This window comes from Amia ocellicauda, chromosome 3, assembly GCF_036373705.1.
Source record: "Amia ocellicauda isolate fAmiCal2 chromosome 3, fAmiCal2.hap1, whole genome shotgun sequence".
NCBI lineage: Eukaryota > Metazoa > Chordata > Actinopteri > Amiiformes > Amiidae > Amia > Amia ocellicauda.
This window is the reverse complement of record NC_089852.1, coordinates 36,474,338-36,525,059: the sequence shown is the minus strand read 5'-3', so window position 1 is coordinate 36,525,059 and position 50,722 is coordinate 36,474,338. Positions and strand designations below refer to the sequence as shown.

Sequence of the window (50,722 nt, the reverse complement as noted above, 5' to 3'; positions counted from 1 at the left end):
TCACATATAATTTGCTTCTACAACAAAAAAGCATTCTTAACATTGAGAGTATACTGTTTTTAATATACTATTTAAATCATATATAATACATCCGGTTCTTATGCACTGCTATGACCTGTGTTGACTTTTTACACTTTATTATTTTTAGCAACAATCTACTAGCATGTGATTTACCTTATGTTTCTCTCTTGGGGGTCTCTGTATTAGGAAAGAGAGGGAGGGAAGCCAGTGTCAGTACCTTTGTATACTTTAATTTGTTATACATTAATGCTCTGTTTGCTCTGATAATAACAAAAAACAGCATCAGAAGCTGAGGATATGTGCAAGCTTTACATAAAAGGTAGCATAAAATATCCAAGTATTGTTTTAATACTCTTTTCCACTGATACACAACAAAGGAAGTTTTAAAATTCACTTTGAAGCAGTGATTGAAGTAAACTTAAAGTCCCAATACAGAATTAATTAGTCGACTTACATGTTTCACTGCAGTGGCAATTTATTTGAAAGTTAAAAAGGTAGATGCAGAAAGCAGAAATAATTGTCAACTTAGGTTGCAATTTGTCTATAAACCATAAGAAATAAAGGGGAGTAACACAACCTAAAATGCCAATGCCAGTTTTGCTCTTTTCGTATCTTCAATATCTTTCGTATCTGTGTAAGTCATCTTTGTAAGACATTGTATTGCAGGAAAACATTTCAGTGGTTGTACATTAAAGACGATTTAATCTACAGAAGTTGGTGGTACAGTACAAAAATAGTCACTTTCCCTTTTCAGCAGTCCATCTCACATCGACAGTGTGTAATATGCCTGCTAAGCTTCTTATAGGATTGTTGTAAGAACTGGATTGCCATCTAAAATAAAACAAGTGGTGAAGAAAGGTGAACAGGACAACAGATTCCCCATTATATAAACCAAAATAAATCACACTAAGCACATTCTCCTTCCTCTGAAGCTCGTATGCATTAAGGACAAAAGACCATGATAGTAATGATAATAACCACGCAACTTCTGAAGTAAAACACATTAGACACTGCTGGGATTCAGACAGTGTGATTGCTGTTCCTGAACATAGGGAACTTACATAACCCTGGTCACCTGGAGCTCCATTTTCTATATACTTTTGACATATTAAAGTTAGTGTATGGAGACAATCTCGTATTAGGAAAGTCACAGTACAAGCAACCATATTATTTACAGCTCTGGAAAAAATTGAGACCACTTAACATTGATTTGTGAACTTGGAGTGGGCTCTTAATTTTTTCCCAGAGCTGTATATTTAAATAAATATCTATAATATGGAAATACTATAATATTATAATTTCATATTCAATATGACTTTCATTTCATGTTGTATGTCACACACTTATGCAATGCGTTGGTCACCCTGAGAGTTCTTCTAAATTTAGTTCCATCTGTCATCAGGTTAGTAAAGTGTTCCAGAAAACAGTGGAGGAATCAAACAAGCTGTTGCTAAACGTGCTGAGTCAGCACATTAAATAACACGGGTCTGATTTTCCACTGTGGGCACACTGCCCACCTAGTTCTTTCACTGTGGTGAAGGCCGTTTACCACTAATTTGCCCAAAGGAGAAAATAATGACCCCTGTACTGTAATGTCAAAGCTAATACATATATATATATATATATATATATATATATATATATCCTCAGCTCCAGAAAAGTGAATTTTAAAAAGAAACAATCAAGAAAGGAAATGTGTCATCTTACCTACAGCTTTATCCTGTTGTGATTTTAGTAGGTGAAGTATAATCCACTGTATTGTGTAACAAACTTCTTATAAAACAGTAGTGGGCATGTACAAACACATTAGAGTGCATTAGTAATTCAATATATTATATGATGATGATGATTATTATTATTATTACTATTATTATTATTATTATTATTATTATTATTATTATTATTATTTATTTATTTATTTATTTATTTATTTATTAGCAGATGCTCTTACCCAGGGCGACTTAAAAAATATAAGAGCAATCCATTACAAATCCATAAAGAAAGAGTGTGGAGTGGCAGTCAGGGCTCTGGACTGTGGAGGGTGGTGGATTCAATCCCAGGTGGGGGACACTGGGATAGGATCTTGTACAAGATCCTGAGCAGGATCCTACAGGAGTTTGTAAGATCCTACAAGATCTTGTAAGATGTTATGCAGGATCTACAGGATAATATAAGATCCTACACCAGATCATGTAGGATCCTGCAAGATCACAGATGTCTACCAGGACTTGTGCAAATGACTGTACCTAGATTGCTCCAGTAAAACCCCAGCTGTCTAAATGGGTAATTGTATGTAACAAATAATGTGATACATTGTAATAATTGCAAGTCACCCTGGATAAGGGCATCTGCTAAGAAATGTAATACTAATATGTATCCTGTTACAACTGCTGCTGAAGTTATTGTTTTTTTTGTTACAGAATTCCTGTGAATATCTTCAAATTAAGGAGTTGATTGGAATTGTTGTAGTAGTCAATTAAGCAGTCAGCTAAGGCAGTCTGAGTCTCCCCATAAAACAGGTTTCCATGCAGTGTCAATCTCCTTTGCTATCTTCCATTTAATTATTTTTGCAAAAGACTATTTAGTTACTTAGTTAGTTCATTAGTTATATATAGTCAGTTGACAATGTTGCTGAAAAAGCAAAATGCTTTCAGAGGACAGCAGTGGAAAGCACATATTGTGGTCAATTACAATAGCAACCAAAATGTTATTAATTAAAATCATAATTGCCTACCACGGGAATGCAAGGTCAGTAATTGTGGCTGAAGTTTAAAATAATTGTCAGTGAGACTAAGAGAGATTGTAAGTTATAACCTCCTCCTGGAAGCTTTTATCTTTCCGCACAGTTGGTATATTACATTACGTTTATAATGATGTGAACTTTCTGCAGTGAACAGTTCCCCTAACCTCTGGAACTAAAGCTGTTGTGTGTCAAGAAGGCTGAACAGATTAAGCCTTCTGGCTGACAGATTTGATGTGTCAAAGACTTATGCAAGAAATGCATAGCTTCCAAAGTGAAGAGCTCTAGGTCTAGGGCTTTTGAGGAGTACTTCCTCTTCTCTGTTTATTTATGTGGATCGATGAAGACTTTTGTCATTAGTTAAGATCATGGTTTTTTACAAAATATTTAAGCAAAAGGGCTGGCATTCTATTTTAGTTTTGTGGATTGATTAAGTTTCTCGTCATTAGTTAAGATGTTTCAACAAAATAATTTAACAAAATGCTGCAGGGGGCTGCCATTTGGCTCCATGAATCAAACACCAGTCTCCTATGCCCCAGCTGTGCACACTATGCATTCAGTAATTTTAAACATGATACCCCATTGTCCAAAGGACCAGAAGTCCAAATACCTTGACCTCAAAGTGCGTGCCATTTTTTTAATTGTCTTGGTCAGATTGCATTTGGAGTTCAGGTTAATGATGGAAAAGTCCATGATCAATACTGTATAAATCCAAAATGTTGAACCAGAAAAGATTTTGAATTTAAAATTTGCAATAACATTTTACCAGTCAAGACCTGTTCTGCTTTTTAGTTTTTTTGTGAACTAAATGTTCATTCATACTCGGGTATCCCCTTTAGCTGATAAATAAACGCAATATAGTTTTATGATGCGGAATGACTAAATTAAATCACCCTGATTGCCTCAAACACCTTAATCCCTTCAATTCTTAACTTAACAGTAACCTTTAAATGATTTTACATCATAGAACAATGTGTTAGACTGAAGATGCAATGCTGAATACAACCAGCACATTGTTTTCAACTGGCAGAGATTGTTTTAAAGACATACTGAGGAATTCTCCACAAAACATTGTTTCGACATGGAAAAATTTTAATAAAATGATTTACATATAACAGAAATACAGGTCTCAGCTCCTTAAAAATATACTTTTTTTGAAGATTACATAAGAGTATAACATCTTTTGTTTTGACAGTAACTGACAGTAACTCACTGATGAAAAGGCTAGTATCCACTAAAGTGGTTATGTCACTTCAATTTCATATCAACAAATTGTAATGTCTTTCATTTCCTTTGTTTAAATGCACTTTGATACATAGACTGGTCCAATTTTCCTTTATTATTGCCTTCAACTTGCAAATGACTTTTTTTTCCCTAATAATAGCATTTTATAAGATTTTAATTATTTCTTGAAAGATTAATTTTACCTCATCAGAAATGAAGTGCTTTAGATAGAACATGGCCCAATTTCAGAAGGATTTCAAGTAACTTTGTAATATTCTTGGTACTACATGATATTTAATAATATAATTATGGGTCATAATGTCACATAATACTCTTAAAAAGTCACCTTGTGGAAGAAAGCTTTCTTTTCTTGTCTAGTATCAGCTTCACATAGCAAAGTGTAAAAATCAGCAGCAGTTGAAAAAACATGTTACCTATATCTAGTAATGCTCTCAGCTAATTTGCTTATGTTGTTTTTGTTGTTATCGATGTTGTTGATTGCTCTCCTTAATTATCACAATACTGTGTTTTTGTCTTTTTAGTTGAACCGTTAGAAACAAGGCACATTTTCGCTTCTGTCTATTTTCCATTTCCATTCCATTCCATTCCACTGTAGCGAGCGCCAGCAACCACGGCGCTGATTGGCTGTTGTTAAACCGTATAGGCTACGTATTGTCCTCCCTCAACAAATCACGATGCACTATTATTCTGCCCACAACTTTCTCTGCCGTTTCAACCAATCACGCCAGTCTTAGGGTTAGCAATGTATTTATAAAAATCGTATATATGGCGATCCTCATCACTACGTTGTGCACCAGCAGTGGGAGCTGCAGTGCCTTCAACAGCTCTTCACGCACCTATGCGTATAGCAGACATGTTTCAATACTGTTTAAAATGTCTCAAGAAATCAAGGGCTTGATAAAATCTAAAAGTTGAAAACCATCAGAATTTCACCAACTTTTACCAATATGTCACATTTCCTTACAGTTGAAGCAATAAACCTCCAGTAAACACCCTGTTCAAGTGACACATGGAATTTACTGTTGGCAGGTGGCTTGAAGTTTTGATTTAATCCAGGCTGTATTGGTGTTTCTAAACCCGTAATATTAAAGTGTATTTTTGCACTTTGTATTGTGCTTATATTTTGTAAGTCGCCCTTGATAAGGGCATCTGCCAATAAAAAAATAAAAAAATAAATAAATAAAAAAATAAAATAATAATAATAATAATAATAATAATAATAATAATAATAATAATAAAGGAAAAAATACTGAAGATGTAAGCTGGCTACTGTCAGAATAAATTGTAATGATTTATTGATTTCAAAAGTGCTCTGCAATTGCAGTGGAATTCACTGTAATAATTATCTTGGACCAACAACTTTACCTCTCACTCACACAAAAATAAGAAAATAAAGAAAGAAAACACAAATAACAACATCTGGAATTTCTAGGGTATCCACAAACAGGTATTGTGTCTACAGATGACTCTCTATTCACTTGTATAGATGAGTATCCACAAACCTCATCTTCTACACGTCATTATGATATGGGTGCCTTGATCAGAAAAAAATAGAAAAATTCAATAACAAATATATAATTTATAATTTATTATCTAGTTTATCTTGTGCTTTCAATATTTGACATACATGTCACAGAAGCAGAATAGTTTTGGAATAAAGTAAGTAATAAAATGTATTACCCATAAGTTTTTCAGTGCTAAACAAATGGCTAAAAACTAAATATTTCGCACAGATAGAATCTTAGATCTTTTTCAAAATGTACTTTAAAGTAAGCGTCTTTTGGCATTCTGTGTTAATAATGTAAGATCCAGATATGACTGAGTAATGACAAAAATGGTAATAAAAGCATGTATAACTAAATGTAAAGATTTGTTTTGAAGCATGGATGGCCATTCGATATATAATTATAAAGTTGGCACCACTAACACTAAGAAAAGTTTATAAACCAAATAACTCAATAATACCTTTGTGTTTGCTAGAACAGACACAATATTCAATACATATATAAAAATGTTAAATTAAGCAAACATGTATACCCTGACTTTACAGAAAAGGTTTAATTGTGGTCACTGTTAAGTGAAGAAATGTAGATTATCATTTACTGTATAACATATCCAATCCAATACTGGATCTTATTATTATTGTTTTTGTTGTTGGTTTTGATCATGCTTTGTTGATCTGCTGTGCAGTCTTTGAACACATCTAAATAACTGGTCAAAAATGATCACTTTTTGTAAATTAGTGTTGGGTGTCAATTATGTGAACTCCAGAAAGCGTCATTAGAACTTGATTATACATATTACCTTTTTAATTTTAATCCTTCATTAGCAAAACTGAATTAATTTTTCCTTTACATTTTGTCTCTAGATTATAGACAGAGTGTGTCTCGTGCTCTCCAATATAATCAATCCCCATGCCTAGTGGATAAAAAGCTTAGTTCAGCAGTTTCCTAAATAGGATATTTGTCAAGGTACCGAAAGGAAATGCACTTTATAACTATAAAACGCCTGGCAATTTGATTCAGAAATGTTTACTGGGTGCAATTTCAGATAAATATTGAGAATGATATGCTGGGAAAGAAAACAAGCTGCAATGGCCAATAACCAGGTTCATTGTAGTTATTGAACAACATGTGAAGCACACTTTGGAAAAAGTCACGAGAATGTATTTAAATGCCATTTTCTCTTGGGCTGAGAGGAATTGCTACATCAAAGTGTTTCTAAGCAGTAAGCTATCCATGCTATTTGACATGTTTATCATTTGTTTTATTCAATTCACTTGTGACTCCCAGTACATAATACATTTCTAGAAATACAGCTCCTGGAAATTCGATGATTTGTTCCACGTACATGTTTCCTACATAATAGTTAACATAGAGGGGAATTATTATTTATGTATATATTAGTTTGTTTGTTTGTATATTTATTTATGTTTTTTTTTTTGTATTGCTAGGCTTTGAAAAATTCTATTATCTTTGTTATTTTTAACAAGGGTAAGAAAAAAAAATGATGCTATTTATCATGGCGGGGGAGTATGAAAGTAAAATAAATGCATAAATAATATATTGATTGGGGATACAGTTGAAAAGGCTGAATCAGTCATTGTGATATCTCTTTATGGAAACTTAAACTAAATATTCCCTAGATTTGGAAACTAATACACTTCATATATCATAAAATGTGCAACAACAACAAATATAGCAATATCAATAACAGAGTTATTAAAGTTCCTCTGAGCTGACAGTGTTTGATTTATTCCCGGTTACAGTAAGACCTGTTTTAATTTGTTTTATTGTTATTAAATATAACTACTAATGCTGCTGAATAGAGGCTATATAATGTTTAACATCAAGCATTATCTTACAAAGGCCTCAGGGGGAAGGTTGTTTAAGCTACAGGGGAGCGTTTACAGAGTGCTGTGATTAGGGATTGGGGCGACTGCATCAGTGCAGCTGTATATGTTTAAAGGCTCAAAGTTACATGCTTGAATCACTTACACTTATCTTACACTTTCTTCAGTTATTAAATTAACGCTTCTAGGAACTGCACCACAATTTTCGTTTTGAAGTATGATGATCGTTACTGTACAGAGAGATCATAATACAATAAAATAGTAGTAGACCTTCACTAATGACTTTGGTTACACCTTTGTTATAAACACATATTTTAGTGCAGAATTATATTATGAAGTGTGATCATGTGGGAATCATGTACCATTTGTTAATAACATGCAGTTAATCATTAGTGGAAGTCAGTTAGTACCTAGTTAATAACACTGCATTGATACGTCATTATTATGTTCCACATTATAAAACATTTATAGATATAATTTGTAGCCCCTGATCTAAAGTGTTACAGTGTCTTCATCAGAAAGAAATCTATAGAGTATCTATACAATATTTAATGGCAAGTAGAAGAAATACATTTATTATAAGGAATACAGTACAATATGCTCGGATAGTGAAGTTCTAAAAGAACCAAGAGCAAAGCGAGGCTCACACGACTCTCATAGTGATCTGGGTTAAGGAGCACAGTGCTGGTGATAACAGTTTTCAGGTTGTAAAGCAGAGAGATTGAATGTAGCATCTAGAATTGTAGTCTGAATAATTTAATTTTGCGGAAGTGCCAGAAGGTGTTCACACATGACAAGGTATTAGAGATAGATAGGAAGGGGTAAAATGATGTACTGAATATTTGGAAATACCTGGACAGAACTGGAAAATAAAATGTGACTAGGATTGTTCAAGGTGAGTAGGTTGAGGTAGAGACCTAGGTCAGATGGCATCTTAGATCACTTCCATTTCCTTTCTGTCACTCAGCAGAGAATGAGGGAGATTCATATTAATGGAGAAATGTTGCAAGCAGGGTGAGAGGGGAATACAATTGAGTAGCTGTAAGAGAGAGTTTGGGAGTTAATTACTAATTAACTAAGGGGTCTTAGCTAATTTAAGTCTGCAAACCTTTTGTCTTAACCTTACTTATAAGCCTGCCCTTGCCTGTTTTAGTATTTCCTCTTATACTACTGAAAATAGATGGAGGTGCAGCATTGTTCCCTGGAGGTATAAAAACAGTCTAATTAATGTCAGAAGACAAAAGTAAGTGCTTTACAGTTTTCTATGAATGCCATCAGTCAATATGAATAGATTCTGCACAATAAAAAAAACACATTACAGCCTAATGTAATTATCTTGCAAAAAGCATTTCTTTATTGTAGTTGTTTGATTGTTTTGTGTTTTTTTTTAAGAAAAGCTTAAAAACAGTATTGACGGACAATGAAATGTGAACTCTTCTATTCAAAGAATCCGTAGAGCACAGGCAGTGTCAAAGAAAAAGCTTCCTGAGAGTAGCCAGCCACTCTGCTTCACACCTCATTTTGATTGAACAATAACTTGCAGTTGAAAACCTTGGCCTCTCAGGAGAAACATATTGAATTGTTCTGGGGGTTTTGTCTGATGTAGCCTAATGTGCTCGGGGATCACTTCCAAACACAGGCAAATCACAGCTTACAAAAGTTGAATGGTAAAAAGCAAGATTAAACAATGTTTTTTTTTGTCCCTAAATGCCATAGGCAAAGTATGCCAAACATATGCAAGAGTATCACCCTGATATTCCACTACTAGATTAGTTTAATTAGCAATTAGCACTTTGAAACCTTGACTCCTGATACCTGAAACTTTTTATATTCTAATTTAGTAAAATTTGATTATTTCTTTCCCATGGCAGCTGAAGCTGTAAGGGTGGCGTAACCAACATAGAAGTAGTTATCATTTTGCCCTAATATACAGTAATAGAACAATAAATGGGAATTAAACTTTCTTTTAGAACTGCTGAGGTCTCTTTACAGTGTACAGGCACAAGAACAGGACTTTAAATCCTGTCAGGGGTATAATATTTAATTTTAAACATTTTGAAGAAAAACAAATGTTGATAAGGTTGACAATGTTGATAAGCGTCTTCTTCTTCTTCTTCTTCTTCGGGTTTTAAGTTTAAAGTACTCACGTGACCTGTATTGGGAGGTGAGCAGATGTAGATTGGATTAGATTAGATTGTGTAGCACTGCAATAAATATATACAAGTCTGAGAGGTGTCTGGTAAACAATTGCTGCTCCTCAGCAAAATATTTGCTAGAGCAAAAATACACTGTAAAACCTAACTTTGTCTAAAATTAATGATGTTAATGGAATGTACACAATTTTGAGTAATATGTTATGATCACTAAATCAAATGAGCTTACTGTACTTTTTGCATGCAAATATCCAGTTACTAATGCTGCAAAATGGAATCCCCTTACAATATTACATCCATCAAGAAAACCCGCTGCCTCGCGCGAGATTTCCCATTAAGGCTCAAGGTAGCTAGCTAGCTACCATGTCAGGTTTTAACAATGCAGTTCTAAAGAGATGAAATCAATGGGTTTATGTCGTAGCTATCCATAAATGTGTGTTCACCCAGCTATCACTGATTCCTCGCTTATATAGCTCAATGTTTACCAGACTGAAGCAATAATCATAGGGCTATTTAAAAAAAAAAAAGAATAGGAATGTGAATACAAGAATAATCCCCACACATCTATTTGCGTGTAGGACCCAAGTTGCATGAGTCATTTGTGGGGTAGTTGAACAGTAGTTGCTAGCATTGGTCCTACAAACTATCATTTAGGCCAACAGGGTATTTCTTTTTCTAATTTTACGGACAGGATCGCAGAGTTTAACATTAGCAAGAATTAAATGAAATTCCTTGAAGGACAGAGGAAAGACTACTGCTGGAGAAACATATTTTTCCCCTTTCCTGATTGGTCAGGCTAACCTTCATCCCTAAATACTTTCAGACAACATTGAGTATTTTATTCTGATTGGTGCTTCACACGAGTGGAGGAAGGCAGTTGACGAGAGGGACATCTGTGCTGATCAGAGGAGACAGGTTGTCATAGTTTTGATCAGGTCCTGGCCTTAGTCAACCAAAGCTTAATTAGTTTTTATCACATTTACTTACATTTAAATTCAGTGTAGTCCTCATCTACTTTACAATTATTAAAAAAGTAAAACTACTAGTCGCTCAAAGAGTGCATGGGAGTGAAATGGAATATATACTGAAAACCACTAAATATTATCAATTTGTGAATTTGTAAAAAAAGGAAGAAACAGTTTTAGTCTAACTGTTTATTTCATCTCGTAATTTCGCTGACTAAAATGCAGCACATTTTATATTATCGTCATCGCTGAACATTTCAGTAATTTTCTCTCATCGTTAAATAAAATGAAAAAAATGTTCGTTGAGGAACATTTTCATCATCAATTTCGTAAATGAAATTAACACTGCTGACAATTAAATTTAGTTACAAGTACAACATTCAAACACTCTTAGGCGAGGGACTGTGTTCGGTGTGAGGGAGAGACATTGCTGCATCTTGATTTGCAGTTCTAAATGTAGCTTGATTACCTCTAAAGTTTTAGGTGGTGGGTCTGAGAGATTTGCACGGGGAAAATCTGGCAGTTTGATCTGCTGTAATCCTTTGGCCATTTATGCATGTAGGTTATTGTTTTAGAAATATACTGCATATAGGTTATGTTGTAAAATTACTTTTTCAATGTAGAGTAGTGCAATTGTATAAAACCACAACTATGCATTAAAAACAATTACTGTTAATATTGTGTATACTTTGCATGATTCAACAGGAAGTGTAAGTATTGCACTTTTAACACTGATAAAAGAGCTGAGCTGTTGAAGCACTACTGGCTAAAACATGGAAGCTACACAAGAACTGTACCTTTTCCATGTCTACACCAGGTATGGCCTTTAATTTAACCCCATCAATGCACTTAAGGTACATCTATCCAATCTTCACTCCCAGCCTCTGGTTAGACCTTCACAGTCAGGCAGAACAGATCAAGTGACATTCAGCTGTCAATTAAGTGAATATTGTGAGTCCTGCACAAAGGCATATTTTTTCACCCACTTGCATAACAGATACTTGAAAGTTTATCAAAAAGTACAGCGCCCATTTAAAGGTTGTAGCTTCCAATCTGGTGTGTACTCAACATTCAATGCTTCAAGAAGTAAAGAGAACAGGGAACATAATTGGAGGATGTTCAAGTCAGAGATTGTACCTGCTACTGATTATGTTACTGAAAATTATCTAGCACGAGAAGAGAGAGCCTTAGATCACTCTGAGCAAAACAGCAGTGAAGAACTGAGTAATGCTGATCTTAAAGATCTAGGCAGCCAGTTGGAGCACAACGTGGCAGCTCTTTTATTGAAGATGCAAACAATCCTTCACATAGAAGAGAGTTCTGTACAATAAGTTATTCACCAGCTTGCTCAGATACATCACTTCCACTAATGCATTGCTCAGTACAGGGAATTCTCAATAAATATTTTCCAGATGTAGATGACTCAGTTGTGAGAGAGTTGTGTTGTGAGGTTAGTACTGTCTCAATGAACAATGTTCTTCTGAAATCGTGTGGCACAGGGGGATCTAAAAGGAGAGCATCATATGTGTTCAGAGAATTCCCCATGGTAATGCCAGTGGAATATGTGGTTGACAAAGACAAGAAATCGGCTGTCTATGTTCCAGTACAGCCAATGCTACAGAAAATGTTAAACAAGATGGATATTTATGACAAAGCTCTTTCAGTACTTATTCAGTGCTGTACTCATGCATTCTCCGCATGAGTACAGCACGTATCAAGATGGTTCTTATTTCAAAGAAAATAGCCTTCTTAAAGATGGAGCATTCAGTACTGCTTTAGGCCTTTATATTGATGACTTTGAAGTAGTCAAGCCATTGGGAACATCTAGATAAAAGCACAACTTGTGTGCAGTTTACTGGGTAATTGCTAATGTACCAGTAAAGTACAGGTCCATACTTCACTCCATCCAGCTTGCTCTCCTGTGTAATGTGTCTACTGTGAGAGAGTGTGGCTATGCAAATATTTTGCATCCTCTTATCCAAGATCTTATTTCATTTAAGCAGCAAGGTGTGTATATTGAGCAGTTAGGAGCAAGTATCAAAGGTACAGTCTTGTATGTGGCAGCTGATAATTTGTGTGCGCATTCTCTTGCAGGATTTCATGAGAGCTTTACAGAGGACAGATTCTGTAGATTCTGCATGGTGACAAGGAGTGAGGTTCAAGAGAAAGAGGTACGTTCGGGGGCCTTTGGACCCCGAATCAAAGAGAATCATGATAGGCAGGTGATGAGGTGCAGCAAGACCCAACCTTGAGCAAAAAGTATGGTGTGAAAGGAGAATGTCCTTTGTCTGACAATCTGGAGCACTTTCATGTTGTCAGTGGTTACCCTCCACACATCTTGCATGACCTTTTCGAGGGGATAATTCCCATTGAAATGTGTCTGTGCATTTCAGACTTGATAGCAAAAAAGTATTTCACACTGGAGTCACTGAATTAGGCTATCAGAGGCTTTCTATACACATTCGCTGACAAAACTAACTAACCTCTGCCCATTTGCCAAGGGCTTCATTGCTAAAGGAGCCATTGGTGGAAATGGTCATGAAAATTGGACCCTAGTTAGACTACTTCCACTTATCATAGGTCATAACATCCCTGAAGGGGACAATACATGGGAAGTTCTGATGCTCCTCAAAGACATAGTTTAAATGGTTGTAGCATCAAGATATACAGAGGAGTCTTTCTATTTTTTAGAGTGTAAAGTGTCAGAACACAGAGAACTGTTGCAAGCTACAATTCCTGCTTTTAGATTGCGACCAAAGCACCATTTCATTGAGCATTAACCTCTACTGATTAAAGCATTTGGTCCACTCTCAGATGTCTGGACAATGCATTTCGAGGGTAAACACAAGTTCTTTAAGAAGGTTGATTTGCGACACTCAAAACTTCTAGAATGTTCCTCTCACACTGGCTGTGAAACACCAGAAAATGATAAGGTACCACCCTCAGTTGAAATGGACAAAGTTTCAACAGTATTAGTCACGTCTTATCCCGATAACTTTCAGGACCCTTTTTTGTCAAAGAGTTCCAGAGTTAACAACTGTTCTAGTTGCACCATCTGTATGTATAGATGGGATCAAGTACAGTGCAAAAATTATTCTGTCTGCAGGTTCATACTCAGGCCTCCCAGAATTCAAGAAGATAACACAGATTGTCACCATTAACACAGAGATCATGTTTGTATGCAAAGAGATGACTGCATGGTACATTGAGCATATTAGGTCTTATGAGCTCTGCTGCAGTACTGTCTCCTCACTATGTGTGGTTCAGATGTCTGACCTGAATGATGTTTTCCCACTTTCAGCCTACAGAATTGGTGGTAAACTAATGGTTACTGTAAAGCAATATATTTTATGCTGAAGTTGTTAATCCTATTTTTTTTTTTTTTATCAAATATTGTTATTGGGGGAGATAAAACAATACAGTATAGGGATTAAAATCAAACATGCAAAAAAAACAAAAAAAACAATAAAGAATTACCCCCCTTGTTTACAGCATCCAATTCAAAATGGAGAATTTCAAGACAAAACTACATAAAGCAGGACATGTGGATGTTGCTGTCAATGGTGGTAAGCAAGGAAGAAACTCCTCTGATGGAATACCACCAAGCAAGAACATTAAAAAGCCAAAGAAAGGTGAACTCAACTTCCCTGCGGGACACGATCAATCCAGCCTTGAAGAAGCACAGAAAGCCATTGTAGAAGAAATGCAGAAAAGCCAATTTAATCAACTTTAAAACTGCAACCGAAATTTGCTCCGAGATGGAGAGAAGTGGTTGAGTCAGAGCCTGCCATAACCATAAGATGGCTGAATGTCGGCCTGCTCTCTTCAAGGAAAATTAGGTGTGTTTTACTGAATGCTGTTGCAATATATTATCCAAGATGCATCATGTCAGTTGCATTAATTTTGGCTATTAATAAAAACTTAATTATAGAAAAAGAAAATTGAAACAATTGATTATTGATCAATACATTTTGTAGCAGTGAAATTAGTGAAAAGTGTATTTATTAATCTTTAGAAATTTGTTTCACTTTTGCCAATATTTATTTTTACATGACTTTGCCACATTTATCAAGACTTATTGTAAGCAATCATGCAGAAGCAATCTGCTTGTTGCAAAGAGAGGTTTTCAAGTCAAGTTCTGCAACTTCAGAGAGTTAAATATACCTTTGGAAGTTGGTCAATTGCTATTCAATATTGCAATATTGTGACTTTGTCACATTTGTCATGACTCATTGTAAGCAAACATGCAGAAGCAATCTGCTCATTGCAAACAGAGGTCAAGTTTTGCAACTTCAGTGAGTTAAATACATTTGGAAGTTGGTCAATTCCTATTCAATATTGATTTTCTTGAAACAATAAAAGCATTGTAACTTAAAAGTGGTTTTCATGGTGTGAGCTGTTTTACACAGGTTTATGTCAGCAGTTCAGATCACTTGAAGAATTTGAGGCAATGGGTTTCCTTGATTTCATTGAGTGTTGATTTACAGTTGTATAAAGTTAAAAAATAAAAAGATTGATCTGAAATAAAGTAATTAGTGCATTGCACTTAGAGAGTGAAGTATACTGAATTTATAAGCTTAATCTAAACCTTACTTAATAAAAAAGTTACTGAACTTAATTAAATCAAGGCAACGAGTTTCCACAATTGTTTTAAGTAATCTGAATTTATCAGGGTTTACAGTGTATATGGGAAATTTGATTTCCTTGGCATTTACGTAAGTGGATGACAAAGATGAACACAAATATTTATATTCCGTTAAGGATTTCCCTTTTTGGGTCGAAGATGGTGGTGACAAGCTGTGAAATTAAATACAACAAAATATTGTTTGCAGTCTAAATGCTCACAGAGGTGCCTGCAATTCTGACTAGCCTTGAAGGCTTGGCTGCTGTGGAGGCTCAACTCCTTTCAGGGTGGTGTCCCACTGTGGCAGAAAGGGACTCCAGTGCCAGGTCCTCATCACAAACCTTAAGCACTCATTTACAGCTCCACAACATTTTACATTTTCTACATCAAAGAAAAGGTTTAGCTACCGAGAAGCAAAATAACCTTTAGAGTGTAACAAAGTTGCACACAAAAGAAATATATTTTAAAATACTTTAAAAGACTTAAAAAGACTAAGATTTTGTATTAATTTATGTAAGAGTAACATTGTTGGGGGAATGGGAACAGGAAAAGTATATATTTTCAATATTATATATCTCAGTCAATAGTAGTTCTAGTGTCCTCCTTGTGATATATATTTGAAACCTGTTATACTGTATAGATTAACTTGGCCAGCAGTACAATGTGGTTAGCTTTCTGAATACGTTATTGTTAAATTGTAATGAAATACACACACACATACAGTTAGGTCCATATATATTTGGACAGTGACACAATTGTTATCATTTTGGCTCTGTACGCCACCACAATGGAAACAATTAAGATGTGCTTTAAGTGTAGATTTTCATCTTTAATTTGAGGGTAGTTACATCCAAATTCCTGCTAAAGAACAATGTACAGTTCTGGAACAACATCCTATGGACAGATGAGACAAAGATCAACAAGGCAAAACTGCAGGCAAAACACCCCAAGAACAAGCAGGAACTAAAGACAGCTGCAGTGCAGGCCTGGCAGAGCATCACCAGGGAAGAAACCCAGCATCTGCTGATGTCTATGGGTTCCAGACTTCAGGCAGTCATTGACTGCAAAGGATTTGAAACCACGTATTGAAACTCACAATTTAATTCATGATTATGTTAGTTTGTCCAAATACTTTTGAACCCCTAAAACTGGGGGGAAGGCACATATAAAAATGGGTATAATTCCTCCACTATTCACCCAATTTGGATGTAACTACCCTCAAATGAAAGATAAAAGTCTACACTTTTTTATTGTTTCCTTCCAAATCCATTGTGGGGGCGTACAGAGCCAAAATGATGACAATTGTGTCACTGTCCAAATATTTATGGACCTAACTGTATAAATAAAGGGTGGAAAAATAATGTTTTTATTTTTTTATGTTACCCCAGGCAGCTTACTTGCTGTCTGATGGGTTAAGTTCACATTTCTAGAATGCCAGTAAAGGCAGAAGTGAGCATGACTGAACTCCTGTAAATCTATATAAATATCTCCCAGCTTTTAATGTGTGATTCACTTGCACTATGGTTAAAACCCTGTGCAATGCTTCACATTTTATCAAGCTCAGAACTACACATTTGATGTAAATAAGTAATTCACCAGCCATGATTTCAAATCTACTACATCAAATACCCCTCTTCTTCACAACGATCAAAACCACCATTTCATAAGATTATACCAGTATGGGCCAAACCTTGCCATTGTGAACTGGGACTTGCAGCTTTAATAAACAGTGGGACTTTTGCAATGTTTAGAGTGTATAGCTTTGTTTAATGTAAGTACATCAAGAAGAATTTAATGCTAACATTTTCATGTTACATACGATATTTTCCTGTAAAACTGATCTCACCATACCTACCGCATGTCACAGAAGCATACAAATGCTGCTCATTGTGTATCTTTTTTGTGTTGAGGTATATACATGTTGCATACATTTTATTTTTATAAGGTATTACTTATTTAAATATATATATAGATCTTATTTTACAATCTCCATCTCCAAGTCAGATTAGCTAATACACAATGGGGTGTTTTAGAGATGGAGTAAACACAAAAGGGAAGGGCAATATTTGCTTTACTGCAGACATCGCCTAATGCTCACCTGAGTGTATCCCATGCAATATACACAGAAAGATTGTGACCAGTAAAATACGTGCAAATATGTTTTATATATTTCAAACTCAGAACCTATTATTATTACTATTATTATTGTATTTCTAAAGACAACACAGGATAATTACTCCTAGATCATGCAACTTATAAACTTATACACTTGTTCTAGCTCTGTAATCATCTAAGAGGTGTGTGTGAGAGATCTAAATTAAGGATTGTGCATCATATACAGCTCTGGAAAAAAATAAGAGACCACTCCAAGTTCAGAAATCAAAATTAAGTGGTCTCTTGATTTTTTTCCAGAGCTGTATAGCTTTAAGAGTCTGCTGTCGACTTAGGTTGGTATGAAACAGCTGCAGGGGGCGGGTAAAACCGTCATTCAAACCGTAGTGGGAGAAATAATCCAGAACAGGAATCCCAGCAGTGGAAATACTGTACTGTAAAATGGATTCTACCTCGCATCACTGTATCAGCATTAGATGCAATTCAACCGAATGCACTCACCAATATTGTTATTACCACTGCAATAGTAGCCTTTATTCAATATCATTACTATTGCTGTTGTAATGAGTGCCTTTTTTCAATTTGAATACTATTACTGTTGAAATTGTTGCCTTCATTTATGTATGTACTTATTCAATTTGTAATTTAATATGCAGTTAATCTGAAGCTCGTCTCCATAATACAAGGAACATTTTGAAACACTTGTCCACTAACAACTCTACCATCACATGGAAGTTACTCTCCTCCTGCCATCCTTAATTTGAATTTGTAAAAAAAAAAAGGTAAAAAAATGAATCGTAAATGTCCTGACCTTTGTTGAACACAGTTCTTCAAATAAAGAAGAGATCTGAACGATTTGTCCAACCCAGAATAATTATCAACCATCTACAGAAAAGCATTAAGCCCCACTGGAGATATTTATAAATCATGCAACTGAACACATAAAGCTCAGGGAGAGAAAGTAAAATTATTAATATAAATGTACCTGACAGGAAATTAAACGCATGGCATGCAAGCTATTGACAGTAAATATGCGCTGGGGAATATATTTACACACACATACACGCACGTACTAATTCCAGATTACTTTCTATTAGTCTTACCTTATATGTGCTCAACAAATATAACTGTTTACTAAAGCACCCTGGGTCGGATTAACACACATGTTTTCTGCTGCACTGAAGAACTCGTACACGTATGCATTTCATTCTTAGAAATCAGGCATGCACGGCTCCTTGGCGTGTCCTCTTTCTGAATGAAAGCCAGCCTCTCCGTCGCGTCTCCTCTGTTTGCGCGCTGGATTTACAATGTCCAGTTGCCGCTACTTAAGAGATCCATCAGACAGCACAGCATTGCCAGCCGGCAGCACCAGTGAAGTCTCTGTCCGATCCAGCTGTCCTCCCAAAACAAAATCACGTTTACCTCTGCCTCCTGCCCGCCTGCCTATGCAAATGAGATGAAAGAAACGTGGGCAAGGGAGTACCCACGCCTTCTCCAGTGCCCGGGCGATAGTGGATATTAAAACCAGCTGGCGTAATAAACTCGCATAACTGGCACTATTATATATTCCCAGCTAACACAACGTTCTCACAACGTTGTAGCAATGTAATATTGTTAGCTGGCTCGCCAGCTCATTTGGAATTCCCACTGATTTCATAGCAAGTAGACAGACTACTGGAAAAAGAAGAGAAAAACAACTTTTACATTTTTTTTTTAAAAAAATCTATGTTCTTTCTTTCTTAAAAAAAAAAACCCACACCAAAACATATACTTGTTTTGTCACTATGTGCTCGGCTACCTTCTATCCGTACTTCTGGTCCCAATGACGGCGGTGTTTGAATGATCCGCAAGGGGACAGGAAGAGTTGGCCATTGAGGTTTTAGACATGCCCGAGAATGTGTCCCTCCTCAGGAACCGCACAGACCCGGGACCCAGCCGGCTGGGGGGGAGCGGTCGGCCGGCATGGGCGGTCACGGCGCTGGCCAGCGTGCTGATCTTCACCACGGTGGTGGATGTCTTGGGGAACCTGCTTGTGATCATTTCAGTTCTCAGAAACCGGAAACTTAGAAACGCAGGTAAGAGGAAAGCGACGCGAACAAACAAACAAACAAACAAACAAACAAACAAACACATGAATAATGAAAAACGCATTCTCAGTTGTCGCACATAGGGTTGCATGCACGCAATTGTATTTTCTTGTATTGAAGAGTGAGAGTAGGTTGTCATTTATGTATTGATGGATGTTTATTACTTTAACCATACTTATATATCATACCCTATATTATGACTGTATTGGTATATAATAATAATCATCTTCATAATAACGTCTGTACACTGACGGACAACATGCATGAAACATCTCATGCACGGTTTTGATACATTTTGCATGATATGCTGTGTAAGTGCTGCTTTGTATTAACACCTATAAGACAGTACAGGAATCTCAGTTTAATGAATGAGTGTCCGATTGACAATAATGTCCCACTCACGTGCGCTGCATGGGTACAAATGCGTGGCTGGGACGCCATTGCATGAATGGGTTGATCTGCTGCACGTTGTGTTTAATGTTTTATATTTATTTATGCTCTACTTAACAACGTAGGCTGCACATGGCAGCATGAATGTGAGATCATCCATCTGTCCATCCTCAGCATTGTTAAACAACGTGGTTTCTGTATAGGAAGTCCATCAACTGTGGGAACTATGGAACACATATTGCCAAACTTGCAGTCTACGAAAGCAACGTTTCGTGATTCCAATAGTGTGCTGTTATTGAGGTGAAGTGGTTTTATTTTTGTATTGTTTTTAAAATATGTCCCATCTCATCTTATATGCATTTTATTTCTCAAAAATGTAAAGTGCGTTTTTTACAGCCTAATTTGCAAACTGTACAATACAAAGGGGGGCATTAACCAGGTTTTCTGTAAGAGGTGACTGATTTCATTCATTCATGATTAATCTTCCGTGAGATGTATTACACTTAGCAGTACACTGTCAGCTCATCTACAATATATAGACTGCATACTTTCATAACAGGAATGCTACCTCAGTCAGTTATGAACATGGTGCTCCTTCACGCACAGATATATTAAACAAACACAATTATATTTCAACCTGTAATTTGTAATAGTACAGTTGCATTAAAGTATATTAATTTTGCAAACTTTCACATGAATACATGCATTAATTAGATGGCGTGTAATAGCCCCTTACTGCTCTAGTAATTGCAAACGAATAACATTTTCACTTCAGAGATTGACCTGAAGCTAAAATCAATCAAAATGATCATTATATCAAATTAATAACAAATCAAATGAACCCTGGTTCTAGCTGAATCTAGAGTCCATATTAATGTCAGACATGTAAATCATTAGTAAGGATTTTTTTTTTTTTTAGTTTTCCCTCCATCAAGGGAACTTTAATTTTGATTAAACAGGCTAGATTTACTGCTGCTACAACTGGCTCTGCTACCTCTATCACAGGGATTTAATTCATCCCTCAGCTGTAGTAAGACAAAATCAATAGCAGCCTCAAGAAATCTCATGTTGCTGTATTAGACACTACTTAATAAATAAATAGTTATTGCTATCTGTTTTTCAATTATAATGCCTTAAAACTTGCTTTAGGTGTAGGTTGTATACAATTGTTTAAGAAAAATTAAAGAGTTAGGCTGTATGTTTGGTTTTCTAGAAGTAAAATCATATTGGAGAGATTAAAATTCCGTTGCTTGTTCTTTTTCGGTAGTATTAATGCAAGGAAATTTAGAGCTTTTTTTAAACTGTTTTGGAACAGTGTAAACTTTCCTACCCATTTTCACATTTCCTGATCTGTTGGCTGTAGATTTTACATAATTCAGACATGTGTCATTTGAATCAGGGGTACAAGTTCCTTTAAGAAGCTTTACATCCACACATGGTGGAATACACAATAATAAAATAATGCTTCTTTCTTAAATTGTGTACAAATCTATACAGGATAGCAACAGACCATGCACAATGCTATTATAGGAACTTTTTATAACTGCTGTACTAGACTGTGAAGGTGTCAATTAAGTCTGAAATGAACAATGAAACAGGATGGATCTGAAGAGAAGAATGACTGTCTCTTGAAAGAAAAATAAATAAATAAACTAGGGTGTCAATATGTGCCTATTACTTAAAAAGGAGGGGGTTGTAGAAGGGGACAGGGGATTGTGTGATCTACAGGAATGTACAACAAATGCCCCCAAATCAACAGAATGACTTCACATTTATGTGCACATCTTGATCTTGTTAGTACTACAGCCCACACCACACTGTTGTTCAACATTATTTTTTATTTTAATGAAAAGGCTGCCAATTAGTTTGAGACATCCTGGTACTCTAGGGGCAGGGTTACAGACCTCCTCTTAATTAAACCCTGCTGATTAAATCCATGGCTTCAAACATGGCTTTCAAGTCAGTTCTCCTTTGCTACCTTTCCTCTACCTTCAGAGGGCATTTAGGGGATTGAGGCAGCTAAAAATCTGCCCATATTTTGCCAGGAGTCATTCCATGTTTCATAACTTGGAAATAATTCCATACATATTAATTTCTCATGCCCAGCATCCAATAACTGTTATTTTAAAGTTAAACCATTTGAATATTCTCACAATTAAATGTGGTCATTTCAACCCCTGTCTCTGTTTTATAGGTTATTTGCATGACTTGAAGAGAATAGAAAGGTAGAAGTCTATCTCAGCTCCCAGTAGAAAAAGCTTTATTTTGAAAGAATAAATTATAAGGAGCTATCGGGACTATGGAGTGTACTAATGTGGGAAGTTTGATAACTCATTTGTTTAGTGTTTTAGTATAAAGTCGAGCATTACCTCACGGGCGCTGCAGTCTGAGACAGTTCTTCTCTGATGTTTGGATTTCAGACTTTATCCCTGCTGAGGGAGGTTCTGTGTAGCATCATTAAAAGGCAAGAAGGGTATTGTATGTATTAGTATTCCACATAAACTTTCCTTTTCTTTTGCAAGTACCTTTTGAATTTGGTCTGTTCATCCATTAAATAATGAGTTATACAGAGGCTTGCTGATTTCTCATGGCTACAGTGGTAAATCTGAGCATTCAAATATTTACAATAGTAATTTAGACAATTATCTGCTTCCTGGCATTTAGAAGCCATTGCTAATGTGAACCATTTTCACTGGTTGTAAGCATAACTTGATATAAACACATATTTGGAGATGTGTGTCTGTTTTTCTAATGTACATGTTGTGTTGTAAGACTAATTCAATAAGGTGGTTTTGACTGTGGCAGGAAACCACAAAATCACCTCTTGGGTATACTGCAGGTTATAGATGTTTTCATTTATTTTATATAGACTTTTCTTTGTCTGCCCTTAAAATGACTTAAATAATGTATACTGAGTGATTCATTTATTTTGAATTATTGGCATATGCTGTTATTGCCCTTGCCAACTTTGAAGCAAGCTGGCCCAGAATAGTTGTCCTGACTGTGCTTGTGTCTGCGAGTTACATCCCTGGACTTTAATACTGGCCAGCCAGTACACCAACTGTGTATGTTTGTATTTGTATTGCACTTATGTTGTAAGTCGCCCTGGATAAGGGCGTCTGCCAAGAAATAATAATAACAATAATAATAATAATAATAATAATAATAATAATGTTGTGATTAGTTATTGCCCATATTATGGTAATGCCATGCTCTTCCAATAAAGACTCACTTGTTCTTGCTGCTTTCAATGCATGTAACAGCAATATGAGAAACACTCACAGTCAAAAGAACACCAAGAACAGTTTCTTCTATCAGCCCAAAATGCTGTTTTCTTGACTGTAATTAAGTTTACTCTTACTTTTGTGGAGATAAAGAGATAAAGGTCCACTGAGTCAGCAGATGAGTGCAGTGGTGTGACTTTATAGTGTAGCAGTAAAGACAGATGATTATTGTTTTTTGCAAACCATTATGAAGACAGTTGTCATAAGCAAAATTGTTGATGATCTTGAAAAATGTTTAGTTTTTGTGTAGAATGTATTACTCTTTTTTCAGTGTGACCATCTGGCCTGAAACATTCCCTGGAAACTTTGAGACAGGACATTTTTAGATTTTTAGAAATGAGAGAAATGGTTGTGTAAATTGAGCAGTGAGGCAGCACTAGTATAATACAACAGATGGTTGTAAATTGTGCTTTGAAATAACCCAAAGGTATGAAATGATTAAATCACTGTATATTTTTTAAAGGTCTTTCTAGATCAGACCATGTGAACAGCTTATCAGTATTATTAATTTAATGACTAACTCGCAACAGCATGTATTTATATAAATAGTAAAACAGGATTTTGTCAGAAACGTTATAATAAAAGATCAAGTATGGAGTGAATTGATTCTACTGTTAGTCACATGTATATTACCAAGGGCCAAGTTTCCCCAAAAACGACCGCTGTATTTGAGTGCAACTCCCATGAGAATCGTTACTACTACAACACAACACAAACAAACAAAAACAGACCCCTTTGAAAGTGGTCTAAGATTATTTCTTAGAGAATGCTGTTCCTGATGTACATGTACAAAGTTATACGTCACATAAAGGTCTTGTGTCTAATTATCTGTGATTCAGTGTAGGGTTTGCTTAGAAATACCCTCCTACCTCCCCACTAAAGAACCACGGAGAGACTATGACTGCTGCCAAATGGGTTTTCCTCGAGATTTAAGTGAAAAATTATCCTTCATCTGTAGGTATGCTGATTATTCCCTTGTGGGTGGTGATGCGTGGAAAAGTGAGTATCAAGGGGATGTGAGAGTGCTCTGATGCAGCACCATTATAGTTGATACCAAGTTCAATTTCAGATCTATATAAGTTATTAAATGTTATTATCAACATTCTAATTATATTAATAGAGCTTTTCCTGGGTATCATATCTTATTCTTTTATAGTTACCATCATTGACACTCTTGTGCATTAGAGGTCAAGTTTCTGTTTTTTGGAGGGACTATCTAAGTTGTTGAAGAAACTAAATTATAGTGATAAACAGCTGCTGTGCATAAATGAGGGAAAGTATGCAATGGCCTGCCTTTGAACTTGATTAAATTATTTGCAGGTGAGTGTGCTTGATCTAAAGTGGACACAAAGCCCAGTATGTTTACCTTACCAATGTGAAACATTGTTCCTCTTCATTTGAGATCTCTGTTTCAGGTGGTGGACAGAGGAACTTGTTTCCAGCCAGGATAAAGCATTTTGAAAGTGTAAAATTTGAGACTGTCCACGTCCCTCTTCCCAAGATAAAAATGAATTTTGCTTGGGGCTAGTGTTCTCTGAATTGGCTTTTGTTTGTGGAGTCAGTGATAATGTTTTTTCTCGTTTGTATCCGTCACATGCTTTTGAGAATTCTCTTAACATTGGCTTATCTGAAAGAGTGCAGACACGATCAGCTTCAAAGAGCACGCTCTACCATAGCCAAACTCTTTAGAGAGAGCCGAACAGTGACTGTCTGCTCTGGGAGAGCCACATTATCATATTCATGAAGTTTGCCAAATTAAAAAAATAAAGACATACGTGAAACCTAAGGATATCAAAATGTGTTACGTCTGAACTAATTAAAATATAAACTTGGACACTTGATGAGACTTTCAAACAAGTATGTTTTTGCTGGGTACCATTTCTCTGATGCTATAAGCTAAAACTGCACATGTGACAGCCTTTTAGTTAAGATTAAGTTTTGGTGAAGATGTCTCCCTTCACTCACAGCTTGACTTATACCCTCTGCAGCCTGAGTACACTTTTGCATGCTGAGCTCAGTGTCAGGAGATCTCTTATCGACGTATTCCCAGTCAGTTTATAGTCACCTCAAATAGTGTTATTCAGGGGACAGCTAGTAAAGCCACTGAGAGTTCAAAGCCATTCACATAAAGACCAGTTTATTTGTAATGCTCTAGAAAGAGTCGCTCCTGCAAAGTAGCACTGAAATTGTCTTTTTGAATATGTACTGCAGATTATGTTTGATGTCATATAAAAAAATGAGAAGGTATCCAGGCGTGGAATGTTGGCATGATCAGATTCCTTAACCACCACCAGGCTGAGTGTACAGTAGGTGGTGGCTGTTTGTATTACTGCAGCACAGAGAAAGAGTTGTGCTGATGAGAGGATACAATTTCAAACACTAGGTGTGTGGCCGCAGGGTCTTTCTGAATTAAGCGATATTAAGTGTTTCAGTTTAGTTTCCCCTCCACTCCGCAGCTTCATTTGATTGGGGAGTGGCAGATTCACTGACCCCTGCCCACACTAGGCATTGCATGTTATCTGTGAGGGCAGGTGCACCTAATAGAGCAAGGCCAAAGACTAAACAATGCATTGCAAACCTCGCAACTGCAAAGAATAATATGTGCTAAGTTTACACTCCAGTAAATAACTGAGCATTTAGTTTCTCCTGACAGAATTAATGTAACCTTATGGATGAAAACCCAGAAGGTGATCTGGATAGAGAGATGAGAATTAGAAGCTATTCTGAAATTCTGGTTTGGGGTTAAGTTTGCTATTGTGTTGCCTGAGGATGCTATGATCAATTTAAGTGGAATCTGAAGGAGTAAAAAAAAAAGTCTCATTCTAAGAAAAGATGGTCCTCTTTCTAGAACTTATCACCCGTTTTAACAGTGGAAGTGGTGAATGCTTTTAGGGATGATAGCATTGCACCACATATACAACCTGACACTCCAACTGCAACTCAACAAATCAATGCGTGTTGCACTTTATCTGTCCCATGAAAAGCAATACTTTTAGAAAGATGGTTCTTCGCAATTGTCAAAGTCAATATCAAGGCAAGGTTTATTTTACTGTGGTGATGGGATAAAAGAACAGTTGCACATGTAGGTTTTCACATTAAATAGGATCATGCTCTGGAAATGACAGTCGACCTTAGAAACAGATGGTGCAAACATTATGTTTTATAATAAGTTGATTGAACCTGTTATTTGAATCATTGTGATTAATGGATATGAGTCAAAGTTGTGACCACAAGCACAATGTGTAAATGTTGAGATTATTAGAGAAGGGCAAATTAAGATGCATATTGTTTCTGCTGCAGACAAGAGCTTTCTGATAACGCAAGAACCCTAATAGAGCTAAAGATCTTAATGGGTTTGAAATGAGCATAATCATTCCATGTGGTGCACTGTTTGTACCACTGGAATTGAACATTAAAAGTAGTGGGAATCAGTCTCTTTTATATCCATTATAAATGTATTGTGGTAATTTCAAATAAAGGCTTATGCAACTGTCTCTGAAGAGCCAAGGGTGAGGGGGGGCGGGCAGCCTTTGATGTGTGATAAGTGTTGAATTGAGGCAGAGTACCTAAGCAGAAAAGCAAGATAGCAGTTTTTAAATAGAAAAATACTAATGGTCCTATAGACTTTGTGCTATATGTACCGCAGAGACCCAGATTCTTTGAAACACAGGGAGATGCAGTACAGAGGGGGCTCATCCTTTTGTAAGGTCTTACAAAAGTGTATGGAGGTTGGGCTGCTAGGACTCTGCCTTGGGGGAGAGAGTGTTTTCTGCTGTTCTGCATGCTTGAAGTGGTTGGGATTCGTATCGATTAAAATACAATACATTCATCCTCATTCTCATATACATCTTTAGCTGCTCAATAGTGTTGAGTGAAGAGTGTAAGTAAATCATCACTTTCCCTCCCAGCAACTTCTTGTTTTGTGGCTTTTAGTTTAGATTGGCCTTTGCCACCATATCATTTCAACCTAATGGAAAACACATTAGCTCTTCACATTTCCCTGTTCACTCTTTTCATCTTCCAAGCATAAACTCCACAGGTATTTTGAGTTTATTCTTTATCTGTAAAGGAAAAGCATGAGCTTCCCACTCATTTATGAATTATAATAAATCCTGGCAGTACATTATACGCAGAGATAAGGATTTATCTAAGCTGTCTGATAAAGTAGAACTGAACAAATATAGCAGATAATATGTGATGTTTACAAAGGGATAATGACAAACCAAATAAATCAGTTTGAGAGATGATGAACATTGAAGGATAGTGCCCAAAGTTGTCCCATCCCCACCCCCCAATCACACACAGTATTTGTGCAGTGCCATGTTTTTTTGCTCATTTAGTTATAATGATAGATTGAATCAATACACGTTTTACATTGATTTAAATATTACAATTAATTAATTCATTTTGTTGAAAATGCAAAGCGCAAGCACGTGCACATGATATCATAGCTCTCTCATTGTGAAAGAAAAGATCTCTGGGACATAGTAAGTATGTGATGAAGGAAGATTATGCACATTTTACACCAAGCTGAGCCCATAGCAAACATCACAGGGCATTAGCAGTACAGGGTAAATGAGACAATTGGTATAGAATATATACCATATATTTCTAGCGAGATTGGTAAGTTTCAACAACTTTCGTCAAGTTGTTTAAACGTGAACAGGATGAAGTTACTTTTGCTATGTGGGCTGTTGTTTTTTGCATTTATGCCACTCAATTAGGAAAGTGTTGGCATAGTTAAAAAGAGGATCGTCTACATTTGGCAGTCAAATTACATGTTAAATTTGAAAGCATAATGAACCAATCCTTTAAAGAAAGCATCTCACAATTGCTCAGTCGTCTTATCTCTAGAGCTCTTTAGAAAACAAGGTGTAATATCTTAATGGTCTAATTTCATTTATTAAAAAATACAAGGCTTTCTATGTAGTAACACTATTTAAAAACATTAATCATTCTGGTGTTTTATATAGTTCAATAACATAATTTGCAGTGTGCTTTATTAATATTGAAGTACATTACCCAGTAGCATATTCATGTAATTGCAAAGCTTTTATGAGAAGGGTTACATATTAATGTGTTTATTTTCAATCCTATTTTTCCAAGGTTCTTTGTAAATATTCTCATCTTATGTATGTTACATGGTGTTACAACACTTCAAATACATTTTTGAAAGGCATCAAACAACCAAAACTGTGGCTATTGAACCCATAAGTATGAAGTGGCTATTGTTTATCATAATTTCTCTCATAAATAACCTGTGAATGTAGTCACCAATCAAGAATCAAGTTATCATTCCAAAAGACCTTTTGCCCCAAGGTAGATTGTCTGTGAATTAATGCTAGATACACTATAATGCATTTTTGTTGTAAAACAATTGATATACAGTGCATCCGGAAAGTATTCACAGCGCTTCACTTTTTCCACATTTTGTTATGTAACTTACAGCCTTATTCCAGAATTGATTAAAATTCATTATTTTCCTCTAAATTCTACAAACAATACCCCATAATGACAACGTGAAAGAAGTTTGAAATCTTTGCATATTTATTTAAAATAAAAATAAAAAAAAGCACATGTACATAAGTATTCACAGCCTTTGCTCAATACTTTGTTGAAGCACCTTTGGCACCAATTACTGCCTCAAGTCTTTTTGAGTATGATGCTACAAGCTTGGCACACCTATTTTGGGCAGTTTCTCCCATTCTTCTTTGCAGGACCTCTCAAGGTCCATCAGGTTGGATGGGGAGCGTCGGTCACAGCCATTTTCAGATCTCTCCAGAGATGTTCAATCGGGTTTGAGTCTGGGCTCTGGCTGGGCCACTCAAGGACATTCACAGAGTTGTCCTGTAGCCACTCCTTTGTTATCTTGGCTGTGTGCTTAGGGTCCTTGTCCTGTTAGAAGATGAACCTTCGCCCCAGTCTGAGGTCCAGAGCGCTCTGGAGCAGGTTTTCACCAAGGATGTCTCTGTTCATTGCTGCATTCATCTTTCCCTCGATCCTGACTAGTCTCCCAGTTCCTGCCACTGAAAAACATCCCCACAGCATGATGCTGCCACCACCATGCTTCACTGTAGGGATGGTATTGGTCAGGTGATGAGCGGTGCCTGGTTTCCTCCAGACATGACGCTTGCCATTCAGGCCAAAGAGTTCAATCTTTGTTTCATCAGACCAGAGAATTTTGATTCTCATGGACTGAGAGTCCTTCAGGTGCCTTTTGGCAAACTCCAGGCGGGCTGTCATGTGCCTTTTACTGAGGAGTGGCTTCTGTCTGGCCACTCTACCATACAGGCCTGATTGGTGGAGTGCTACAGAGATGGTTGTTCTTCTGGAAGGTTCTCCTCTCTCCACAGAGACATGGTGAAGCTGAAGTGTCAGAGTGACCATCGGGTTCTTGGTCACCTCCCTGACTAAAGCCCTTCTCCCCTGGTCGCTCAGTTTGGCCTGGTGGTTCCATTTATGGATGATGGAGGCCATTGTGCTCATTGGGACCTTCAATGCTGCAGACATTTTTCTGTACCCTTCCCCAGATCTGTGCCTCAATACAATCCTGTCTCGGTGGTCTACAGACAATTCCTTGGACTTCATGGCTTGGTTTGTGCTCTGACATGCACTGTTAACTGTGGGACCTTATATAGACAGATGTGTGCCTTTCCAAATCATGTCCAATCAACTGAATTTACCACAGGTGGACTCCAATCAAGTTGTAGAAACATCTCAAGGATGATCAGTGGAAACAGGATGCACCTGAGCTTTTGAGTGTCATGGCAAAAGCTGTGAATACTTATGTATGTGTGCTTTTTTGTTTTTTATTTTTAATACATTTGCAAAGATTTCAAACAAACTTCTTTCACGTTGTCATTATGGGGTATTGATTGTAGAATTTTGAGGAAAATAATGAATTTAATCCATTTTGGAATAAGGCTGTAACATAACAAAATGTGGAAAAAGTGAAGCGCTGTGAATACTTTCCGGATGCACTGTATATCTAACCTGCTAATGTATTTTTGACAACTATGCTGAAGTGCCACCAACAAATGTTTAGCACTACTAGGTTAAATATAATTAATATAAATAAGTTAAAGTACTTCAGGGAGAATTATCTTTGGACATTCTACCAATGAAATAGAAAAGCAGCAGTCCGTTTGTTGTACCTTATTTAAATTTCTCCCGGGCATTGGTCATTATTAAGGCGATGGCTTTATTGTATTGCTATGTACAGTTCTATTCTCATGCTAACAAGCATTGCCACATATCCAATTACAGAAAAGCTGATACACTATTAGTGGTTCTCTCCCAGTCTAACTTCTCTATACAAATGTTACATTTTCAGCTAAACTTAGTGTAGTTGCAGGAAAGGTGAATTTGTGATTGTGTTGAAATCTTCATGTTTTTAAATTAAATGCCAGCATTTTGGTGTAGTGGATTGCAGACACAGTTTTTGTTTTCCTCTGATTGACCGTATTTAGTTTATGCTTGGTTCCAGAATTCAACCAATTTCTGAATATATTTAAACATGATAGTTTGCTTTCAAATTGAATAACTATTGTAAATTAATAATATTTAATATTTCATCCATAGTCTATCAATGATAATAAAAAATACATAACTTCTCTTATTTAGCCAAGAAAATACTTTGAATGAAGGTTGAATGAGAACAAAGTTCTGTATGGATGCAAATTCTACTGATTGCAGTATAATTTATGGTTAGAATGGTTCAGCAGTCAAAGTAATTAAGATATACAATTTCCATTTTCATACAATGGTCTCTTTTTAGTTAATCAATTTCATTATCTTAACAGTACGGTGATCTGAAACGTTCCTTTTGTGCATAAGAAATATGTTACAGTGCAGTATCATAAACAAACTAATACTTAATAAAACTGATTTTCTTACACTTGTCTTCACCCTTGTAAAATTGGATTTATTGTATTTATTTTCATCGGAATAGCAAATTAAAATGGAGCACATCTAAGTTTATTATGATAAGAATCAATATTTTTTGTAATGAATGAAATACTTGAATGAAAGTTGTCAGTGACCTCTTGCTTGCGGAAAACAGCAATAATAATAAGTAATGGTATAATGCTTCTGCCCTAAGATTGCATGCTACATTAGAGCTCTCTTTTATGACTGTACCCTCTCAAAGATTACTTTATTAATTTTCCAAATGGCTGATAATACGTGTCATTTTGCCTTGGCAAGGCAGTAAATTCACTTTCACCCTTTTAGAAGAAAAAAAAACTCTCAAAAACCTACTTAGCTGACTGGTCTCATTGAAGATACTTGTAGTGTGTGCTATTAGGATATAACAGGAAAGACACCGAATCAATGGGATTGAAGGAAAGGGAGGTGGGGCTGCCAATCTACCAAACACCTTAGCTCTGAGGCACTGAAAACATGACCTCTTATTACCCTTCCCTCAGTTGTTTCTTTGTTAAGCCCTATAACTCCCCTGCCCACCACCTTCTCCATTCTGTGTGTGTGTGTGTGTGTGTATATATATATATATATATATATATATATATATATACACACACTCTCCTAAAGGATTATTAGGAACACCACACTAATACTGTGTTTGATTCCCTATCGCCTTCAGAACTGCCTTAATTCTACGTGGCATTGATTCAACAAGGTGCTGAAAGCATTCTTTAGAAATGTTGGCCCATATTGATAGGATAGCATCTTGCAGTTGATGGAGATTTGTGGGATGCACATCCAGGGCACGAAGCTCCCGTTCCACCACATCCCAAAGATGCTCTATTGGGTTGAGATCTGGTGACTGTGGGGGCCAGTTTAGTACAGTGAACTCATTGTCATGTTCAAGAAACCAATTTGAAATGATTCGACCTTTGTGACATGGTGCATTATCCTGCTGGAAGTAGCCATCAGAGGATGGGTACATGGTGGTCATAAAGGGATGGACATGGTCAGAAACAATGCTCAGGTAGGCCGTGGCATTTAAACGATGCCCAATTGGCACTAAGGGGCCTAAAGTGTGCCAAGAAAACATCCCCCACACCATTACACCACCACCACCAGCCTGCACAGTGGTAACAAGGCATGATGGATCCATGTTCTCATTCTGTTTACGCCAAATTCTGACTCTACCATCTGAATGTCTCAACAGAAATCGAGACTCATCAGACCAGGCAACATTTTTCCAGTCTTCAACTGTCCAATTTTGGTGAGCTTGTGCAAATTGTAGCCTTTTTCCTATTTGTAGTGGAGATGAGTGGTACCCGGTGGGGTCTTCTGCTGTTGTAGCCCATCCGCCTCAAGGTTGTACGTGTTGTGGCTTCACAAATGCTTTGCTGCATACCTCGGTTGTAACGAGTGGTTATTTCAGTCAAAGTTGCTCTTCTATCAGCTTGAATCAGTCGGCCCATTCTCCTCTGACCTCTAGCATCAACAAGGCATTTTCGCCCACAGGACTGCCGCATACTGGATGTTTTCCCCTTTTCACACCATTCTTTGTAAACCCTAGAAATGGTTGTGCGTGAAAATCCCAGTAACTGAGCAGATTGTGAAATACTCAGAGCGGCCCGTCTGGCACCAACAACCATGCCACGCTCAAAATTGCTTAAATCACCTTTCTTTCCCATTCAGACATTCAGTTTGGAGTTCAGGAGATTGTCTTGACCAGGACCACACCCCTAAATGCATTGAAGCAACTGCCATGTGATTGGTTGGTTAGATAATTGCATTAATGAGAAATTGAACAGGTGTTCCTAATAATCTTTTAGGTGAGTGTATATATATATATATATATATAATATTCTATACTATACTTTATCACAGTAAAGATTCCAGTTGATTAAACTGAATTAAGACAAGTAGCGAAAAATCTTGACTGCCGCTCCATAGAAATCAATATAACAACAGTCTAAGGTTGACTGCGCCTGTCTTCTCAGTTCAGTCAATTGGAATATTTAGTTTTGCCTGGGATGAATCACTGTTCACCAAACTCTGAAACCATTTAATTGGTACATATTTATATTTCAGTGTTTTTTTGTTTATGTTAAATTTAAACAGGACATTACACTAGTGTGGTACATGTACTAAAAAGTACAAAGTAAGTTAATCAAGCAAATGTGTCACAGATAGAAAATGTTGAAGCTTTTTGATTCCGATCTGTGGAATCCCTGTGGGAAACTGTGGCGAGCCACTTTGTACTTACACGACTAAGTGAATATGAATCTCTTAATGACAGTGGCTCAAACCAGGTTTCCAATTACCTGTATGTCAGTCATGTGTGATGTGTCAGCTGTGTAATGCATGTTATGGAAATATTCTGAGAACTGCAGATCTTTACAATGTGTCTATACCCTTTTCAATGTATGTATTGATTTACTTGGCACATATATTATGTTTGATTTGCAAGATTAATGTAGCAAAGTCATAAATATAATCTCAGATATGTGATATACAGCACATATTAAATGATTATTTGTAATGTGAGGGATTTTAAAGTGTATGTGGGAAGTTAACTTCACAGTCAGGCACAATGCCAGCAACCATGTGAGCTTCCCCTCCCAGCTTTGCACACACTCCTCTGCCCTGATCTGAACACTTACCGCCACTTAGACCTAGTCCTGTGCCAGCAGAGATTGCCCAGTGATGACAAATTGTTTGGAGAGGTGTAGTGCATGTATTATGATAATGACTTTGTAAAAGGTAACTTTCCACAACCACCAAGGTCATTTATACCCAAAATACAATAGATTATATTCCTGCTGGTCTGTTTGCTTTTAGCATGAATCTTCCTTTTCTTTCTTTCTTTCTTTCTTTCATTTTTTCTTTCTGCAGAGATGCTGCAAATGCTTTCTCTCTACAATGTGGCAAAGTGTGAGTTGTCTGATAGATCGTTTTACAGTCCTTTAGCTTCTTGGAACAATAAAGAATTAATGCATTTGGATAATCATGCCTTTTCCTCACTCGTCTTCTCTCCCATATGCTGTTTTTCAGCAGCTCCCATCTGGAAAATTCACATTTTGTCCCTCAGTGATTTCTATCAGAATTAAATCAGAATAAAGAATGACTTTATTCAAACTGAACATTACGTTTGGCTCAGACTCTCTCACTATCCTTATTGTTAAGTTACACTGTAAATCTCTGTGTTACAAATAAGGCTGGAAGCATTGTTCTTTCTTCTCATAGCTGTTTTAAAATAAAATATTAGCTATTTAAATGAATGCATACGTGCATACATACATACATACATAATACATTAATGATTCAGCTTAATTCACATACATAGCTTCAGCAGTGTTTTATTTTATTTTTTGACATTTCAGGATAGTGATTTTTGACATGGCTTAATGTTAGGATTTACTTTTACAAGAGTTAAAGTCGAACTTTGCGTGAACTTGATAGGCTTAATTATGTATGCATTCGAAAAATCTTGCAACTCAGATATCAAAAAAGTGTTACAGTATTATACGGTTATCTGCGTCTAATGCAATTAACACAATTTGTACATATTAAATGTGTTATATAATATATTTAAATGATGAAGTGCTGATAATCATGTTCCTTTTCCCTGTGTTCACATCACCCTGTTTCTCAGCACACAAAGATGTAAAAGTTAATATTCTTAAATAATGCGCTTTATTACTGATACCAAACCACAGTCTGTTATGGACAAAATATGATCTTCTCTTACCAACTCTTCTCCTAGCTTTATGTTATACTCACATAAACACTAAGTGAAGTGTATAAATATGAAAGATGGCAATTGGCTGGCTACGCAGAGACATAAACAACCCTCCTATCCCAAGCAATAAAGAGCCTTCATCTAGCTCCATGTTTCCCAAATGAAGAGTAAAATGTAAATAAGGCAGAATTGCAAGATTATGCAGGGCACAAACACAATGCAAATTTATATCAGCCTCCCCTCCCTTTGAACCTGAGTAAACAGAGCAGTGGGGGGTCTGGTGCTCTTCCAAGCAATTAAGATTCTCCCAAAATGGCTTTTCAGCTTTATCACCAAAGTAATGTTTAGAGAAATTCAAGAAGTAAAAGAAGATGATTTGCACAGGTTATCTTTATTTTTCTGCTAGCTAGATAGATAGATTGTTAAAGAAATGTATCATGGGATATATTTACAGTCCTTATACAAAGCAATACAGGGTGTGTGTGTTTTCATGTGTGGTTGTAATGTTACAAACATCAATACCAATATGAAGTCACAAACAAATAATGAAGATTGAAAAGTAGAAAGAAAATAGTTATAATAATACCAATGAAAAAAAAATTGTATAATTACCACCACCTAAATATGTAGTACATTATGCAACAGGAATGGAGCAGTATGTGCACATTGTACCCAATACCCAAGCTGCACAAAGTATAACATACTTAAAGCAGCACCAGAATCTTTTTTTTGTTTGTTTTACTGCCGCAGGTTAAAAGCTGGGTTGATATTCATATTATATAACAGAATGTAAAGGTATTCTACATCTAAATATTTTTTTCCATAACAAACATTTAATATAGCCTGTAGCAAGAAAGTCACAATCTCTTCTTGAAAAAACACCACCAGTGAAATTAGAAATGCTTGATTATTGTAATAGGAAAGTGTTATGAGAAGATTAGCCAGTGTGTGGTGACAGTGAGTCACAGTCTTTAATTTGAGAAACATTAAACACAAGAACAGAGAAAGACTGCCAGCTAAGCCAATTCTTTTCACACACTGCACTCTTGTTCATTTCCATTTGCAGAATATTTGTAACAATTGTTTTAAAAGCTGTTTTCTCAAGTTATATATTGTGACATGAAAAAAAAAATCATACATGGTCACATTAGTATCATTCAGAATAACCTTTTTTTTTTGTAATCCTGTGGTGAATTAATCAACTGTCATGTTTTTGCTTTTCAGTTGATACTAAAATTAAAACTGATGTTGAGGTAAATGTAGGGTACCAGAAATGAAACAGCATTTGATAGAGTAGAATACTTGATTGAGGAACAACAACTTTCTCAAAAGATGGATGCATTATAACACTGCAGATTAATTTCAGATGGTGAAGTTTATATTGAGTAAAACATCATGGCCACTGGGAGGCACAGATGGATTCCAAAATATACCAAGATATTTTGTCCAATAAACCAGTTCAGGTATATAACAAGAGCAATAACAAGAGCACACCAAGTTTAAAAACACGCTTAACCATCGCAATTTCCAGATTAAAAGCCAATACAATATTGTAGTATGAACTGAATAAAGCAGTTCACAAGCACAAGCTGCACTACTCGTAGGCAGTGGAAAGATTTTGATGAACTAATTAATAGGCTACAGAAAGTGCCTTCCCCTGCTATCAAAGCCAATGAAGGGTTCACAAAATAGAAAGACATACAATTCTCTACTTTGTTTTCTTTGTTTAAAAAATATTGAGTGCTCACTAGCATTTTTTTTTTAAATCTACTTTTAGTTACGCATCATCAGGGATATGAATACATTTTGAGGCTGCTGTATATCAATAGCATGCTTTTGACTCATGACTCATTCCTCAGCTTCTGTAACAACATCGGCCATAGGCTTTCCATCAAAGCAGCTGCATCTTGTGGGGTGATTGAAGCCCTTTGATATAATCAGACAACTTTCTCAGATATACTGGCCTTGAACTTAACATTTTGATTAAACAGCACATTTGTGAATATTTTAGAAGTGAAGTTGCAAAATATTTATTTATATATATATATATATATATATATATATATATATATATATATATATATATATATACACACACACACAACTACTACAAGAAAAACAAAGCTAAGTGCATATAGTATTTATAAGATTCTGTAATGATTTCAATAGAAATATAGCAAAAATGTATTGTTTTTTAATTTTATTTGCCTATATATAAATGGTAGATTTCTGCATCTTTGACACAGGCTCAATACATGACACAAAAAACACAGGTAAATGTATAGTAAACATATACAAATACATATGATAGCAATACATGTATTACGCTTTTTTATGTAGAAACCTACAGCTCAGTATAACATACCTACATAAATAAATAGAATAGTGTGTTCTTGCCACATTACATACGAGTGAGGTTACTAAATCTGTCCAAAATATTAGTACTGTATAAGAGGTTCAGTTCAGATTAGTGCTCATCAGATTTGTGTAAATTCTAACTAGGCTCTGGCAGCGGATGCCTCTCAGCACCTTGGACAGTTTCCCAGCGGTGACTGCCTCAATGTATGCACAAGCGAAGCAGCGTGGAAGCTGTAGAAGCTGTGAACGGGAACAGTCCCAAAGTGATTGTTTCTGGAGAGAGACGAATTTTTAAAGGCAAAGAACTTAACAAAGTGATTAAAAAACAAAAGCATTTCTCATGGCTGAACTACTTTCCTCTCCAGGAGTTTTGCTGTTCAGAACAGGACCAATTTTAAAGGGGACTTTGCTTGATCTCTGCATTGTAACACATGGGTGGCCTAAATTAAAATGATGAAAATGGTAACGGTGAATTACAAATTTTAGTTAGAAAAGTTTCTAAGTGGGGGGGGGAGGGAAATGTTCAGTCTCAAAGCAATATTTTTCAATCTCATGGTCATTTTACATACTGCACACCAGCTAAATATCTAATAAGGAACAATATTTTCTTCATGAACTCTATATAGTACAACACACCTCCACCTCTAGAGACTATGAGTTATGGCTCTTCTACAGTCCAAATAAGGATTTAGAGGCTTTAGCGTGTCCAGGTTTGAGACGATCATTTGTTACTGCCCAGTATCTGTCCAATGTGTAGACAATAGCCTAAAGGGGTGTATTTATAAAGAGAAACCTTTCCAGTCAGCATTTATGCATTATTTTTCACCTTATCATTCTGCTGGAACCTGCACAATTATTTTAACCTTGCATTGGCAAATTAAGTAATTATATTAATATAAAATACACAATACATTTTTATATAAGTTTGGTTTAAATGCAAGATTCCTATACACAGTTATACCAGTTTGCATACAGGGATCAGGCATCGAGGTTAGAAAATGAATTTATATATATATATATATATATATATATATACACATATATACAGTGAGGGAAAAAAGTATTTGATCCCCTGCTGATTTTGTACGTTTGCTCACTGACAAAGAAATGATCAGTCTATAATTTTAATGGTAGGTGTATTTTAACAGTGAGAGACAGAATAACAACAAAAAAATCCAGAAAAACGCATTTCAAAAAAGTTATAAATTGATTTGCATGTTAATGAGGGAAATAAGTATTTGATCCCCTATCAATCAGCAAGATTTCTGGCTCCTAGGTGTCTTTTATACAGGTAACGAGCTGAGATTAGGAGCTCTCTCTTAAAGGGAGTGCTCCTAATCTCAGCTCGTTACCTGTATAAAAGACACCTGTCCACAGAAGCAATCAATCAATCAGATTCCAAACTCTCCACCATGGCCAAGACCAAAGAGCTGTCCAAGGATTTCAGGGACAAGATTGTAGACCTACACAAGGCTGGAATGGGCTACAAGACCATCGCCAAGCAGCTTGGTGAGAAGGTGACAACAGTTGGTGCGATTATTCACAAATGGAAGAAACACAAAATAACTGTCTCACCTCGTGGAGTTTCAATGATCATGAGAACGGTGAGGAATCAGCCCAGAACTACACGGGAGGATCTTGTTAATGATCTCAAGGCAGCTGGGACCATAGTCACCAAGAAAACAATTGGTAACGCACTACGCCGTGAAGGACTGAAATCCTGCAGCGCCCGCAAGGTCCCCCTGCTCAAGAAAGCACATGTACAGGCCCGTCTGAAGTTTGCCAATGAACATCTGAATGATTCAGAGGAGAACTGGGTGAAAGTGTTGTGGTCAGATGAGATAAAATCGAGCTCTTTGGCATCAACTCAACTCGCCGTGTTTGGAGGAGGAGGAATGACCCCAAGAACACCATCCCCACCGTCAAACATGGAGGTGGAAACATTATGCTTTGGGGGTGTTTTTCTGCTAAGGGGACAGGACAACTGCACCGCATCAAAGGGACGATGGACGGGGCCATGTACCGTCAAATCTTGGGTGAGAACCTCCTTCCCTCAGCCAGGGCATTGAAAATGGGTCGTGGATGGGTATTCCTGCATGACAATGACCCAAAACACACAGCCAAGGCAACACAGGAGTGGCTCAAGAAGAAGCACATTAAGGTCCTGGAGTGGCCTAGCCAGTCTCCAGACCTTAATCCCATAGAAAATCTGTGGAGGGAGCTGAAGGTTCGAGTTGCCAAACATCAGCCTCGAAACCTTAATGACTTGGAGAGGATCTGCAAAGAGGAGTGGGACAAAATCCCTCCTGAGATGTGTGCAAACCTGGTGGGCAACTACAAGAAACGTCTGACCTCTGACCTGTGATTGCCACCAAGGGTTTTGCCACCAAGTACTAAGTCAAAGGGGTCAAATACTTATTTCCCTCATTAACATGCAAATTAATTTATAACTTTTTTGAAATGCGTTTTTCTGGATTTTGTTGTTGTTATTCTGTCTCTCACTGTTAAAATACACCTACCATTAAAATTATAGACTGATCATTTCTTTGTCAGTGGGCAAATGTACAAAATCAGCAGGGGATCAAATACTTTTTTCCCTCACTGTATGTGTGTATATATATATATATATATATATATATATATATATATATATATATATATAAATAATTAAGGTTATGAAGCATGACTTTCAATTAATTATGTTTTAATTGAGATTCATCACCTATTATTATCTTCTGTAGAAGGGACTGAAGCTGAAGATTTCTTCAATCTAGCAATAAAATAATGGTGTCCAAACAGAGCCTGAAGAGTTTGCAGGTGCCTATATCTATGTTAGAGAACATCTTTGATTTTCTTAAAACTACAACCATCTATAGTGTTATTCTGAAAGCATTTAATACAGGACAGCTTGTATCCATCATAAACATAAGCCACATAAAATAGACATTTTCTCCCTCATGATTACTACATTGTTAACCCTCTGGGCAAAGTTTAACCTTGGCATCCAGATCAAATATTACTGAATGTCAGACATTTTTCATGGATCATGTGCTATCGCTGACACTTAAATGTCTGAAAGTCACCTGTCAAATGCCTCAAATATTTATTGAGATACTGTGGCAGCAATTCATTTTACCTTTTTATTTTTATTTTAAATGTAGTTTTCTATCAAGACCCTTTCTACTTGCAATGGGTTTTACTAGAAGGTACATGTGATATGAAGTTTTCTATTTTATTGTATTTTAAGGGTATCATGAATGAATTATACCATTCTGAACAACAGTATCAATGTATATGTATATGTATTGTTAACCTTAAACATCTACAAACAAGATCATGTACCTGTGACAAAGCTGGAAGTCTGAAAAGGATTATATGAAATAAAATCCTCCTTCTAATACTGGAGCACCATAACATTCAAGGGTAGGCATACTCGGTAATATATATCTTGTCAGCATTGGTCGTTTGTTTTTTGACTGCTGTCCCAATATTTCTGTAAATATGGTATAGCAGCAATATCTAACCCTGCCACAGACCTGCTCCATGCTTATGACATATTGCATTTGCCAGTATTGTTTATATTTTATTTAAAGCCTCTGCAATTGCTCTTCAGTCTTCATAAGACCCAGGCGGCTCCCTGGAGGGCCTCCTGAACTGAAAGAGGAGAATCATAGCACCAAGCTGCTGGTTTTCTCTGTGCTTAACAGTGATCTTGTTTATGTTACCGAATAGTTTGACACCCAAATGCAATCCTATGCAGTTTATGCTCTTCTATTCAAATACCATTTCTGAACAGATTTGATTTCCCAAGCAGAATTTGTACCTAAACTAGTCAGAGTTCAGTCTGGATGTCATCATCTTTCATGGGTTTCACAGTTTAAATAAAGTATTTTTTTCACCTGACAAAAACAGTGTTGAATAGGACAGGTTGACAAAGTTAAATATCATGATCATATTTTGGTTAATTTATTCTATATATTATTTTAATGGATGTTACTGGGTTTTAAAAATACAGCTTGCGGCTAGGGTCTTTTAACGGAAGGAAACTTAAATTCCACTTGGATAATTCTACTTGCTCACTGTTGAAATTTAAATGTGGCTCCCTGGTGAGCCACAGATACAGTCATTGTAAGTCTACAAACTGTAGTCAATATTCAGTTTTGGACTGTTTCTTTTGCTTGCTTTGATTTTCTTTTTCATGTAGTCTTGGCAGACAGAGATGTGCCATCTTCTGAGCCGAGTTCAGTTTACAAGAAAGAGGACGAAAGACCATTATCTAGTTCTCATTGTTGAAAAGATATACAAAAAGAATAGACCAAACTTGTTTTTTCCCCACCAAAAATGTGATATGGCTTGTTATTTCAAGTCATCAGCTACTTGAATGAAAAACAATGTGGCAAATCTCTGTTTGAAAGATGTAAAAATGAGTCTATGACCTTGAACCAACACACAGTGCCTCTCATGTGCAAGCACTTGCTTTTGGAAATGCATCTTCAGATATACATAAAATGTTTATTTTCTGTCTGTGTGCTTGGTTGTTTTAGCTTCCAATTTTGTATTTCATCAGAGACTTTAAGAGTCATGAGAGTCATACTTCTCACATTTTATGACTAAATATAGTCACTGTATAGGGATTTGAAATCTGCAGCAATGGACATTTTGGTCATAAAACCACAATAAAATAAAAACCAATGTTAGGAAAATCGGCTTTTTATGATTAAGTTTATTTGCAATACTATTAATAGCATAAACATGCCTTTTATCATCAAAGGGATGCAGCAGGGTTAAAAACGGAACCAGACTGGAATGTAAACATACATTCTGAAAATTAATTCTGGACTTCTGAACCTTGAAAATGAAGCTGACAGGATAGTGTGGCCTTGTCCAGTGGAGCACACTGTACCACCCTGTGAGCTGGTATGATAAAGCAACAGAAAATGGAAATTAATGAAAATTGAATGGCTAGAATGCAGAACAAGTGTCACTTGAGGACACCCTAGACAAGGGGTTGAACACAGAAATGACAGGGTAGGTGAGCAGAAAAGGGGACAAATGTACAGTGAACTTGTGCTTATGTTTTTGATTGATGGATATATTCTCCTTGCAGAAATATTATCTTCTCAAGGTTCCACATGCTTGAATTACCACCTGTCCAGAAAACACTTCTTGCAATACAGCCACAGTGAAACATGTCCGTGATATATTATTCTAATTGGCAGGTCCTGGTTTTCTATAGTTTTCTAATAATTCAATGATTCAGTTGTATGAAAGCCCTTTGTTGACTGGATTTTAAAAACATTTTTAACTCATTTTATTTGGTTTCAGTACATATAAAACCTCGTCTATACATCAGCTCAGCATAGCAAATAGTGACAGCTGTTTTGATGTTCAGCCACTGCACTATCTTACAGTTTATGAAAAGTGTCATTTGATATTTTGCATGTCGGTAGCTTGCTTTAAGTTTGCAAATGTAATACGACTGACTAGGGTTATATCTTTTGAAGGCTGTTATCATTGTCACAATAACTATAATTTAACAAATGCATGGCAGCCGTTTGATCAAAGTACTGAGTTGAAAGATGAGTGAGAATTGACAGGCAAGTCAAACCCATGGATAGTAGTTTGTCATTATTAAGGTTGATCCAGGAGGCTTAAAAAAATACAAAGTTATGATAAGAAAAATGGCAAAAAAAATCCCTGGCATCAGACATAAAAAATATCTATGCCATCAGTGCATGTATCAAGTAGTAGATGGATCATGTTCTTAGTGTTGCTAATGTATAGGCTTTCATGTCTATGAATCATTTAGAATATACAGTACTGTGCAAAAGTTTTAGGCAGATGTGAACAAATGCTGTAAAGTAAGAATGCTTTCAAAAACAGACATGTTAACAGATTATATTTATCAATTAACTAAATTCAAAGTGAGTGAACAGAAGAAAAATCTAAAATCAAATCCATATTTGGTGTGACCACCCTTTGCCTTCAAAACAGCATCAATTCTTCTAGGTACACTTGCACACAGTCAGGGATTTTGTAGGCATATAGTCAAGTGTATGATTAAACAATTATATCAAACAGGTGCTAATGATCATCAATTCAATATGTAGGTTGAAACACAATCATTAACTGACACAGAAACAGCTGTGTAGGAGGAATAAAACTGGGTGAGGAACAGCCAAACTCAGCTAACAAGGTGAGGCTGCTGAAGACAGTTTCCTGTCAAAAGTCATACACCATGGCAAGACTGAGCACAGCAACAAGACACAAGGCAGTTATACTGCATCAGCAAGGGCTCTCCCAGGCAGAACTTTCAAGGCAGACAGATGTTTCCAGATGTGCTGTCCAAGCTCTTTTGAAGAAGCACAAAGAAACGGGCAACATTGAGGACCGTAGATGCAGTGGTCGGCCAAGGAAACTTACTGCAGCAGATGAAAGACACATCATGCTTACTTCCCTTCACAATCGGAAGATGTCTAGCAGAGCCATCAGCTCAGGATTGGCAGAAAACAGTGGGACCCTGTACACCTATCTACTGTCCAGAGAAGTCTTGGCCGGAAGTGGCCTTCATGGAAGACTTGTGGCCAAAAAGCCATACCTCCGACATGGCAACAAGGCCAAGCGACTCAACTATACACAAAAACACAGGAACTGGGGTGCAGAAAAATGGCAGCAGGTGCTCTGGACTGATGAGTCAAAATTTGAAATACCTGGCTGTAGCAGAAGGCAGTTTGTTCACTGAAGGGCTGGAGAGCGGTACACAAATGAGTGTCTGCAGGCAACAGTGAAGCATGGTGGAGCTTCCTTGCAAGTTTGGGGCTGCATTTCTGCAAATGAAGTTGGGGATTTGGTCAGAATGAATGGTCTCCTCAATGCTGAGAAGTACAGGCAGATACTTATCCATCATGCAATACGATTGGCCCCAAGTTTATTCCCCCAAGTAGGCCCCAAGTTTATTCTGCAGCATGACAACGACCCCAAACATACAGCGACAGTCATTAAGAACTATCTTCAGCGTAAAGAAGAACAAGGAGTCCTGGAAGTGATGGTATGGCCCCCACAGAGCCCTGATCTCAACATCATCGAGTCTGTCTGGGATTACATGAAGAGAGAGAAGCAACTGAGGCTGCCTAATTCCACAGAAGAACTGTGGTTAGATCTCCAAGATGTTTGGGCCAACCTACCTGCCAAGTTCCTTCAAAAACTGTGTGCAAGTGAACCTAGAAGAATTGATGCTGTTTTGAAGGCAAAGGGTGGTCACACCAAATATGGATTTGATGTAGATTTTTCTTCTGTTAACTCACTTTGCATTTAGTTAATTGATAAATATAATCTATTAACGTCTATTTTTGAAAGCATTCTTACTTTACAGCATTTTTTCACACCTGCCTAAAACTTTTGCACAGTACTATACATATATATATTTACTTTAAAATTAAAAAATAAACCAGCATTATGCATTACCCTATGCTAATAATCCCTTATCACACTCATTCAGGAGACCACTTCACATCAGAAACCAGATCAAACCTGCACAAAGCATTACTGGAAGATCTAAGCAGCCAATTAAATGTACCCCAGTTAGAGGCTTTAGGCATTTCCCAACACAATCACTATCACAGACACAAACATCGCTGGATATCAATGTGGAACCACCCTGGGAAGAAACTGGGCCCTAGGCCTGTTTCCCATTTCTATCCCAATGGCACTGTTAGTATGTGAAAGTAATATGCTAGTTAAAAATCATGGAGTTTATTTTTCTGGGTTAAACATTTTAGTTATGATAAAAACAGTCAGATCATCCGAGTACACCAGAGTAGAGAACATGTGCTTTATCATAAGATTCTCAGTATTATTGTATTATGAAAATATTAACCAATGTGTTGTTGTCAAGGCTTTAATTGTTATAAATGTTTTTTTATTATATACAAAATATCATGAAACATGAATGCATTGGATTGATTGGGTAGCCTGCAGTATATTATACATTTAATATCTTAAAAGAAAAGGCATATAGATAAACAAACAAATCATATGGTGGAATATTTTAGGAATACAGCTGGTACTCATACAGAAGAGTCCTGGGGCCATGTAAAAGAAAAAAAGCTTTTAGTTTCAACTTATAAACTTGAAATTTTGACAAAAAAAAAAAAAAAAATCTGGACTTAAAAAAAAAACCTTACATTTTCGGCTTTTAAACACAGCTCCCTTCTAGAGGAAATACGGGCCACTGTAAGGAAGGAATAATGATGTATTGAGGTGTTGAAATGACTGATGAAGGTGACATTATTGATTTACTCTGGGATCGGGCCATATGGTTTAAGTTTGTCATATGAATCAATATGCCAAATAGCATTTGGACCTCTACTGTGGTATGTTCGCAAAACAGCGACATTGCTTGAGTTGTAAACCCTGTGGATCAATTAAATGTAAATCTGTCTTATTGGATCCTGTGTCACAATACACCCTCTTTGAATTCCATGTAGATGTAACCACATCTGCAGCTGTTCTGATTTCCCAATTTCATTTTGTTAAAATATCATTAGTCTTGAACCAAATTTGAATAGTGTGCAAACTCTTTTAAAAGTTCTGTAACTTATAATAACACCATGGCCATGTGTTAACATTGCCAATATCTCCTTATTAGTAAACACAAGTCTAAGGTAAAATCTTACAAGATCTGTTATTTGAGGCTGTTTGTAGATTTTGAGGCACAATGTAGCCCTTACTTTTGCATTTGTTGGAGCGGTATCATTTAAGCTTTAAAGTCAAAATTTTGAGTTTAAATGTTGTTTTTTAAAGTCAAAATTATGCATTTGAGTTGTTTTTTTCTTTCACATGGCCCCAGGGCTCTTCTGTATATTTGAATCTGAAAGATTCTTCAGGCTTTTGTAAATCTACAATCACAAGGCAGGTTTCAATGTGCTTAGTGTTTGATAGGATCATAGGAATATTCTTTGTGTATAAGATCCCCATCTCCCTTTCAGCCTAGTGCCTATAGATCTGATAAAAAATATCTATCCTTGTCTTGATTGGTTTTGCATGATGAATAATAAAAGGTGCTGAGCCTAAAAGATTATCATGTTCATAAGTATGGAACTGACCTGGGATGCCAATGTGCATATATACTTTTAAATTATGCATATTTTTTGGTTTATTTGTTTCTTGTTAAGTACTATGGGAATACCAAAAGTGTTATCACTAAGTATTCCAGAGAAAAGGAGCTTAGCTGCTACCAATGTTTGGGGGTGTGCTGTACCCAACAGTAATCTCAAGACTGAAACGCATTAATACCTTTAACCCATGTACTTTAAATATATGTTGAAAGTGGTTCTATGTTATGCTAGTAGTTGGGCAATGGACCTTTTTTCCCTTTTTTTTTTACTGAATGCAGATATAGGTTGTCCTATATGGATATGCTACTGTACTTCTGCCCTGAAGCTACTACCTCCACACACACACACCTCCACCGTCTACCCACTCAGGTATGCTGTGAATCACTGAAATACTTAGTGTTCATTTCCCCCTTTATGTTAGAGTTACATCAGCTTACTTCAGTCATCCAACCAAACTTTATGCAATTTGGAGAAACCGTGTGGGTGGAGTTGGAGGTAAGATTCCAAGTATTTTCTCTGTTCTTGTGGATTATTTTATAAAGGTATAGGATGTCACAGTCTCATCCAATAGATGAGATATTATACATGTCATTAACGGCAGATAAACATTTGTCCCTTTCCTTTCTATAATCATTAAACTGGCACAGACTGTAAGGACTATAGTCAGCAGTATTATACAATGCTGTACGTTGTGCTGAATTCCCAGCAGCTGTGTGCAGAGATGATAAAAGCAATTAATAGCACTGCCTACGGGTTTTTATTATAAAAAGGGTCAATTAAGATGGTTCAAGGGTGATGAAATTGTGTTCCACATAAAGCAACATACTCTATTTATGTACAGGAAAGGGAAAGCTTTAAATCTGTGGCCCACAATCTATATGCTAATATACATATAAGCAAACTGAGGATACATGAGATTTGACATATAATTAGCACAATAACAATTCCAGACACAACCTAATCAAACTGGTGAACTGATTTGTTATTGAAAATTGAGATATCCATCTTCTCTGGCACCACTGACTAATTTTCAGAAAGGCAATGTTTATCATACATGTTTAAAATGCCATGGATTCAGTCTCACATTCTTGCACTGGCAGTTTTGCTATAAAATGTTTTAAATACATAGTCCTCTATATGCAGCTCCATTATAAACTAAATTAATGTAACACTCATTAAAGTCTACACTTAAAGCACACCTTGATCGTTTCCTTTCAAATCCATTGTGGTGGTGCACAGAGCCAAAATGATGACAATTGTGTCACTGTCCAAATATTTATGGACCTAACTGTATATGTATACAGCTCTGGAAAAAATTAAGAGACCACTGCAAATTTTTCTTAAATCAGCATCTCTACATGTATGGCAGCCATTCCATTCCATTCATATTTTTATTTGAAATTTGGGAGAAATGTTGTCAGTAGAATAAAACAAAAATGTTAATTTTACCGAAACACATACCTATAAATAGTAAAACCAGAGAAACTGATAATTTTGCAGTGGTCTCTTAATTTGTTCCAGAGCTGTGTATATATATATATATATATATATATATATATATATATATATATATATAGTAATAATTATTGCATGAAATGGAAAACACTTTATAGTCTGATTTCACATGGAGAATATAAAAGAAGCAACAATTATGCTACATTTCGTCAAAACAAAATATCACATTTTTTTTTTTTTCTGGATTTACTATATTGATTAAAGGAAGACTATGGTATAAGAATGGTCTTGAAATGATTCATTCATGAGTGGTTGTGATGTTTGAACCTACAATAATAATAACAAACATATGTTATCACATAACAGTCTTGTTGAAGGTGCTAAATTGGTCTCTGTGTCCTGGTTTTACTAGGTTTGTATGTTCAGTAGCTAATACATAATTTTAACAATTAAAGGTAAGCACTTTTTGAATTAAAAACTGGTATATTTATTTTATGAAAATCAATACTAAGCAAGTCAGAGATGCAATCTTTATGGCACAGAGCATTTCCCAATGAAGAGCAACGAATGAAAATCAGAGGCAGAAACGGAGATGAGGGTGATTAAATCATCAGAGTCAAAGCCACCACAAAATATCAAACTTTTCAGTCATCCTGTGAAGTGTAAAGTTATATTTTTTCCAGTGTATGAGATTGCAGAACACATCTGATCTGATCTGTTGTGTTCCCTCAAAAATCAAGTTTGCTTAATGCTTAAATTCTGAGCTGTCATTCACAGAAGTGTGTCAGAATAATAAATAAAAATCAAGGTCCCAAGGAGCTGCCAGTGGTCTCATAAAGACTATTACAATGTTTGATGGTGATGATGTGTGATTTAGAATGTGTGTTGGGTGGTTCAATTTACAATGCAGCTTTATTTCATTCTCTACAGGTAATGTGTTTGTGCTGAGCCTGGCCTGCGCTGACCTAGTGGTGGCATTTTACCCCTATCCCCTTGTGCTTTTTGCCATTTTCCATGATGGATGGTCCTTGGGAGATACGCATTGCAAAGTGAGTGGCTTCTTGATGGGATTGAGTGTGATAGGCTCGATCTTCAACATCACGGGAATAGCGATAAACAGGTACTGCTACATCTGCCATAGCTTCACATACGACAAGCTCTACAGCTACAGAAACACTCTGCTGTTTGTATTCTTGATCTGGGTGTTGACAATAGTTGCCATTGTGCCAAATTTTTTCGTTGGATCCCTTCAGTATGACCCGCGCATCTACTCATGCACTTTTGCCCAGACGGTCAGTTCTTCTTACACGATAACTGTTGTTGTAATCCACTTCATAGTGCCCATCATGGTGGTGACTTTCTGCTATCTCAGAATATGGATCTTGGTTATTAAAGTCCGGAGGAAAGTAAAGAGCGAGGTCCGGCCCAGACTGAAACCCAGTGACTTACGCAACTTCCTCACCATGTTTGTTGTGTTTGTGCTCTTCGCTATTTGCTGGGGCCCCCTAAACTTCATCGGGCTTGCCGTGGCAATCAACCCCCAGGCCGTAGCCCCGAAAATACCAGAATGGCTTTTTGTCGTAAGTTACTTCATGGCCTACTTTAACAGCTGCCTTAATGCAATAATCTATGGACTGCTGAACCAGAACTTTAGGAAGGAGTATAAACGGATTATCATGTCATTGTGGATGCCACGGCTCTTCTTTCAAGAGACATCTAAAGGAGGAACGGAAGGGATGAAAAGCAAGCCTTCACCAGCTTTGAACAACAATGAACACATGAAAGGGGAAAGTCTGTAATGTTTATATACTATTTTGGTTTCTTTGAAATCGTGGAGTGCCAGTCATATATTTATTTCAAGGATACCTACAAAACTTGATGCATAATGTGAATTAAACTGAGAAAAAAGACACCCTGCTGTGATGAACTGACAACTTGTAAAGACTTAATTTTAAAATTATGAAACATTAGAGTGCCATTCATGAACTGTGTATTATAGCTTATGTATCATATCCTTACATACACCTCAGGTTGCCTATATATTCTTTGCTGCTGTAGCAATACACTTTTTGAAATGGAAATGGAAAGCACCAAAACTATTTCTATTTGACACTGATGCATTTTTTAAGTATGTAACGTCATACCTATTCACCCATTTGTCTGCCTTTTCCACATAAGAATGGGTTTGGTAAATTGGGTTAACATAGCCAAAGTATTCCCAATTTTTTATTGAAAAGTCTTGGGTCTCCAAGCATCCTATGGTTTTATATGAGGTTGTATGGGTACTGTATGATTTAAAACAGAATTAATGAATCCACCATTTGCCTCATATTTCATTTTGCTTGTGTGAAGTTTATGATAAATCCTTTTTTCTCAATGCTGATGTATATAAATATATATATTAAACTTATATTAAAAGCATCCAATCATGCTTTTCAAGCTTGACTTTTAAAAAGCATTTGTATTTCCTGCAGTTGATTTGAATTATGCATTTGAGTTTAAGTGTAACATGACCCAGTTCACGTGCATATCCAGATATATATCTATCTATCTGTTCAGAATAACAGATGGCCCTTGTGAAACATGAAGGAACGACACTGTATGTTAGGTTTGTCACTGCATTATACCATCAGTTACTTGAGTAGCACAAATGCAAACACCCCATGAAATGCAAACCCCATCACTGCCATCATCCAAGCACTAACATTATCCATGTTTGGGGGTATGAGTGTACATTTATTCTGACTTTTAAAGAAGCACAATAAAAAAATGTTGAAAACAGAGATTAGTGTTTCAATGTAACTGGCTTTTTATATTAACAATCTTTAAAAACCTCAAGTGAGATGTCCTACCTTTTACTGTATGTTATTTTTTATGTGCAGTTTCTGTTCATTTTTATCTTGTTTATAAAAACATCTCTCGAGACAATTATTATATTCCAACTACCTAATAATGGAACCCTTGTTGATATGAGGGGCCATTAAATTCAAAAATAAACAAACAATAAATCATATACCAAAGTGGATATGTCATATAGCAGAAAAACAAAAAATAATTTACCAAAATGTAAATCATATACCATAGTGGACATATCATATAGCAGAACAAAAATATTAATATACCAAAGTGGATATATCATATAGCAGAACAAATATGTCACT

At 36.3% G+C, this 50,722-nt stretch overlaps 1 protein-coding gene across 1 annotated transcript; it reads left to right on the top strand.

Annotated features, from left to right (window-relative positions):
- Nucleotides 1–19,097: 19,097 nt before the first annotated feature.
- Nucleotides 19,098–50,503, top strand: LOC136747119 (melatonin receptor type 1B-like). Its single transcript, XM_066700075.1, has 2 exons — nucleotides 19,098–19,287; nucleotides 48,492–50,503. The coding sequence occupies exons 1-2, from the start codon at nucleotides 19,098–19,100 to the stop codon at nucleotides 49,358–49,360; spliced, it is 1,059 nt and encodes a 352-aa protein (XP_066556172.1). The 3' UTR covers nucleotides 49,361–50,503.
- Nucleotides 50,504–50,722: the final 219 nt, after the last annotated feature.

Excerpts from the sequence above, each read along its gene's own strand:
- LOC136747119 (XM_066700075.1), top strand. The coding sequence starts at position 19,098 with ATGCCCGAGAATGTGTCCCTCCTCAGGAACCGCACAGACCCGGGACCC. Across the intron at positions 19,288-48,491 it reads CCGGAAACTTAGAAACGCAG|GTAATGTGTTTGTGCTGAGC; the intron begins GTAAGAGGAAAG and ends CATTCTCTACAG.